Here is a 72,089-nt window from a genome sequence, read left to right as displayed (position 1 = left end):
CCATTTTTACTGACTCGAAATATGGCTTTGGCATATGCCACTTTATTGGTATGATTTGGCGTCAACGAGGCTTTCTGACATCCTCGGGCAAGGCTATTGCCAATGGGGACCTTATCAAGGACCTCTTAGATGCCCTAAAACTGCCTTCTTCCCTAGCCGTTGTACATTGCCCTGCCCACACAGGGAATAGTGACCCTGTTTCAAAGGGAAATGCACGAGCCGATTCTGCAGCCAAGCTTGCTGCATTAGAAGCTCCTGAACATGTATTTAACCTTTCACCTTCTGAGGATATTCCTTCCAACCTAACCTATGACGATTCTGAAGTAGAAAAGTGGAAAAAGAAATTTAAGGCGAAACAGATCAATGGCATCTGGGTGTCTCCGGAAGGTAAGCCATTTCTTCCCCGGAAATTCTACCACCAGGTATGCCTCTCTGTTCACAGAAAAGGCCATTTTGGTACACAAGGCATTGTAGACTCTATTAAGAGAACCTGGATAGCACCAGGTGTGACTAATACAGCATCTCGAATCTGCTCGGGCTGCTCCACATGTCAGTCTTATAATCAGTATGCTTTTAAGGCCAAAGCTTATGGAGGGCGTCCTCTAGCATATACACCTTTTGAGCACTTACAAATTGATTATATTACTATGCCAAAAGCAGGACATTATAAATTTTGCCTTGTTATAGTTGATCAGCTCACTCGGTGGGTGGAGGCCTTTCCCAGCCCCCGAGCCACAGCTGCCTTTGTTGCCAAAATTCTTCTTAAAGAGATAGTACCTCGTTTTGGCCCACCAGCCCGCATCGATTCTGACAAAGGCACACATTTCACTGATTCGATTTTATCCCAAATCTACTCTTTCTTGGGAGTGACTCCAAAATTCCACACGCCCTACCATCCACAAAGTTCAGGCCAAGTCGAACGTATGAATAAAGAGCTTAAGAGTATGATTGGCAAATTATGTACTGAAACCCATTTGAAATGGCCTGATGTTCTACCATTGGCATTATTCTATCTACGAAGTAGACCAAGAGGAGAACTTCATATATCTCCTTATGAAATGCTTTTTGGTCACCCTCCTATCCAAGCTAAAACTTTTTCCCCAGTTTATACATCACTGGTGGGAGGTGATACTTCTGTTGCCTCCTATATACAGGAATTACAGACCAGGCTACGTGAACTCCATGAGGCAGGAGCTGTGGTCCAGGCAGGACCATTAGACTTTTCATTGCATAACTTCAACCCAGGAGATAAAATATATGTAAAGAATTTTCAGAGAACCAGTGGAACTCAACCTGCCTGGGAAGGACCTTTTCAGGTATTATTGACAACTCCTACTGCCATTAAAATTGGTGAAAAAGACTCATGGATTCATTGCTCTCATATAAAGCCTGCACCATTCATAGGTGAAGAGATTTCAGATAGACCTGAGGTAGACGCTAAAGAGGTAAAAACCCTAACGATAGCAACTGTTAAAGAGCAAAGAAAGTTCAGAGGAAACAGGCAGTTCCCATTTGATAATCCCACTGATCAGTTAAATGCTTTGGGACTCAGTCTTCGTAAAGTATCAGGAGACGGAAATTGCCTTTTTAGGGCTTTAGCAGACCAGCTAGAAGGTCACTGTAGAAATCATCTCAGACACAGACAAGAAGCTGCTTCTTATATGATTAACCATAGACAAGAGTTTGAGTCTTTTAGAGTAAATGACTCCCCTTTTGAAGAATATGTTGATGAATTAAAGAAATTTGGAAAGTGGGGAGGAAATGATACAATTGTAGCATTTGCTAAGCAGCATCAGCTGAATGTTGTGGTTCATCAATTAAATCAGCCTTTATTGAAAATCAGTGGCACAGACAAACCTGATGCTAGAGAACTCCACATTTTCTACCATAAAGAACATTATGACAGCATTAGAAAGATCAATGACAATTCAGAAACCCCTGCCACTTTGGCATGCAGAGAATTGGGGAACCAGTTAAAACAATGTGGCATACCCCAAACTCTAGCAGCTTAAATACCTTATAATTTAACAAGCATTTCCTTCTACAGGCAAAAGCACTGAAGTACATGGCCTAGTTTTCTGGCCTACCTCAACTATTTTTTTTTATTAATTTTTGGTTTTTTTTGTTTTTGTTTTGACTTTTGAAAGGCACTGAAAAGACCTGGAATTGACCGCACCTTTAAGTTCTTTAAGAGCACAAAAGGGTGCTTAGCGAATCTTTTGCTTTTTATTTTTGGTTTTGCTTTGTTTTTTTTTTTTTTTACTTTTGTTTCTTTTGCTTTTCTTTAAAACTAAATTTTGTAAACTAAGTGATTATTCAAAGACATTTTAAGTATATGCTGTGGGTGAGGCTATCGGGCCTCAGAAGCTACCAGAATTCTTTTTTTTTATTTACTCTTTCTTTTTGAGAGAACCATGAGTTCTAATGAGTTTTGTTTTATTTATTTATTTTTCTCCTTTCTCTTGTATGTTGTTCTGTTTAACTAAAAAGTACCAGAAATTGCTTGATACCTCACTGAAAACATTGAATATTGAATCTTGCTAATTGAAGTCTTATTTCTTTTTGATGAATTAATCACCACTTTAAGTATCTGCTACTGTTATACTAGAGAATTCATGTATAAGATGATGTGGTCTACTTGCTAGAAGAAGATTATGTAACAATGTCTAATATAACCAGCTATTTACATTCGTTTATTATTTATATGTCATTATACTCTGGGTATGGTTTGGAATTATTGTATATATCACTAATATATTCTCAGTTATGCAGCATAGCACACATTTTTACCATCATATTGTCTTTGGTGAAATTAATGAGATTTCAGAAATATGGAAACTTATCATTTCAGAGACTAACTTGCTGTGAACTCTGATGCAGGCCCTGGAGAGAATATATGTGCAACAAAAGGAGAGACAGGTATACGTAAGTCCATGGTTTGCTTATGATGGTGACTATGTAGAGCACAATTACTAGGCACAGTCCAGTATTCATCCTCTCTCCCTCCTAATTTAACCTAATTTAACTGAACTTATTTATCTTTTTATCTCAGTTGAATTCACCTGTGGCCTAGCACAATCACTGGCTGTCTCAGAACCATGAGATATGGTATGATAACCTTTCCATAACATTTTCAGGTGTCATGAACACATACTAAATTTGGCTTTGATCCAGACACATGGTGGTAAAAAGTGTTACACATTGCATAACTACCTCAACCCTCTATTACAAGTCTAACCATATAAAGGAGGGAATGTAATGGAATTTATTAATTTGATCATTGACAATGCTATGCTAAGGTTTTAAAAATACAGCAATTCAAACAGTTAAAGAAGATAATCCAGCTTTCCAGACCAGAGTCCAGAGTCCAGAATCCAGACCAGAGTCCAGAATCCAGTTTTCCAGACCAGAATCCAGTTTCCTCCTGATGACATCTTACCACTTCAAGAAGACAAGAGAACTCAGAGACTTTATATGAACTGTTTTGCTTTATTAGCTTTTACTATCTCCTTTCTGTTATATACTATCTGTAACATGTACTCTCTGCAGAGGCTCTCCCTTTGCAAGACTAATGTCAAAGCGTCGGTTCATGAGGAAAAAAAAAAAAAAAAAAAAATCGCCCCTCTGGACAAAAACTTTCCTCTCTTCCTTTTCTGTATTGTTGTTCGCATATTATTAGTCAGCAAAAGTTATTATGTTCTTTTTACTGTTCCATCAAGGAAACATTCCGTTTCTTGAGGAAGCAAAGGGGGGAAATGTGGTAAAATATGAAAGTTTTTAACAGTCGGTTAGGATAACTGAAAGACGCCAGTTTTTCAAGGACCACCCTTTTGGGGAGGAGATGAACAGTCTGCCTGCTGCGCATGTCAGACTGCCTGCCGGGGACAGTCCGCCTGCTGCGCATGTCAGACTGCCTGCCAGGTACAGTGCGCCTGCTGCGCATGTCAGACTGCCTGCGGGGGTTTTTTGGGACTTCCGGGGTGGAGAGAAGCAGAGGAGCCTTTTGCCTGCTTGGCGGGACTCCTGACGGCGCGGCACAGATTCTCTCTCCAAAGGTGGCCTTGTCGGTTTGGTGAGTTGTTATAAGGAATATAGACTAAGCTTAGACTTAAGACGATTTGTATTGTGTTTCTACTTTCCTATCCTTCTAACCAACATCACCTTGTGACTATCATAACTATAAATAAAAAGGTCTATCTAGAAAACCAAAAGCTGCTTCCATTTACTAGTTTGGGAGATAAATTAAGGGAAAGGTTAAGTAGGGGAGATTTATGATCTAATATCCAATTTTAAATCTCACAGCATCAATGTTCAAAGGGCCACTGAGCAACTGTTCTTGAGGATCTTGGACACCAGGGGGATCTTGAGGACTGAAAACACTAGGGAGCTAGACTTTATGATTGAGAGATTTGGTGACTTTCATGTCTACATTCAGTACCTTATACATATGTGTGTGTTCATTCTAAATTTTGCTTCCATTCTTCAAAACATGAGGGCATAGGAATGCTGAAAACTCCACAAAGAAGAGAGTGACCTTTCCTAGTGGAGAACTAAGATCCCAACCCCTAGTGTTTTACTAGATAGTTTTTTTCTTATTAACTAGGGATTTAATCACAAGCCAGTTGTATGTTCCACAAAGTTACAGTATTACTAAAAACCTGGGCATTTAAATAAAATTTATCAGGCTATCTATGTTGACTTGTTGTGGTTATAACAGTCTTATTATTGATGAGAAAGGATCTGATGATGGGACATCACAGTCCACAACCATAATCCTCTTTAATAGCAGTTTCATCTTCTAATTTAGGAAGTTCACTAAAATAGAAGTGCCCAACCATTGAATAAAAATGAGAAAACAAACGTGAAGGACTAAACAAGGGAAAACTGCTTATATTCTAATATGGAGAGATGATGCATATGTCCCTTCTGTCATCATTAAGGGTCATAGAGAAAGTCTCTTTAGACAAAAGGTTTAGGAGTGGGTCTGTTATATCTTCATGATCTTAAAAGAAGAATAGAAAAGGATGGGAAGAAGAATTCACTAGGGAAAGAAAGAGAGAAAAAAGTTTTTAAAATTATATAATTGGGGGTTAAACGTAGTAGTTTATACAAACAAGGAATAAGGTAGAAGTAGAAGTGACTGATATAAATAGTTAATATGACAAAAAAAAAAAGGAAAATGTTGGATGTTGGAGGGGATGTGTGAAACTGGGATGCTAATTCACTGTTAATGGAGTTGTGAACTGACCCAATCATTCTGGAGAGCAATTTGGAACTTTGCTCAAAGGGCTATAAAAATGTGCATAGCTTTTTATCCAGCAATATTCCTGCTAGGTTTATATCCTGAAAACATCCAAAAATGGGAGAAAGGACCTATTTGTACAAAAATATTAGTAGCAGCTCTTTTTTTTGTGGCTCTTTTTGAAATTCAAAGGAATGCCCATCAATTGGGGAATAGGTAAACAAACTCTGGTTTATGATTGTAATAGAACATTATTGTGCTACAAGAAATGGCAAGCAGGATGATTTCAGAAAAACCTGGAAAAACTTACATGAACTGATGTATAGTGAAGTTAACAAAACCAGGGGAACATTGTACACTGTAGAAGCAATATTGTTTGATGAAGAGCTGCAAATGATTTAGCTAATTCTCATCAATAGATTGATGCAAGACAATCCTAAATGAATGATGATGAAGCATACTATACACTTTCAGAGAAAGAACTGATATTGATTGAATATAGAGTGAAGCATGCTATTTTTCACTTTCTTTCAAATTTTTCCTTTTATTTAAGTCTTCTTAAATAAAATGACTAATATGGAAATGTTTTACAGAATTGTAAATGTAAAACATTTATCTGATTGTTTACCACCTCAGGTAGGGGATAGGAAAGGGACAGAGGGAGACATAGAATTTGGAATTTAAAGCTTTAAATTAAAATGTTTATTAAAAAAAGAAGTGAAGCCTCAAGGAGGGAACAACACACACACCCAATAGGGAAGAGTAATCTATTTAACCCTTCAGGAAAGTAGGAAGGGAAGAGGATAAGGAGGGAAGGGTGAATGAAGGGAGGGTAGAGTGGGGGAGGGGGCAGTTAGTATCAAAACACTTATATGGAGGATTAGGGCAAAATAAGGTAGACAATGGAATAAATATCATTGGAAGGGAATGGGATGGAGGGAAATAGTTACATTGATTGACTACAATGTATGGTACCTACTCTGCTGGGCTATTGTGAAGAAAATTCTCTGTCAAGTTCAAGGTACTATATAGAAATTGTGATGAACAGGATGCTATCAGAAAAACCTGTAAAGATACACATGAACTAGAGCAGAGAGAAATGTACTGTATACAAAATAACAGCACTGTGTAAGATGATCAGCTGGGAATCACGTTATTTTCAGCAAGGCAATGACCCAATTTAACACTGAAGAACCTAGGAAAATTGCAGTACATCTACAGAGAAAGAACTGATGGTATCTGAAAAAAGACTGAAACACATTTTTTTTTGACAATTCCTTAATCTGAAGTTTTGTTTTTATCTGTTTCCACTCAACCTATATAAGGTAGAATTGTTTGCCATGAGTGCTCATGTATAATTTATGTTGAATTGCTTGAGTTCTTGGGGTGGGGGTGGGAGGGGAGAGGAAGAGAAGTTGGAACACAAAGTTTAAAAAAATTTATGTCAAAATGTGCTTTTACATGTAATTTGGAAAATAAAAGTCTAAAAAAAAAAGAAAAAGAAAAAAAAATTTTTAAAGAAGTGACTGGGGGCAGCTAGGTGGTGCAGTGGATAAAGCACCAGCCCTGGATTCAGGAGGACCTGAATTCAAATCCGGCCTCAGACTCTTGACACTTACTAGCTGTGTGACCCTGGGCAAGTCACTTAACCTTCATTGCCCAGCAAAAACAAACAAAAAAAAAAAACCCAAAAAGAAGTGACTGATACTTGAACCTCTCTCTCATCTGAACAGGTTAAAGGAAAGAAGAATATATGCATACATGGTTGGATGGAGAAATACATTTTCCTGAACAGGGAAATAGGAGAGAAAGGGAAGAATGGAAAATTAGAAGGAGCATAGATTAATAGTTGTCTTGGTCCTAATCAAAATAAAGTCTAAATAAGGATATACAAAATTATTCTCAGCTCTTTTGTGGTGGCAAAGAATTAGAAACTGAGGGGGTACTTATCAATTGGAGAATGGCTAAACAAATCACAGTATGTAAATGTAATGATGAAAGGGATGGTTTCAGAGAAACCCAGAAAGACTGGTACAAACTGATGCAGAATGAAATGAGAAAAAACAGTGGAATAATTTATGCAACAAAACTATTGTAAAGAGAAACAACTTTGAAAGATTCAGAAACTCTGACAGTATAATGACTAACCATGATTGCAGAGGACTAATGATATACCTCCTTATAAGGAGATTAATAACATAGAAGACATTTTTTAAATTTTGTTTTGTTTTTTGAGGGGGTGAAAAGTAACACAGCAAGTGTAGACATTTGTTTGGCTTACTATACATGTTTATCTCAAGAAGTTTTGTTTTTCTTTTTTTTCAATGGTGGTAGAAGGTTAGAAAGAGAAAAGGCAGATCTTTATTGATTGAAGTTTTTGTAAAAAATCATTAAATTTTCACCCATAAAATTGATGGAGAAACAAGTGATAAAAGCACAGCAATTTGTTATATGCTGGGTCATTTTAGACCATTCCCCATTGACATGTTCTGAAAGGTTATCAATATCCAAAGGGAAATTGAGCAGCTCTTGCTAAGAATCTCAGATATCAGAAACATCCTAAAGGCTGAAAACATGAGGTAGATGCACAAATTGGTGACTTTCATGGCTACATTCAGTGTCTTATAATGAGGAGTATTTTGGAGGGATCTTACAGAGAGTACTAATGCCTAGGGCATAACTATTGCACATGACTTTAAAATTTTCCACCCACCTGATAATATTGAAAATCAGATTAACATGTTATTAAACTACATTTCTGACAAAGAATGAATTAAAACTATCACTATCTTAGTAAATGTTTCTATTGGTAGTATAATAATGGAACCTTTGGCTAGAAGGTTCAATTTGACCCTTTGATCCAAGGATAACAATAGAATTTTTAGAGCTCAGGCCAGGAAAAAACACTAAGAGGAATTACTCCATGCAGCTTTTGATGACCATTTAGTAAAGAATACTCTTTTGTTCATTCTTCACTTCTTGAAGACTCCATGACCTCATCAGGTTAGATAATCAAATAACATTTGTTAGGTTTATTGCAAAATGAAGACCCTTTAATGGCATTTACAATGATTGTGCTAATTCTCTTTTTAAGACTTTTGTCAGTAGCAGGGTATCTTTTGGATAAAGCACAGACTATATTTGAGTAGATGAAGAAGGTCGAAAATTATTAAAGTAAGAAGAAATAATTAGAGAAGGAGGAATATCTGCCATGAGATAGCTAAAATTTTGCCTAAAAATTAAAACAGTAAACTTACTATGCATATTCATTCCTTCAATAGTCCCTAACAGTGGCCCTAATTATTATTTAAAGATGCTTACACATGTACAAATTTATAAAGTGAGTATCATGGAATGGTTAAAAATACATATGATGGGGCACAGATGAATGCCAGATATTTTGAGTGTCAGTTATGAGGCTGTCAGAAGATATGAGTGTTAGTTGATAAGTTCTTTCTGTAATATGGGGAAAAGAAAAAGACATGAGGACTTTGATAGCCTCTGGGAAGGACTTAGCAAAGTATCTGATATATAGTAGATAAATGTGTGTATGTGGTGTTAATGGAGAACTAGCACCTTTGGTGAAAGGTCTCACCAAAACCTTTACAAAGCTGCTCATCCACTGTTGGTTTCTACCTTCACCCAGCTCTCACCTGTGCCTCCAATAAGTTGTAGCATGCTCAGCAGCCACACCCCAGTGAAGCCCTCTTGGCAGACAGCTAAACCAGATTGAGAGTAATCAATAGGCCTCAAACGCATTGGTAAGATAGGGGGTTATCAACCCCAAGAATGTGAAGGCTTTCCCCCAGTAGAATGTGTAAATGAAAACAATTTGTTCCAATGACCATGAAGTTGGTTGAAGGAGGCCCTGTGGAGCACTTAGAGCTTGGTCAGACATTGAAGACACCAAGGTCATTCACTGCATCACAGGCACCAGTTGTCCTGACTTTTGTCTTGCCACTGGATTTAGATGGGTCTGGAAGAGAAAATGAAGCTGATGACTTTGTGCAAATTTGTCTCACTTAAATCCAATTCATGTACAAGTCAAGACATCACCCCATGATCTCATTGGTCCTCTTTGAAAATGAAGGAAAAGGAACACTTAATAAATGCTTCTTAATGGATTGATACCTTGTTTTTCTGTACTTAACTTTTCCTCTTATATGATCCTTAATAGCGTGTACTGTCTTTTTGGTTCTACTTTTTTTTCTACTTTGCATTATTTTATAAAGTTCTTTCCAAATTTCTTGGTATCTTTCATGTGTATTGGTCATAATTGTGTAGTCAGTAATCTGTCAATGAATAGTATTCTATTTCACTAATCTACTACAAATTATTTAATCATTTTATGTGTTGCTGAAATTAAGAGTGCCTTAGTTTTTTGTTTTATAATTACAAATTATATACTATAATAATCTCTGCATGCATAGCTCCCTTTTAAAAATAATACCATTAGTGTGTATTCATAACAATGGAACGATAAGGTAGGACTATTGTTGTATCTTTTATTGTGTACTGCCAGATTGCTTTCAAGAAATATTTTTCCAATTTACATTTCTACTATCATTGAATCAGCATACCTGTATTTCTATAACCCAACAACAGGGTCTTTTCCAATGAGTCCTGTTTTCTCATTATGTAACCAAATATTTAAACTTCAGCTTCAGTATTTGACCAATCCTAAATCTATCAGTTATTTTGTGTATGGTTCTAACCGTTGCTTCTTCACCTGCATATAGGTGCCTCAGGAGACAAGTAAGATGATCTTGTACTTCTATCTCTTTGAGGACTTTTCAAATTTTGCTGTCATCCACATAATCAAGGGCTTTAGTGTTTATAAATTTACTATTTTTAACTAGGGTTCATTTTTTATCTTTTCTTAATTTCTTTTACCTTTTTGGTCCTGACCTATAACTTCATCTATGTAAATAATTTTAGTGTGTAATCTCCCCCATAATTTTCTTTACCAGATCACTATTATTATATTTGTCTTATATGAGGAATTGGGTAGTGTTTGCCCCTTTTCTCTATATTTATAAATAATTTATATAGTATATGAATTACATGTCATTGGAAAGATGGAAACAATTTGCTTTGGAATTCATTTGAATGATATCTACTTTGTAAAGTAATTCGGTGAAGATTTTTTATTTTTACTTTCATTTGAGATTAGTTATTTAAGTGATTAATTGGGGGACAGCTAGGTGGTGTAGTGGATAAAGCACTGGCCCTGGATTCAAGAGGACCTGACTTCAAATCTAGCCTCAGATACTTGACAATTACTAGCTGTGTGACCCTGGGCAAGTCACTTAACCCTCATTGCCCCACAAAATTTTTTTTTAAAAATTAAAAAGAATATATGGAATAAGAATTTTAAAAAATGATTAATTTTTAAATTTAACATTTTTTAAATGATTAATTTGTTGTGTCAGTTTTGTTCATTCATGCTTTTATATAATCATCAATTTCCTTTAAATTCTCAAATATTTTAAATGAGAATATATCTGTATATAGTTGTACTCAATAATATTTTATATTTCTTTTATGTTTATTTGATCTCTCCTTTTTTCCTTTTGTAATTTTGGTAATTTGTGTTTTACCTTTCCATTTTATATTTTGTTCTAATAGTAAATTTCACTGAAGAATTTGATCACACCCATTATCTTATATTGTCTATTTCTGCTCCTATTTGTATTCTGTCTCCCCCTCCTCCTTCCCCAATTTGTATACTTCCCTCCCTTATTTGAACTACTAGTGCCTGGATCACAGTAGGCACTTAATTAAATGCTTATTCTTTCTTTGCTTTCTAGTGCCTTTGAGTAGAATCTTAATCCATATATTTCTCCCTTTCTTATTAATGTAGTCAGTAAGTGATAGAATTTACCTTTAATGAATTTTTCTTTATTTTCTATATATTTTAACTGTTTTTCATATTATTATTAATTACATCAAATTGTATTACATCATGGTCCAAAAACAATGTCTTATTTCTGCTCTTTTGAAATTATGTCTATTGATATATATATATATATATGTGTGACTATTTCACTTTTGTCAGATACCATTATTGCCACTCTACTTTGAGCTTGTAATTGCATAATATATTTTAGACCAATTAAAAATGTTAATATGTGTATATACTTTTTAAATTAAGTATGTTTTCTATATGCAAAATATTAATGGATATTATTTTCTTAATTCATGATATAACTGTCTTTGTCTTTTAATGGAAAAAATTAGACTATTAAGTGTACTATTTTAAGTTATACAGTTTTCTGTCATTTTTCATCATTATTTTTTATGTTGCTTAGAGAGTGAAATGTAACAATCTTCCTTCTGTGACTACTTTATCTATTAAAATTAGTAAATGAAACAAGTTATATTTCTCTTTTGAATTATTGAGTTATGTTCCCCCAAGCCTTAACTCCTTTTTATTTGAGATAGCTTCTTCAGTTTTTATTGTTATTACTTTTGATCAATATTAAATGTCTTTCTGATACCAAACATGTGTTTTAAATATCTTTACCTTTATGTGGCAAACATTATAAAACATTTGAATCCCAAATGAAGACTTGATTGCTACCTTCATTGTTAGATAAGATTATATTTCTATACATTAAATCATAATTATAAAAGATAAAATGTTTAAATATATTTTAATTTTTCTAGTGCTTGAATGGATCTCATTGGAAATTCATACTTATAAATTATTTTAGTTACTGGTTGTCTTTTAAATGAGTCCTACTATTGTAAATTTCACCCTATTTTACAAGTCAGTATGTTTTGTCCAACTTTGACATTTTTATCTTAGAGTCTTTGCAATTACTTTTCTTACTCTGATATTTCTTTATATGTGACTACTAAAATTTATTATGCTATAGAACTGGGGGTGGGGGATTAGTAAAGGCTTGCCAAATGTGACCTAGATTTGTAATGCTTTTTAATACTTTGGTTCAAATTCTTCCTGTGAACAACATTGTTAATTATATAGTAGAGTATGAATTATAATGAGTAGGGAAAGAAATTGCTTATCAATAGTATATTGATTAGCCTACCTTTCAGATCTTTGTAAAGGAGAACAGTTTATGACCAAACAAGACATAGAGAATATTATGAAATGCAAAATGGATGATTTTGATTACATTAAATTAAAAAGGCTTTGTACAAACAGAAGCAATGCATCCAAAATTAGAAGGGATGCAGAAAGCTGGGAAACAATTTTTATGGCCAGTACTTCTGATAAAGGTCTTATTTCTGTTAAGGGTTAAAATTCTAGCTAAACTGTCTAAAATATCTAATGAGTGGTCGCCAATAAATTATAAGCTTTAGCAAGAGTTAGACTTTTAAGCATTTATTAAGGAGAATAAGAATTTGGTAAAGAGAGAGAAAAAGGCCTAGATTTCTATCTATTAAAGGGAGAGCACATTTCTAGCTCCGCTCTCCACCAGAGTCCAGAGGGAAAGAGCGAGCCCGAGACTGAGCGCCAGTCTCTTCCTTCCTCCTCCCACTAGCCCGCGTCACTTCCTGACTCCTGGTCTTGCCCTCAAAGACCTTCCCTTCATGGGCAGAACTCTTCTACAGTAAGTATCCAGCAGGTGGTGTTATTCCAATTGTTACAGTCCCCCCTGTTGTTCCTCAACAAACAAAATGTTTCCTTGACGGAACAGTAAAAAGAATATAATAACTATTGCTAACTAATAATATGTGAACAACAATATAGAAAAGGAAGAGAGGAAAGTTTTGTCCAGAGGGGCGATTTTTTTTTTGTCCTCATGAACCGACGCTTTGACATTAGTCTTGCAAAGGGAGGGCCTCTGCAGAGAATACATGTTACAGATGGTGTATATTATAACAGAAAGAGAAAAAAACAACAAAAACAACAAATCAAAACTGTTCATTTAAAGTCTCTGAAAGTCTTTTCTCAGATGTCCTCTAGGTGTAGTCGTGGAATGCAAGTCTTTTCAGGGGTTGATGTGTGGATGCTGGTAATCAGCCAGGAAAATTTCCTACAAAATTGAGCTTAACACAACTTTAAAATAGCTTTGTCAATAATCAAATCAAACAATGAAAGTTCTCAAAAACATGTCTAAGGGAATACAGAATCTTAGTTGTTACACATGAAACATATAATAAAACAAAAATTGAAACATTCTTTAAAATTATAATATTACTATAGTCCCCCTTATGGAGGGTAATTGAGAAGACAATTGCTGCAATATTAATTATTAAAAGTAATTTTTATCTTTGTTTCATCACTTTTTGCATCATCTGCCTAATTATCCTCATGCCATTATGAGAAATTTTAAAATCTAATATAATTAGTAACAGATGTCAAGGCCAAATTCAACACTGTTATTTATCATGACACCTGAGATAATTATGGGGGTTACCATAAAAGAACAGAGAAATGATGGGATATGAGCATTCCCACACTTGAGCAATATGTACTGCCCATACAGTATGCCAGGCTTAAAATAGATGGATGGAATATATGTCCATGCCACCGAACATATTGGAGGAAACTGAGTCAGACTTAATCAGATGCATGGGATTGAGATGTCCATGGCATCAGGCATATAGGAGGGAGCATAGAAGCCAGGTGTAGAAGTGAGATGGGTGGGATGAATACTTCCAGCCATCTGTACAATATTGTGGGGAAAAATAAAATAAAATATTAAACCAAGAGAATCCAACCTCAACATTAGTCAAAAGCCGTTCCCTCGGCCATACCTTGACTTCATGCATGTCTCCCCTCATGTGACAGTTCAGTGTCTGCTCTTGCATGTATTCCTCTTGTGATTGGATGGCATCTTGGCCAACTGGCATCTGATAACTCAGAATAAAGGTAATTAGTGTCTTAAATGATAAGTTCCCATAATTCAAGTCTCATATGGATTTAAAAATTGAGGATAATAAATGATTGCAAAAAATGTGAATACATCTTGACTCAGAATATAATATATAATTATGCAACAATTTCAAATAATACCTTTTTTTACTTAGCATACAATTACTTTTGTGAAAAATATGAACATATTTAAATATAAGTTAAAGCACAACAGAATCTCAAAGAAAACTTTTTTTTTGAAAAAAAGAAAACTTTTACAAATGTTCCCCTCTTTTTTTTTTTTTGGAATATGCTTATCAAAAATAATACTTCTAGAATCAATTTATACTTGCCATGGCAACCAATTTGCCAGGGAAATGCTTTAAAGAGTTTGATCAAATAATCAGTTGAGAAAAAATAACAAAAACAAATAACTCAGAATATGGGAGCACAATACTCCTAGAATTAACATTGTATTATGAAATCAAAACCATGTTTCAAAATTAGATAGATGAATGAATAGAAGAAGATACACGTGGAACAATAAAAGACAATGAAATTCAAACTAGGGAAATCTAAATGAATATGAACTTAATATCAATAAGAGTATTATAAAATATAAACTGGACCACATGACTATAAAAAGCTTTTACAAATATTCTCTTTGTTTTAGAAACTAAGTATAAAACACAATCTCAAATGCATGAAAATCTCTACGAAAATAAACCCATACCATTAATTTCAAAATGTATGTGTAATAGCATAGAAATCCTATGTAACCTCTGAACTGACATTATTACTCTGAGTGAATTCAGAACACTTTTGATTCCGATATCTAAAATCCCCAATACTCATATCAATACCTTGCTGCTGACTTCTACATTTCTGTAAAATATATACCCTTCCATGGCAAAAGAAGCAGAGTCTTGAACTATGTTGATTGTCATTCTTATTCAGCTTAAGTTTTTCTTCTTTAACCCCTCTATATTGTCTGTCGGGCTTTTCACCATACAAATGCTTTATAAGATTACTAATTAAAGACAAAAGCAGGTTAGCAAAATTATGAACAAAACGAGCATATCTGGAATTTAAAGAGTTTTCTAAGATTGTCTCAAAAGCACAGCCAGGCCGGGGAAGGGCTGAGCCTGAAGCTGCAAATGCAGGTAGAAAAAGTTGAGCATGCGCATCAGATCTCTGGACTTCCCAGGCAGGGGAAGCTATGGGCTTGGCCATAGGAGGAGTAGAGGGTGGGGTCTGGAGAGGAGGGGAGGGACCAGAGCAATTTGAATCAGACTTGATTTTGAACTCAGGCCTGGATTCCTCTTCCCCCACTTTGCCTCCAGGTGCTAGGGGATTAAAAGCTTCTAGAGGGTGGGTCATTGCCTCCAGGCATGCAAAATTAAAGCAACAATTACTGTTAGAACTGGGAAAAGCTGCGGGAATCTCTTCAGGTTTCTCTGAAAAAGCATGGTTGGGAGAGGGAGAGATATTTCCTTGTGTGAGTAAGTTGCTGGCTCTTTTAACAAAAATAAAAAGAAAAATAGAAAATCCACAAAAACAAAGCATTAACATGATCTTATCTCCCATTTGTCTGGTTAAACAGACTAAAATCAAAAATAGGATAATTAGGGAGTTTAAAAGGTCCATTTGAAAAAATTTAAAGGAAAACACAGCCAGTACACCAGTACTTAGCAGTTAAAGGGAGAGGGTAGAGAAAATTTCTTACCCAACCAGAAGATCAGAAGAAGACTGAGGTTTAGCTTTCCTCTTCGTGGTCGCCATCTGTTAAGGGCTAAAATTCTAGCTAAACTGTCTAAAATAGCTAATGAGTGGTCGCCAATAAATTATAAGCTTTAGCAAGAGTTAGACTTTTAAGCATTTATTAAGGAGAATAAGAATTTGGTAAAGAGAGAGAAAAAGGCCTAGATTTCTATCTATTAAAGGGAGAGCACATTTCTAGCTCCCTTCTCCACCAGAGTCCAGAGGAAAAGAGAGCTAGACTGAGTGCCAGTCTCTTCCTTCCTCCTCCCACTAGCCCGCGTCACTTCCTGATTCCTGGTCTTGCCCTCAAAGACCTTCCCTTCATGGGCAGAACTCTTCTACAGTAAGTATCCAGCAGGTGGTGTTATTCCAATCGTTACATTTCTAAAATATGTAGGGAACTAAATCAAATTTCTTAGAATCCAAGTCATTCCCCAATTGAGAAATGGTCAAAGGATATGAACAGGCAGTTTTCTGATGAAGAAATCAAAGCTATCTATACCCATATGAAAAAAATACTCTAAATCACTATTGATTAGAGAGATGCAAATTAAAACAACTCTGAGATACCACCTGACACCTATCAGATTGGCTAATATGACAAAAAAGGAAAATAATGAATGTTGGAGAAGCTGTGGGAAAGTTGGAACACTAATGCATTGTTGGTGGATCTGTGAACTGATCCAGCCATTCTGGAGAGCAATCTGGAATTTTGCCTAAAAGGCCATAAAGCTGTGAATACCCTTTGACCCAGCAATACCACTTTTGGATTGTTTCCCCAAAGAAATCATAAAAACGGGAAAAGGACCCACATGTACAAGCATATTTACAGTTGCTCTTTTTGTGGTGACAAGGAATTGGAAGTTGAGGGGTGCCCATCAATTGGGGAATGGCTGAACAAGTTGTGGCATATGAATGTAATGGAATTCTATTGTGCTGTAAGAAACAATGAGCAGGAGGATTTCAGAGAAACCTGGAGGGTTTTGTGTGAGCTGATGATGAGTGAGATGAGTAGAACCAGAAGAACATTGTACACAGTATCATCACATTTGTGTGTTGATCTTCTGTGATGGACTAGATTCTTCTCACCAATGCAGTGGTACAGAAGAGATCCAGGAGACCCATGATGGAAGGGGATCTCCAAATCCAGAAAAAAAAGAACTATGGAGTAGAGATGTTGATTGAACCATACTATTTCTTTTGCTTTTGGTGCTGTTGTTTTTCTATTTTGAGGTTTTTCCTCATTGCTCTGATTCTTCTCTTATAACATGACTATATGTTTAATGTTATTATGTATATGTATATGTATGTACATGTATATATATATATATATAAAACACCTATATCAGATTATCTGCTATCTAGGGGAGGGGGAAGGGAGGGGAAGGAGGGATAAAAATCTGAAATTGGAAAGCTTGTATAAGCAAATGTTGAGAACTATTTTTACATGTAACTGGAAAAAATAAAATACTTTTATCAGAAAAAATTGTATATTAATCTATATGACTATGCACACACAAATTTAACTGTCATGTCTTGCCTGAGATCTAATCCTATATCTTCAACTGCCTGCTGAACATCTCTATCTGTATAGGCCTCTAAAATGCATCATGTCCAAAAGAGATTATATTATTCCCTTCCCTCTCTCCCCAGAAAAAACAAAACAAAACAACCAACCCTCCTATTAACTTGTCTATTTTTTGTCAAGGATATCACCATTCTTTTAATCATCGAGCTTCTCAGCCTATGTATCCTCAACATTTCATCTCATTCATTCCTCTTAACCAACTAGTTGCCATGTCTTGTTGATTATAACATCATTTTGAAACCTTCTGCTTACCTCCACACTCACATTATAGCTACCCCAATTCAGGCACTTCTCACCTCTACCCTGGGTTCTTGTGATACCCCCTAATTATTCTCCATGAATTTAACTTCTCACTTCTATAGGGGGAAAAGAGAAACCACAATTATTTTACAAAATCTTGATGGACTACTCACCCAAACACAAGGTAGCCTAATAGTAAAATGTCTTCAATCTTTATTGAAGGAAAAATAAAATACTAACAAGCTGTACAAGAGCATGGTAAATCAGATGGTCTTGTCCACTGTTGTAAGAATTACTTGCTGTCCTTGGATAAGGGACCCTAAAGTATTCTCTAAAAGGACTTTTTTCATAGTTGTAAAAGTATATGATCTCGAGTGGGGCAGAGCCAAGATGGCGGAGAGGAAGCAGCAAGCTGCCTGAGCTCTCCTTCTGTTCCCTCAAAAAGCACATTCAATCAAGCCTCTGGACAGATTCTGAAACTACAGAACCTGCAAAGAGACAGAGAGACACAGTCTTCCAACCAGAGATAATTTAGAAGACTTCAGGAAAAGGTGGGTCTGACTCGGGAAAAAGGGAGGCTCAGCGCAGGGCAGCAACCCAGCGCTGAGGGGGTCGGGGCAAGTCAGCAGTAGCTGTGGGCCACAGCCAAACAACTGAGGCCACTGGAACCTGGCTCAAAAATCTGTTGTCCGAGAAGGACAGTGGAAAAACCTACCTGCACCAGCCAGGAGGGCCACAAACGGGACAGGTGGTATCGGGCACCAGGATCAGGTACCTGGCCAAGCGCGCTCAGACAGGAAGTGCAGGGGGTGAATTGCACACACTATAAAGGCCTCAGAGTAAAAAGCCAGTCACACAGCACCTATACCCCTGCACAAGAAGCCCAAAACAGGGACCCTGGTGCCCCCAGAGCAGACCTCAACTTAAAAAATAAAAAAACAAGCTGCAATAATGAGTAAGAAGCAAAAAAGAGCCCTCTCCATTAAGAGTTTCTATATCAAGGGAAGAAGCCAACGCAAACTCAGATGAGGACAATACCCTCAAATTGCCTACATGTGAAGCCTCATGAGGGAAGGTGAATTGGTCTCAAGAAAAAAAAGCCTTCCTGGAATAGCTCAAAAAGGATTTAAAAAATCAATTGAGAGAGGTAGAAGAAAAAATGGGGAGAGAAATGAAAGCAAAACAAGAAAACTATGAAATCATGAACTATGAATCAGCAGCTTGGAAGCACAAAGATTGACTGGCCAAATGGGAAAAAAAGTGCATAATGTCACTGAAGAAAACAATGCCTTAAAAAAAATTCAGTTGGCCAAATGGAAAAAAAGGTGCATAATCTCAGTGAAGAAAACAATGCCTTAAAAAATTCATCTGGCCAAATGGAAAAAAAAGGTGCATAATCTCATTGAAGAAAACATTGCCTTAAAAAATTCACTTGGCCAAATGGAAAAAAGGTGCAGAATCTTACTGAAGAAAACAATTCCTTAACAATTAAAATTGGACAGTTGGAAGATAAGGAATCCATGAGACACCAGGAATCAGTCTAGCAGAATCAAAAGAATGAAAAAATAGAAGGAAATGTGAAATACCTCATTGGAAAGACATCTGGAAAACAGATCGAGGAGAGACAATTTGAGAATCATTGGACTGCCTGAAAGCCATGACCAGAAAAAGAATCTAGACACCATATTCCAGGAAATTATTAAGGAGAACTGCCCTGATATCATAGACTCAGAGGATAAAATCATCATTGAAAGAATCCACCGATCACCTCCTGAAAGAGACCCCAAAAGGAAAACTCCAAGGAATATTGTAGCCAAATTCCAGAATTATCAGGTGAAGGAGAAAATACTCCAAGCAGCCAGAAAGAAGCAATTTAAATATCATGGAGCCACAGTCAGGATTGCTCAGGACCTGGCAGCTTCAACATTAAAGAACCGCAAGGCTTGGAATATGATATTCCGGAAGGCAAAGGAGCTTGGAATGCAGCCAAGAATCTATTACCCAGCAAAAATGCACATTCTCTTTCAGGGGAAAAGATGGACATTTAATGACATTGGGGACTTTCAATCTTTCCTGGTGAAAAGACCAGAACTGAATAGAAAATTCGATCTCAATATACAAGACTCAAGAGAAGTTTAAAAAGGTAAACAGAGGGGGGAAAAAAAGGTTACCCTATTAGGTTAAACTGTTTATATCCCTACACGGGAAGATAACACTCATAACTCTTAAGAATTGTAAATGTATTTGGGCAGAGAGAAGGAGTGTACACAGAGGGCATAAATATAAATCGTCTTTGATGTGACGATACAAAAAAAATTAATGGGTTAAAAAGGGAGTCTATGGGGAGGAGAGGAAAGGGGAGGCGGAATGGGATGAATTATATCATATGAAGAGGTGAAAAAAAAACCTATTACAATAGAGGGAAAGAAAGGAGGGGTGAACATTGTTTTAACCCTACTCTCATTAGATTTGATTCAAAGAGGGAATAACATATACGTTCATTGGGATAAAGAAACTTAACTCATTCTTTAGGGAAGAAAAAGGGGAAGGGAAAGGGGGGGACTGATAGAAGGGAGGACAAAAGCAAGGGAGAAAAGGGTAAAGAAAAGAGAGGGGGGGTGATAAAAACAGAGGGCAGATTAGGGGAAGCAGGGGTAAGAAGTAAAACATCGGTGAGGAGGAATAGGGTGAAAGAAGGGGGGAAAAGTACAAAGGGATAAATGGAATGGAGGGGAATAGACAGTCAGTAATAATAACTGTGAATGTGAATGGAATGAACTCTGCTATAAAACGGAAGTGAATTGCAGAGTGGATTAAAAACCAGAATCCTACAATATGCTGTTTACAAGAAACACATTTGAAGCAGAGAGATACACACAGAGTAAAGGTAAAAGGCTGGAGCAGAATATATCATGCTTCAGCTAAAGTAAAAAAAGCAGGGTTAGCAATCCTTATCTCAGACAAAGTGCAGGCAAAAATAGATCTCATTAAAATAGATAAGGAAGGAAATTACATCTTGCTTAAAGGTACTATAGATAATGAAGTAATATCAATATTAAATATGTATGCGCCAAGTGGTATAGCATCCAAGTTCTTAGAGGAGAAGTTAAATGAGTTACAAGAGGAATTAGACAGTAATACTATCCTAGTGGGGGATCTGAATCTCCCCCTCTCAAAATTAGATAAATCTAGCTGAAAAATAAATAAGAAAGAAGTGAAAGAGGTGAATAGATTACTAGAAAATTTAGACATGATAGATGTCTGGAGAAAATTGAATGGGGATAGAAAGGAATATACCTTTTTCTCAGCAGTACATGGCACATTTTCAAAAATTGACCATGTATTAGGGCACAAAAACATCATAGTCAAATGTAGAAAGGCAAAAATAGTAAATGCATTCTTTTCAGATCATGATGCAATAAAAATTACATGTAAGAAAGAGCCAGGGAAAAGTAGAATGAAAATCAATTGGAAACAAAATAATTTCATTCTAAAGAATGAATGGGGGGCAGCTAGATGGCGCAGTGGTTAAAGTGCTGGCCCTGGATTCAGGAGTACCTGAGTTCAAATCCAGCCTCAGACACTTAACACTTACTAGCTGTGTGACCCTGGGCAAGTCACTTAACCTCCATTGCCCCGCCAAAAAAAAAAAATGAATGGGCCAAACAACAAATCATAGAAACAATCAACAACTATATCCAAGAGAATGACAATAATGAGACAACATACCAAAATCTATGGGATGCAGCCAAAGCAATGCTTAGGGGAAAATTTATAGCTCTAAATGCTTACATGAATAAAAAAGAGAAAATTAGAAATCCCCAATTAGACACTAAATTAGAGATCCTGAAAATTTAAGAAGAAATTAATAAGATTGAAAGCAAAAAAAACTATAGAATTAATCAATAAAACTAAGAGCTGGTTTTATGAAAAAACCAATAAAATAGATAAAATATTGGTTAATTTGATTTAAAAAAAGAAAGAAGAAAACCAAATTACCAGTATCAAAAATGAAAAGGGTGATGTTACCACCAATGAAGTGGAAATTAAATCAATAATTAGGAATTATTTTGCCTAACTGTATGCCAATAAATTTGACAATCTAAATGAAATGGATGAATATTTACAAAAATACAAACTACCCAGGTTAACTGAAGAAGAAATAAAATCCTTAAACCATTATTAGAAAAAGAAATTGAACAAGCCATTAATGAACTCCCTAAGAAAAAATCCCCAGGGCCAGCTGGGTTTATGGGTGAATTTTACCAAACATTTAAAGAACAATTAATTCCAATATTATGCAAATTATTTGGAAAAATAGGTGAAGGAGTTCTACCAAATTTTTTTTATGACACAAATATGGTGGTGATACCAAAACCAGGCAAAGCAAAAACAGAGAAAGAAAATTATAGACCAATTTCCCTAATGAATATTGATGCTAAAATCTTAAATAAGATATTAGCAAGGAGATTACAGCAAGTGATCACCAGGATAATACACTATGACCAGGTGGGATTTATACCAGGAATGCAGGGCTGGTTCAACATTAGGAAAATTATTAACATAATCAACCACATCAATAAGAAAACCAACCAAAATCATATGATTATCTCAATAGATGTAGAGAAAGCTTTTGACAAAATACAACACCCATTCCTAATAAAAACACTAGAGAGTTTAGGAATAGGTGGAGTTTTCCTTAGAATAATAAACAGTATCTACCTAAAGCCATCAGCAAGTATTATATGCAATGGAGATAAATTAGAGGCCTTCCCAATAAGATCAGGGGTGAAACAGGGATGTCCATTATCACCCCTATTATTTAATATTGTCCTAGAAATGTTAGCTTTAGCAATCAGAGAAGAGAAAGGAATTAAAGGAATTAGAGTAGGCAAGGAGGAAACAAAACTATCACTCTTTGCAGATGATATGATGGTATACTTAAAGAATCCTAGAGAATCAACTCAAAAATTACTTGAAACAATTAACAACTTTAGCAAAGTAGCAGGATATAAAATAAATCCACATAAATCATCTGCATTTCTATACATGACCAACAAAGACCAGCAGCAAGAGATAGAAAGAGAAATTCCATTTAAAGTAACAGTAGATAATATAAAATACTTGAGAGTCTACTTGCCAAGACAAACCCAGGAACTCTATGAACACAACTACCAAACACTCTTCACACAAATCAAATCAGATCTAAATCATTGGAAAGATATCAATTACTCATGGATAGGCAGAGCTAATATAGTAAAAATGACAATACTGCCTAAATTAATTTACTTATTCAGTGCCATACCAATCAGGCTACCTAAAAATTATTTTATAGAGCTAGAAAAAATAATAACAAAATTCATCTGGAAAAAACAAAAAATCAAGAATATCCAGGGAAATAATGAAAAAAAATTCACAGGAAGGTGGGGTAGCGGTACCAAACCTGGAGCTTTACTATAAAGTGGCAGTCATCAAAACTATCTGGTACTGGCTCAATGGAATAGGCTAGGCTCAGGAATACAGTAGTAAATGACACTAGTAATATAGTGTTTGATAAACCCAAAGACTCCAGCTTCTGGGATAGGAACTCAGTATTTGACAAAAACTGCTGGGAAAACTGGAAGATAGTATAGCAGAAATAAGGCATAGACCAACATCTGACACCTTATACTAAAATAAGGTCAAAATGGATACACAATTTAGACATAAGAGGTGATACCATAGGTAAATTAGGAGAGAAAGGAATAGTCTACCTATCAGGTCTTTGGAAAGGAAAACAGTTTATGACCAAACAAGAGATACAGTATGTTATAAAATGCAAAATGGATTATTTTGATTACATTAAATTAAAAAATTTTTGTACAAACAGAAGCAATGCATCCAAAATTATAACGGAGGCAAAAAGCTGGGAAACAATTTTTGTGGCCAGTACTTCTGATAAAGGCCTCATCTCTAAAATATATAGGGAACTAAATCAAATTTATAAGAATCCAAGTCATTCCCCAATTGAGAAATGGTCAAAGGATATGAACAGGCAGTTTTCTGATGAAGAAACCAAAGCTATCTATTCACATATGAAAAAATGCTCTAAATCTCTAATGATTAGAGAGATGCAAATTAAAACAACTCTGAGGTACCACCTGACACCTATCAGATTGGCTAAAATGACAAAAAAGGAAGATAATAAATGTTGGAGAAGCTGTGGGAAAATTGGAACACTAATGCATCGTTGGTGGAGCTGTGAACTGATCCAGCCATTCTGGAGAGCAATTTTAAATTATGCCCGAAGGGTGAAAAAACTGTGCATACCCGTTGACCCAGCAATACCACTTTTGGGTCTTTTCCCCAAAGAGATCATGGAAAGGGCAGAGGGACCCACATGTACAAAAATATTTATAACTGCTCTTTATGTGGTGGCAAGGAATTGGAAGTTGAGGGGGTGCCCATTAATTGGGGAATGGCTAGACAAGTTGTGGTATATGAATACAATGGAATACTATTGTGCTGTAAGAAATGATGAGCAGGAGGATTTCAGAGAAACCTGGAGGGTTTTGCGTGAGCTGATGATGAGTGAGATGAGTAGAACCAGAAGAACATTGTACACAGTATCATCAACATTGAGTGTTGATCTACTGTGATGGACTATATTCTTCTCACCAATGCAATGGTACAGAAGAGTTCAAGGGAACTCATGATAGAAGAGGATCTCCAAATCCCAGAAAAAAAAAAAAAGAACTGCTGAGTATAGATGCTGACTGAACCATACTATTTCTTTTGGTTTTGGTGCTGTTGTTTTTTTTCTATTTTGAGGTTTTTCATCATTGCTCTGATTTTTTCTCTTATAGCATGACTAATGCAGAAATAGGATTAATGTTATTATGTGTATATATGTGTATATATATGTATATATGTGTGTGTGTATATATATGTATATATGTGTGTGTGTGTATATATATATATGTGTGTGTGTGTATATATATATATATATATATATATATATATATATATATATATATATATATAACCTATATCAGATTACCTGCTGTCTAGGGGAGGGTGGAGGGAGGGGAGGGACGGAGAAAAATCTGAAATTGTAAAGCTTGTATAAACAAAAGTTGAAAACTATCTTTACATGTAACAGAAAAAAAAATTTTTTTAAGTATATGATCTCTTCCTCTTATTTCCTTCAATTAAACAGGAAATATTTTCTTATTCTGATAACAAATACAATTACTTTTATTCCAAATACTCTTCTTCTCTCCCTTGGCTGATATATTTCTTTTTCTACCCCTCCCTCTACTGTGAAATGTTTTGCTTTTCTATCCTAAGTTGCCACAGAATGCTGCTAATTGTCTTTGTATTCTGAGTGGACTTAAAAGAGTATAAAAATCAAATCTGTACCCTAGAAATGTGAATCTGCTGTCAGTGGGAGAAGATTTCTTAGAATGCTAATAAATCTCTTTTCTTTTGGTTTGTGCTCCTATTTTTGTCCCATAGTCGGTGGACCCTTGATGACCAGGATGCCTCTCTCAAGAGGTTAAGAGAAATCTCAGACATTTCTAGAATCCATTCTTCATACATGCCCCTGCTCTGAAAGCTTCCATGGCTCTTTAAAACCTACAAAGTAAAACTTCTATTTTTGAAATTTAACTTCCCTTGTAGACTAATTACACATCACTCCTTTTCCAGCACTATACACTTCAGGCAAGCTGGCTAGCTGGCTAACTTGTATATTCCTGATTCATAAGATTCCATCTCTTTTCCCTATATCATTGAACAGGCTATCTCCCACACCTGGAATGCTCTCTCTGTTGGAAGGAACATTCTTTGTTCATGTTTTTGCCCTAATTAATGAGGAAAAACTCAGGAAAAGAGAATTAAAAGGAATTTATTAAAAATATATCAAAGTGGGACCAGGGAACACATCAGGCAAGTGAAGAACCTGCTCCTCCTTAAATCATACCACCTTTGACCTCCTGAAGCTTGGGATAGTGCAGCCTGGAAATAATGCCCCACTTTAAGGAGCTAAAAGTCAAATAAGAGAAAGGCAAGATAAGCAGACAGAGAAAAGGTGAGGACCATAGAAAGTTTCTTTTGTGACAAAGAAGATTGAGATGCACCCTCAGAGGAAGATGTCAATGTCAGGGCCCCTATATCTAAAGTTTCCAAAAAAAAGTATGAATTGGTCTCAGTCCATAGAGGCATTCAAAAAGGACCTTGAAGATAAATTTAGAGAGGTAGGGGAAAAATGGAAAGAGAAATGATGGTGATGTAAGAAAGACAAGAGAAAAAAGTCAACAGTTTGAAAAGCCAAATTGGCCAAGTGGAAAAGGAGGTACAAAAGCTCTCTGATGAAAATAATTGCCTAAGAATTAGGATTGAGCAAATGGAAGCTAGTGACTTTATGAGAAACCAAGACACAATAAAGCAAATCCAAATGAATAAAAAAAATAGAGGGTAATGTGAAATATCTTCTTGCAAAAACTGCTGACCTGGAAAATAGGCCCAAGAAAGAGAATTTGAAAATTATTGGTCTACCTGAAAACCATGATCAAGGAAAGAGATTAGACACCATCTTCCAAGATATTCTCAGGGAAAATTGCCCTGAAATTCTAGAAGCAGAAAGTAAATAGACATTGAGAGAATCCACCAATCACCTCCTGAAAGAGATTCCAAAAGGAAAACTCCTAGGAATATTATAGCCAAATTTCAGAGCTCTCAAGTGTCAGCAGGAATGAACCTACTTGTGGATTATATAGTTCATCTATCAGCATGCAGATTGGCTCAGTCCAAGGTTGCATAAGTAGAATCATCAGGTGATGATGGGCTGGGGGGAGGGGTGAACTTTCACAAAACATGGGAAGAAATTTTGTTTTCTAGATGTGAGCTAGAAAGTCTGATCAGACAATTCAGATGAACTGTGTTTTTGATAATTTATTCCTTCCTTAAATGATTCTGCAGGCATAGGATATGGCAGGAGTGCTAGACATGACAAATGGATTATTAGGACTGGGGATGATGTTTGAGGTATAGATGGGAATTACTCACCCATGATCAGAAAGGAGTAATCTTTTAGGGCTATATCCAAGGGATGCTAGGGATGGTTGTCATGGACAGCTGATAGAACAGAAGTCAGATACATTGGCAGATGTGATAATACTAGAGGGATCCTGCTTCTAGCTAAGAAAAAACACTCAATTCCTGAGAAAATACCATAAGAAAGGCAATGGATCAATGGATTCTGAACTAGGCCAGATGGCTAGTTATACTTTATTTAATGTAGGAATTATCTAGCCTTTAGTTGAATACTTAGGTCTAAAATGATCAGTTACTCCTGGACATAAGTACTGTTTTATAAGGCCTGGCAACTGTTTTGGTGGTAATACCTAAAAAGTGACAATAAAGACTCAATGTCTTGGCGTTTGGGATAAGGAAGATATGATTTCACTTCCCCAAATTCCTTTTGACTCTTGTACAGATGGGCCCTTGTACTGTATTGAAATAAAATAAGTGAATTTTCTCCCTTACTCCCAAGATTGAAAGTATTTTCTTTTAATGATTGTGGTTCCTACTCAGTTAACATGCCCTACAAAGAAATCACTACAAGTACTGTGAGGGCCAAAATTAGACATACAGAGCATTAATCTCCCCCTTTGAACTTTCACTTTTATATATACCTCCCAGGCCAATAAAAAAAAGTAGCCTCTGAGTTTTAGTTCATAAAGGATCAGGTTTTATTGCTTGGGAATTAATTAGACCACAAAGGTGAAACCAATTAGGGAAATAAGGAAGTAGAAATACAGATAAATAGTCTTAGCTCTAAGCTTAGTCTATGCCATCCCAGAGATTAAGCTAGTTTAAAGGAATTTAGGATTTTCCTTCATAAAACTCACCAATTGCGAACTGCCCGCCAGGCTGAGAACCAGCACGCCCAACACCAATCATGAAACACATGCTTCCAAACTGCCACCACAAGCTGAGCACCACCAGAGACTGCTCCCTAGGCTGAAAAGAGCATGACCTTTTGAACACCCCACCCACTGAAAGTTGCCTCCCTTCTGATGGAGTTTTCCTCCCACAAAAGGGGAGGTCTGGTGTTTTTTTTCCCCAAGAGGGGAGGTCTTTCAAAAGCTGCTTAGTAGCATGCACAGTCTTAGGGTGGGTCAGGTGTGGCCCCTCCCAAATGATTCAGCTAAAATTTTCAATATTAGTCTTTAACACAAATAATTTTTATTACATTCCCCACTTTGTTTCATTGGAATAAATGGAGCTTTCCTTAAGATGATAAACAGTATCTATCTAAAACTGTCAGCAAACATATGTAATGGGGATGTTAGAAGCATTCCCAATAAGAGCAGGGATGAAATAAGGATGTCCATTATCCCCACTATTATTCAATATTGTACTAGAAATATTAGCTTGAAAAATAAGAGAAGAAAAAGAAATTGAAAGAATTAGAATAGGCAAGGATGAAACAAAACTATCATTCTTTGCAGATGATATGACGTTATTCTTAGAGAATCCTAAAGAATCAACTAAAAAGCTACTTGAAACAATTAACAACTTAGTAAAGTTGCAGGATATAAAATAAACCCACATAAATCATCAGCATTCCTATATATGACCAACAAAGTTCAACAGCAAAAGATAGAAAGATAAATTCCATTTAATATAATTGTAGACAACATAAAATATTTGGGAGTCTACCTGCCAAGGCAACCCAGGAATTATATGAACACCATTACAAAACACTTTTCACACAGATAAAGTCAGATCTAAACAACTGGAAAACTATCAATTGCACATGGGTAAGCTGAGCCAATGTGATAAAAATGACAATTCTACCTAAATTAATTTTTTTAGTCAGTGCCATACCAATTGAACTACCAAAAATTTTTTGAAGAGTTAGAAAAAATAATAATTCATCTGGAAGAACACAAGTTCAAGAATATCCAGGGAATTAATGAAAAATGCAAAGGAAGGTGGCCTACCTGTACCACATCTAAAACTATATTATAAAGTGGCAACCATTAAAACTATTTGGTGCTGGCTAAGAAATAGTTTTGGATTAGTGGAATAGGTTAGACACACAAGACACAGCAGTGAATGCATATAGCAATCTCCTATTTGATAAACCTAAAGACTCTAGCTTTTAGGATAAGAACTCACTATTTGACAAAAACTACTGGGAAAGTTGAAAAATAGTATGGCAAGAACTAGGCATTGACCAACATCTTACACTATACACCAAAGTAGTCAAAATAGGTACATGATCTGGACATAAAGGGTGATACCATAGGCAAATTAGAAAAGGAAAGATTAATTCACTTGTCAGATCCATGGGGAGGGGAAGAATTTATGACCAAAGATGAGATCAAGAACATTATGAAATGCAAAATGGATCATTTTCATTACATTAAATTAAAAAGGTTTTACACCAACAAAACCAATGCAACCAAGATTATAAGGAAAGCTATAAGCTGGGGTGAAAATTGTAACAGTCAGTGGTTCTTATAAAGGCCTCATTTCTTTTTTTTTTCTTTTTTTTTTTTTTAGTGAAGCAATTGGGGTTAAGTGACTTGCCCAGGGTCACACAGCTAGTAAGCGTTAAGTGTCTGAGGCTGGATTTGAACTCAGGTACTCCCGACTCCAAGGCCAGTGCTCTATCCACTGCGCCACCTAGCTGCCCCCTCATTTCTTAAATATATAGGCAACTGAATAAAATATATAATAATGCAAGTCATTCCCCAGTTGAGAAATGGTTCCAAGTCTAAGAAAAGGCAGTTTTCAGATGAAGGAATTAAATCTATATACAGCCATATTTTAAAAAAAATGTTCTCAATCACTACTGATTAACAAAATTCAAATTAAAATTTTTGAGATACCACCTCCTATCCCCTTGGCTAATATGACAGGAAAGGAAAATGATAACTGTTGGAGAAGATGTGGGGAAAATGGAACACTAATGCACTGTTGGTGGAGTTGTGAACTAATCCAACCATTCTGGAGAGCAATTTGGAACCATGCCCAAAAGGCTATAAAACTTTGTATACCCTTTCACCCATCAATACAACTACTAGGTCTATATCCCAAAGAGATTATTAAAAGGGGGAAAGGACCCATATGTGCACAAATATTTATAGCTGCTCTTTTTGTAGTGGCAAAGAATTGGAAATTGAAGTGATGTCCATCAATTGTGGAATGGATAAACTAGTTGTTGTATGAGACTGTAATGGAATATTATTGTGATATAAGAAATCATGAACAGGCAGATTTCAGAAAAACCTGGAAAGACTTACATGAATTGATGCTGAGTGAAATGAACAGAACCAAGAGAACATTGTACACCATATCCACGACAGTGTCTGCTAATCAACTGTGATAGAATTAGTTCTTCTCAGTGATATAATTATCCAAGACAATGCCAAAAGACTCACAATGGAAAATGCTCTCCACATCCAAAACAAGAACTATGGAATCTGAATGCAGATTGAAGCATACTATTTTTACTTATGTTGTTGTTGCTTCTTCTTTCTTGTGTTTTTTTTTCCTTTTGTGCTGATTCCTCTCTCACAACAAGACTAATATAGAAATATGTTTAACATGAATGTAATGTATAACCTTTATCAGATTGCTTGTTGGCTTCAGAAGTGGGGAGGGAAAGGAGGACGGGAGAAAAATTCAGAACTCAAAATCTTACAAAAGTGAATGTTAAACATATTTCTATAAAATTACTTGAACTTCCATTGTTTATAAGGTGCTGTTTTGAGGGAAAGGTTAGTGTTCAGAATAGGCAGGGTGAAGCAGGACAGAGAAACTATTATATTCCAGCTCCTGTTATTTCATTTGTCAATGTCATATATGTATCTTCCTTCTTGTATTTCATGATCTTGTTCACCTGTAGGCAGAAATAAGAATTCTAATGACAGGAGCTCCACCCATGGTAATTCTTCACAGGTTATGCTCTCTGGGTGTTCCCTAACAATCCCCAAAGAGAGTAGGGACATTTACTGAGTCTTTCTGAAGAGAGCAGAGCCAGGTAAAATAAGGCTAAAGTTGCACCCATCTTGGAGTCTTCATAGCACTTTTTCTTTGTTTTGTTTTTAATGGAGATGTGAAACAATAACCTCCTAAATGAAAATATCAAAGAAGTCAATGTTCATCTCAGCCTAGAAATCCAGTCTTCATATACTACTGTACCTTTAATGGACAAAGGTGAAAAGAACTAATAGAGAATGAAAATGGAGGAAAATAATTTCATCTACAGGTAGAGTCAATTCTTGTTCTTATTTTGAAGCTTGGGAAATGAGATAAGAATTGTCTAAGAGTAGAAAAAAGATTGGGTTATAGAGGGGCTAATGGTTTTTTTTTTAAATAAGTTTAAAAATGAAAAACATTATTTTAAAGTCCAAGAATGGAGACTAAGATTAAGACAATAGTGAAGGAAGCACTTGGTGGAGAGATGTTAATGAGGCAAAAAAGAATGGAAGAGGAGGAAGAGATCTGTGAATTTATAAAAAGGCACAAATTCAATTCCCCTTACTCCATTACTTTGTATTTACTTTATATATGATTTGTATGTAGGCAGATTGTGTTTTACCAATAGGTGTATGAGAAAAATTCTGTGGTCATTTTTATCTCTGTATCCCTAGAACTTATCACACTGTCTGGCATAATCAGTGCTTTTTGAATTGAATTGCATTTCCCTGAATTAAATGATATAAGTAATTTGTAATCAATGTTAAATTCTACTGAAAATTTTTCAGTGTTTTTAAATCTTGATGGAGATGGTAACTAAGGAAGGACATCCTCTTGTACAGGATTGGCCAAAAGTCAAGAAAGGGGTTTCAATATTTAATATCTCTTTAATTTTTTTGTTTTTAATTTACAATACCATGGCATCATATACAGTATATCTAGGAATTGAAGTTACATTATGTGTGAAAAATCAAATATCATAAATGGTGAAAAGTAAAAAAAAAATAATTTTCTAAAAGTAATTAAAGCATCATGATTTTGGCCCACCCTGTGTATTAGCGGCTGGGGAAGTCAACATGAAAATTACAAAAGTGCATTCTCTAGGTCACTGACTCCCTCTTTATGACCAGACACATTTTTATTATTTCCCTTACCTATAGACTGTGCTAATGAAATATTCCTAGGGTCAGAGATATGGGACTTGAGAGAGACTTGGAGTAGCTGTGAAGATCAGTTATATGAATTGGAACTCTATGAAAAAAGGGGGCAAATGAGAGTGAAGTGATGCTCTCTTACATGTGATAGGCTCATAAGTTAATTGATTTAAAAATGCATTGATTTCAGAAGCCATCTTATGCACTTCTTTCATTTTATAAATAAAGAAATCCAGATTAAATAACTTGCTTAAGGTCACATAATTGAGATTGTAAAAGGAGGGATGTGAACCCTCATCTTCTGACTTCACAGACAGTGCCCTTTCTACTGTACCACCACCACCTGCATGCACTTCCTTTTCTTATATTCATCTCTTGTAGGACCCTTAAAATGGCTTCAAAAGTGACTATTTATAAAATACTGCTAATGCTGATGTCAACAATAGCTGTCTGGATCCTGTTTATGGCTTCTGAAAACTTCTTAAAGGTAGAAATTGTTTTCTGTCTTCTATTTCAAAAGAAGTCAAGTAAATGATGTATAATTTATGGAGGGAGTTGTCAATGAGGTATTAATCTATAATGACTAAATGGCCAGAAGTTCCCCCCCTTCCCAGACCCCTTTCTTGGTTTCTGATATTTCCTTGAAGTTAATCCAGAGCCCTGGAACTAATTTTTTAGGTTCTGGTCTTTTTTGGCATGTCCAAAGCATAACCTATACCCCAATTACAGTCCTAGGAGGAACTGCTTTGTAGTTTGGTTTCTCTCTCAAGTGATAAATTGTTTTCTGGGTGGAAAAAAAATATGGATCCTTTGATTGGCTTGGATCTGGCCACAGGAAGTCCTGAGATCTCTACAGAAACGGGGGTGGGGGGGCAGTAGTAACTTATGAGTGGAAATACCTTGTGTGGTCAGCTTTCATTGATCTTTCCAATAACAGGGATTTCAGCTGAGAAAAATAAATGCTTAATCAGACAACTTCCTCGGAGGGATGGGCGAGTGTCTGGGCCACAAGTTGTCTTCCTTCAAGGGAGCTATGGACATGGCAAAATCCATAGTTTTTATTTTATCAAGAGATTATTATATGGCATCCTTCAATAATAGAATTTTTGAGGTATAAGGGGACATAAAGATCCAAACTACTCATGCTACAGTGAAGGGCAACTGAGATCAGAGAATTTAGAGTACTTGCCAGAAGTCACATAGATAATCAGTAGAACCAAGGCTAAAAAAAACTCATGTCTTTTGACTCTCAGTCAAATGTTCTGTCAACATAAAAAAAACCCCTAATCATCAACCTGTTATTCAATAAAAACTCAATAATTTGGCAGCTTGCATTGTTCTTCAGTTTCTCTGCCTATAAGGGAGCATACAGAGCTCCCTGAGAATGCATGCCCAGACACAGAAGCATCCATTCTCCCTAGCCATGCTGCCTTGAATGAGGTCCCATAAGTCTCCTTCCTCCTTTCTCCAAAGGGCATGTGATTCTACATGGGCAATATTCGTAGGGGCAAATTCCAAATGATAGCACTGAGAGGCCCATTTTTCCTGGTTTTATGTGCTGGCTGCAGGTACCCTCTGTGGTGGACAGAGGCTAATGCATTCCTAAGAGGTATTGGCCACAGCTGCTTCCTTCCTTCCTTTTGTGTGCTCCCACCCTGAACACTTTGTGAGCTGTGGTTGGTTGCCATTCCTATTCTGGGAGGTGGGTATGGCTGATTACTATAAGGAATATAATACAGAAGACTTAATTTCTGTTGACTCTTGTGATATTAATTAAAGAGGACAATATTCAATGGATTTGTGGGTGCCATCTAGTATTTTATCAATACTTCTAATAGAACTGTGTTTCAAAATGCTTCAGTATATTTAGCCTTATTTCTTTGCTTTCATTATATTGAATAATTATCTACAAAATATGATAAGAGGAGCCACAATTTAAATTTTACTGTAGGTAAAATGAACTTTGTCCAAGCTAATTTAAACATATCAAATGTTCTGAGTGACTTTGGAATAAGGATAAGAAGCATTTGGGAACAAAAATATTAGTAGTAGAGAGAAAAATGTCAGGGGAAGGATTCTCATCCTTTATTCTGAGCTACTGAGGTATCACTGACTGGGTTAGAGGAAAGAATTACAAGAATGGGAATTAGCAGATCTGGATTCCAGTGTTGGCTTTTGTACTATGTGAACTTGAAGAAGTCATACAAGCTCTCTGGGCCTTAGCTTCCTTGTTCTTAGTAGGGAGCTGAATGATATGTTCCCAATCATCCTCCATGTTTTAACTTTTTATGATTAAATGACTCAATCCCTACTCTTTGGCCTGGTTCTATTTGCTTTTCCACAAAGGGCCAACCAGTGAGAAGTATGGCAGGGAAACAAATGGTGTTATAATAGACCTCTAGGTGAAGTTAAGCTCAGCTTCTCTTTCTTCCATTCTCTCTACGTGCCAGTGATTTTACATCTCTATTTATCTAGCTGTCTACTTCAACTGCACTTAGATTGTCATTCCACCATGATTGTTCTAATCCAACAGGGTTCCAGACTTATAACACAGATAAGGATGAAAAGGGCAAACTTAAAAAAAAAGAGGCATTAGATTATATGACCTCTAACATCTCTTTTAACAAAAACATTATGACCTCTACTAATTATGTAGAGAAGCACACAAATATAGTGGAAAAACTAGTGGAACAAGAGTGAAAGAAACAGAAGACTTGGTCCTATCTCTTCTATTAGTATATTCTTTCATTCATTCAAATAATCAACCTACTATATGGCAAGGACTGTGCTAAATGCTAGGGATACACATATAAGAGTTAGAAAATCCCTGGATACAGAATTAGACAGGAAGTCAGGAAGACTCATTTTGCTGAGTTCAAATCTGACTTCTGATTACTAGGCATGTGAACTTTGTCAAGTCACTTAACCCTGTTTGTCTCAGTTTCCTCATCTACAAAATAAGCTAGTGAAGGAAATAGCAAACCATTGCAGTAATTTTGCCAAGACAACCCAAATTGGGGTCATAAAGAGTCAGATGCAACTGAAACAACTAAACAACAACAAGTCCTCAATGAAGTGCTTTGCAAACTTTAAACATATATATAAATGCTGCTATTGTTATAACTATAAAAAGGTGATTAAGGACATTAACAATTAGTGACTCATATACCTACCTTCTCACCTTTATAAAGTATTTTTGAGAATGGATACATATGTTTTAAATGTATACTTGATGAAAATATGAAATAAGGCAATGGTCAAACTTTCACAGTCACAGAATTGACAGAAAAATGAGAGAATACATTATCCCACTGTTATTTTTTTCTTTATTATAAAAAGTATTTTGGACACAGCTAGGTGGTGCAGTGGATAAAGCCCCAGCCCTGGATTCAGGAGAACCTGAGTTCAAATCCAGCCTTAGACCCTTGACACTTACTAGCTGTGTGACCCTGGACAAGTCACTTAACCCTCATTGCCCCAACAAAAAAAGTATTTGATCTGTTAGAGTAAAATTCCATCTTAGGAGTTCTCTTCTATGTATGAGTCAACTCTTATTGGGAGAGAACTCCTAAGTTTTTTTTTTTTAAAAAAAGATTGTTTGCAGTGGAATCAGCGGTGTTACTTAGGAGGAAAGGTAGCTCTTTCTCCTTGACTAGAAGAAAAAGAAGAAAGATTGAGGAATGGTGATTCAGAGAATATTTTCAGAAGTCACTAGGCTTTAATAGGTAATTAAACCTCTTAAAATCATAGGCTATGACAAGAGGGAACAGGGTGTGTATTATACATGGGGTAAAATGTATTTTCTCTACAATACCAAGTAAGCTTAATATGTTAAGAAGAAGGATGATAAAGTTTGGGGAAAGAAGGAATTTAGTAGAGTTATAAATGGAGCTATTAGATATACTGGCCTTCTTTGACAAGGTTAGTCAAATTATAGTTGAAAGAGCTCTAGGGGGAATCAAAGCCAAGATGGCTGAGGACAGTCAGTGACTTGCCTGAGCTCTCCCCAAGAACCTTCCAAATACCTTAAAATAATGCCATAAGACAATTCCTAGAGCAGCAGAACCCACAAAAGGACAGGGGTGAAACCATTTTCCAGTCAAAGACAACTTAGAAGTTCAGCAGGAAAGGTCGGTTGAATGGGGGTGAGAGTAGGGTGTAGCCCAACATAGGCCATGCCAGCACAGAACCAGCCCCAATGCAAACCCAGCACTAGCCCCAGTCCCAACAAACCAGGAGCAGGCCTCAGGAGCCTCTGAATCAGCAGCAGAAATTAGCCTACAGACGGTAAAGGGTCAAACAATTCCAGAAGTAGATTACAGGGGTCTCTTTTCTAGCACTGAGGCAGGACACTTTTATTTTGCCCATACTTAGATCCAGGCCACAGTCTTCGGTGGCAGTCCCAGGTGGGGGAAGAGCACAAATACACAAGAGCTTGCAGCCATAGTGGAGCAGGCTTCATAGTTCCAGGGCAGAAAAGCATGCCTGTGGTTGCTTGCGGACTAGAGCACAGGCCAGGAGAATGGTGACCACACCTCACCTTAAATCATACCACTTTGGAAGAACTAAGGACTTACAAATTACTAGAAGTATTTCTGAAAACAGCTGCTCAACTTCCCTTGAAACTTGGGACGGTGCACCCTCTACCCTGGAAGCAGTGCCCCACTTTAACAAAGAGTTAAAAGTCAAGAAATAGACTGGGAAAATGAGCAAACAGAAAAACAATGCTGACCTAAGAAAGTTTCTATGGTGACAAGAAGATCAAAATATACCCTCAGAAGAAGATAACAAAATCAAAGCTCCTACACCCAAAGCTTCCAAGAAAAAATATGAATTGGTCTAAGGCCACAGAAGTACTCAAAAAGTACTTTGAAAATAAAGTAAGAGAGTTAGAGGAAAAAACAGAAAGAGAAATGAGAGTGATGCAAGAAAATCATAAAAAAAGTCAACAGCTAGGTAAAGGAGACACACAAAAATAATGAAGAAAATAACACCTTAAAAACAGACTTGGGGCAGCTAGGTAGCACAGTGGATAGAGAACTGGCCCTGGATTCAGGAGGACCTGAGTTCAAATCCAGCTTCAGACACTTGACACTTACTAGCTGTGTGACCCTGGGCAAGTCATTTAACCCCAATTGCCTCACCAAAAAAAACCCCAAAAACCCAAAAAACTCCAGACTGGTCAAAATGGTAAAAGAAGTACAAAAAGCCAATGAGGAAAAGGATACTTTGAAAAGCCAAACTGACTAAATAGAAAAGGAGGTACAAAAGCTCTCTGAAGAAAATAATTCCTTAAAAATTAGGATTAAGCAAATGGAAGCTAATGACTTTATGAGAAATAAAGAAACAATAAAGCAAAACCAAAAGAATGAAAAAATAGAAGGCAATGTGAATTATCTCATTGGAAGAACAACTGACTTGGAAGATAGATCCAGGAGAGAGAATCTGAAAACTACTGGGCAACCTGAAAGCCATGATCAAAAAAAGAACCTACACATCATCTTCCAAGAAATTGTCAGGGGAAATTGCCCTGATATTCTAGAAGCAGAAGGTAAAACAGAAAGTGAAAGAATCCACCAACAACTTCCTGAAAGAGATCCCAAAATGAAAACTTCCAGGAATATTAAAGCCAAATTCCAGAGCTCCCGGGTCAAGGTGAAAATATTGCAAGCAGCTAAAAAGAAACACTTCAAACACTGTAAAGCCACAGTCAGGATAACACAAGACCTAACAGCTTCTACATTAAAGGATCAGAAGGTTTAAAAGATTATATTCTGGAGGACAAAGGAACTGGGATAATAACCCAGAATCCTCTATCCAGCAAAGCTGAGTATAATCCATCAAGGGGGGAAATTAGAATTCCTAATAAACCTTTTTATTTTACAAGCTTCATGATGAGCCTCCAATTCTTTGGATGAGCTAGACAACGAATCCAGGTTGAGAGTTCCCCCAACAACCCCCTCCTAATAAGGCCTAATTTCTGGCTCTGTATAAACTTCAGAAAGAGTAATCCTTTTAAAAGTTGTTTTTAAATGATAACCTAGAGTCATTATTGGCCATAGATAAATATACCACTGGCTCACCCCTCTGTGATTCATGTCTTTTCTTTTCATTTGTTTTGGCATGGAGTATGCTATTGGGAAATAAAGCACTTTACCTTTAAGAAGTTTCTAGAAGCTATCAAAATGATTACTGCAGCCACCACACACATTATCATTACCAGCAGTTTCCAAGCAGTCAAGTTTGAAGTCCTGCTAAGCAGCCTGTGAGAGATAAACATAAAAAAATGCAAAGAATAAGGACATAGCTTTATGCTTGGTTCCTATCATTTTTTTTGTTTTTATCATTTTTTATAACTCTCTCTCATTCTTTGACCCTTTCTCTTTGCTTGCTTCACATGTCACAAGCACATTATATAGAGGAAGGACATTAAACATAAAGAAGTTGCCTATATCTCTACAAGGAATTACTAAGGGAATTACTTAGGGAACAAACCTTTCTAAACTCTTTAGGGAATTTTCCCATCCCTAATTATAATGCATGTCTCCTTTTGGCCCACTCCCTCAGGTCACTAAAGATTCAATAGTAACAGAAAGATTTTCTGTAAAAGTTAATAAAGAAAAAACTATTATTGCTTGAGCACTTTAATTAAACCAGGTGGCAACCTTCTTTTTAAGGGCCTTCCCTCCTATTTCCTGCCAGTCACCTATACCCCTTTAATAAGAATCTCAGAATTGGGAAAATCAACAGACGCAGTTTGGTTCAACCTATGAATTATGTCCACAATAGCCCAATAAGTTGGTATCCAGTCATCTTTTAAAATACTCCCTTCCCATTTGTCATGAAAATTTCTGTCTGACGAAGGAAAGAAACAACAAAATCTCCAAGTTGAAGAAAATAGGTTTATTGAGAGAGGGCCGGTCTCACAATAAAGCCAGTCTCAATCAGGGGTAGGTCCTGAGAGACCCAGAACTTGGGGCTCACCAAGCCTCCACAGGGCTTACAAATTCTAGACAAACTTCTTCTCAAATTTGCAATCATTGGTTGATCAGCCAAAATTTGCTTTCTAGTCACTAGCTTTGTCATTAGTGGGGAATACCACAATCTGTAAACTGTGATGTAATAGATGTTAGCTAGAAGCTACTTAGCATTGCTAATCAGAAGAGGATGGCTGATCAGAAGCATGATCTACCAATTAGAATTACTAGACACCACATGCTGAGGTGGAGAGGATGATGTCTAGAAGCAACAGATGATGGCTAGAGATGTTCTAGCAAGAATTGATGATCGTACAGCATTGCTAATCATCCAACATGGGCTAATCATTCAACATTTGCTGATCATGCAACATTGAGATTAGCTCTATTATTCACTTAATCAACTAATAAAATAGAATAAAATATCTAGATAGAGTAAATCATAATTGTTAGTTGATATACTGATTATCCTCATATAAATCTCTTATAACCAAGGGATAGGGAAAATCTCACTCACACATGACAGAGAATGCACTATACATGGACAACCCATAACATTATTGGATAACTGATCTTCCCCTCTGCCACTTCCACCATTAAGCTCCAGGTATATGCTTCTAGGTCAAGCACAAGCACCTTTCAGACATTCACTATTTCATTCTCAATACTTGGTTTGGGGATCCATCCTCACCTGCTGTATTTCCTGGTATATTTTCACTTTTTGGTTAATGATTTATTATTTTGTTTCATTTTGTTTTGAGCCTCTTCACAAATTATTTCTTGCTACACTCCTCTGTCTGTCTGTCTGTCTCTCTGTCTCTGTCTCACTGTCTCTCTCTGTCTCTCTCTCTGTCTGTCTCTCTCTCTGTCTCTCTCTCTCTGTCTCTGTCTCTGTCTCTCTCTTGTCTCTTCCCCCACCTTCCAGGAAGTAACCATTACTGTATTTGTGGATGAAACTCTTTTCAGTTATTCTCATCTTTCTTTAACTTTTTTTCCCCTCTGTCTATGAGGATTATGGTAGTGTACAAAGAAGGTATTCCAATTCAGAAGCCCTTTATGACTTCCTCTTAACCATTTTTATTTGATAGGTTGTTGTTTTATAAATCCTTAAGAGAAAGGGCATTTTAAAAAAAGAAAGAGAAAGAGTATAAACGAGTTCTGAATTGTATATCATAGGATACCCAGAACTTCTTTAGCTTAAGCTAGCTGTTTTTTTAAAATTTTATTAATTTTATTAAATACTTCCCAATTATATGTAAAATTTCAAAATTAAAAAAAAATTGAGTTCCAAATGCCCCCTCACCCTTTCCAGACCACTTGAAAAGGCAAGCAATATATCTATTATATATGTGAAGTCATGAAAAGCCTATTTTCATAGTAGCCATGTTGCAAAATAAAACACACACAAACAAGAAAAATAGAGGAAAAATTTTTAAAAGGATGCTTCAGTTTGCACTCAGAGTTGATCAGTTCTCTCTCTGGAGGTGCATAGAAGTTTTTATGATGGGTCCTTTGGAATTGTCTTGGATCATTGTTTGGATCAGAGTAGCTGAGTCTTTCACAGTTGATCATCATTTCAATGTTGGTGTTACTATAAAATGAAAATGAGCTTCTGGTCACTTCACTTTGCATCTGCTCAAATAAATATTCCCAGGATTTTCTGAACCCATCCCCCTCATCATTTCTTATAGCACAATTTTCATCACAATCAGATATTATGACTTGTTTAGACATTTCCCAATTGATGGGCATCACCTCAATTTCCAATTCTTTGCCAACACAAAAAGAGCTGCTATAAAAAAAAAAACATTTCTATATACAGGTCCTTTTCCCTTTCCTTTGATCTCTTTGGGATACAGATCTAGCAGTGGTATTGCTGGGTGAAAGGGCGTGCACAGTTTTATAGCCCTTTGAGCACAGTTCCAAATTGTTCTCCAAAATGGTTGGATCAGTTCACAACTCTACCAGTGCATTAGTGTCCCAATTTTTCCACATTCCATTCAGCATTTGTAATTTTCCTTTTCTGTAATGTTAGACAATCTGATGATTATAAGGTGATATTTCAGTGTTGTTTTTATTTGCATTTTTTTCTAATCAATAGTAATTTTGTCGCAAAAATTTCTAATTCCAAAGAAGAAAAAGAAACAGTGAAGTCTCCAAGCCATAGAAAATAGTTTTATTGAGAGAGGGATTGTGTTTCACAATAAAGCTGGTTGGTCAGGGGTAGGACCTGAAAGAACCTGAGCAGTACCAGGAGATGATATTTATACCAATTTATTAAGTCTCAAAAGCAATATACCTTAACCCTTTAGGACCAACCGTTTTAGAGCATATTGATTATGGTACAGGAAAAGAATACCTTTAAGCATAAACATGAGCTTTAGAGGTGACCCATCATGGCTGGAAGCTTGCCAGCTCCCCACAAATGAGACAAAGCCTAACAATTTTACAAACATTATCTTTCTAAAGGAACATTTATATATGTCTCAATGCTGATTGGTTCCTTCACCTTACAAGATACTATTTTTAGTGTTGTTGTTTAACCACAATGCACCTTCTTAAACAGGGACATCACAACACAAAGTTGGTACATAAGCCATATCAAATAGTTGAAATAGAGTCAAAGAACATTGGTTATGGTTTATGGAAGGACAAGATTGAAATATGTACATAGAGAAACAATTTATATATCTACAGAATACTTAAACATATTGAATCACCATTTATCTCATATTATACTGATTATTATCACAGTTAAATCACTCATATTAAAGGGTTGGGGAAAATCTCACTCACATTATAAAAGCATTTTTTTCATGTGACTATTAATAGCTTTGATTTCTTCTTCTGAAAACTACCTGTATATATGTTTTGACCATTTATCACATAGGGAATGGCTCTTATTTTTAAGACTTTGACTCAGTTTTCTATATACTTCAGAAAAGAGGCTTTTACCAGTAAAACTCACTATAAACTGTTTTGCTAATTTCCTGCTTTTCTTCTAATTTTGGCTGTATTAATTTTGCTTTTGCAAAAACTTTTTAATTTCCTGTAATCAGAATTGCTTTTTATGTAACTACTTGTATGAGAAATAATTTTTGTAATTAATATCTTAGAGATATAGTCCTGACTTCCTCTCATTCTGAAGTCCTTCTTGATGAGATAAAATCAACTCTCCTTAGTCCTCATCAGGGCTATAAACTATAAGATAAGATACTCTTCTTGTCCCTGGTGACAACTATAAACTTTTAATATAATTTTGATAAGATAAGAATAATCCTTTTAAATTCTTGTTAGGGCAATAGAAATTTGATCTGGGGTAAAGAGTAATAATTAATCTTAGGTTGGGGAGTGGTCTGCTATCAGCCTTTCATTTTAATATAGTCTACTTTCACATTAAGTTGACCAATCAGAAGTGATTAGGCATCCCTTAGTAACACTTCCTCCTTGAAGGGCATATAATCTGTGACTCCACCACCATTAAGGATCTTTGGTCTGAGAGGGACAGCAAGATACCTCATTTTACTAATAACACTCCAGCGTTATTAATAAAATGATTAAATTACCTAGAAAGTATGTCTCTCTTATTTTTAATCATCATACGTGGAAATACTGCTGTTTGTGATGTTAGTGTTAGCTGCCTATATCATTTTGATATCATCAGAAAACTCCTCAAAAGTAGGAATTGATTTCTGTTTTGGTTTCAATTATTACCCCGAAGACAAATCAAAATAGATGCCATAGCTTGCACAAAAAAATACAAGTTAAATAAATAAATATTTCAACATTCCCTACCACCACCCCCTATATTGGTGAAACATGCTGTCCTTGAAGTTTGTCCAATGGTCTGCAAAAGAAATAATAAGGGATATTAAAAAGTTAAACTGTTTATATTCCTACATGGGAAGATGATATTTGTAAGTCATAAAAACTTTCTCATTATTAAGGTACCTGGATGGAGTATATTTAGACAAAGGGCATGAGTGTGAGTTGAATAAAATTAAGAGGTGAGGAGAATGCACTGGGAGAAAGGGAAAGGGAGAGGTGGAATGGAATAAAGTATTGCACATTAAAAAAATAAGAAAAAAGCTTATACAATGGAGGAGAAGATGGGGGAAGTGCTGGGGAGTGAGGGAACTTTACTCTCATTGGAATTGGCTCAAAGAGGGAATAACATACACATTTAATTGGGTATAATAATCTACCTTACCCTGAAGGAAAGTAGGAGAGAAGGGGATAAGGGGTTAGGGTGATAGAAAGGAGGTCATATTGGGGGAGGGGACAGTCAGAAGCAAAATACTTTTGAGGAGAGACAGGGTGGAAGAAGATAGAAAATAGAGTGAATGTCATGGGGAGGGAATATGATGGAGGAAAACACAATTAGCAATAGTAACTGTGAAAAGAATTTGAAGCAAGTTTGTCTGACAAGCCCCATTTCTCAAACACATAGGGAACTGAGTCAAATTTATTAAAATTATTAAAATAAGAGCCATTCCCAAATTGATAGATGATCAAAAGATATGAAGTTTTCAAATGAAATAATCAAAGCTACCTATAGTTATATGAAAAAAATGTTCTAATTCACTATTGATTGGAGAGATGCAGGTCAAAACCATTCTAGAGTACTACCTTATACCTATTGAATTGGCTAACAGGACAGCAGAGGAAAATAACAAGTGTGGTAGGGGATATGGGGAAAATGAGACATCAATGCACTCTTGGTAAAGTTGTAAACTGATTCAAACATTCTGAAGAGAAATTTGGAACTATGGCTAAAGGGCTTTAAACCATGTATACACTTTGACGTAGTAATATTACTACTAGGTCAGTATCCAAAAAGAGATAAAAAACAAAAAAGTTGACTTAAAAATTGAGGAGATCCTCATCAATTGGGGAATGACTGAACAAATCGTGGGATGAGATTATGGTGGGATATTATTTTGCTATAAGAAATGATGAGCAGGATGCTATCAGAAAAACATGGAAAGACTTACAGGAGTCAATGCAAAGGGAAATGTACTATACACAAAGTAACAGAAAAATTGTAAGATAATCAGCTGTGAATGACAGCTATTTTCAGCAATGCAATGATCTAAGACAATTCTGAAGGACTTAAGAAAAATGCCATTTATCTCCAGGGAAAGAACTGATGTTATCTGAATACAGATTGAAGCATAATGGTTTTTTAGTTCCTTTTTTAAAAGTTTTTTTGTCTGTTTTCTTTCACAGTCTGACTAATGTGGAAATGTTTTGCATAAATACAGATGTATAACTTATATTGAATTGCTTGTGTTCTTTCTTTCGGGGGGTGGGGAGGGAACAAGGAAGAGAATTTGGAACACAAATTTTTAAAAATCTACATTAAAATTATTTTTACATGTAATTTAGGAAAAAATAAAATAAATAAAAATAAATAAAAAAAATAAAAAATAAAAATAAAATTCTAAATAAATGGGGGAAAAACAAAAAAAGAAAGAGAAAGAAATAAAGAAAGAGAGAGAGAGAGAAAGAAAGAAAGAAAGAAGGAAAGAAAGGAAAAAAGAGAGAAAGTCTTTTGTCTGCTATGGCATTAATCCCAGGCAAGCCACTGAGCTTCTTGGGTCTTCAATTTCTTCTTTTCTAAAACAAGGAGTTTAGACTACATAATCTACATGGTACTTCCCATATCACAATATTCAAATCAGTTTCATTTCATTACCTTATACCTATTGAATTGGCTAACAGGACAGCAGAGGAAAATAACAAGTGTGGTAGGGGATATTATAATGGTATTTCCAATGCTTTTATTAAAAGATATGTGTCCCCTGACAAGTATTTTAACTTCTTCTGGACTCAGTGAAGCTAAAAAGCAACAAAAGATACTATTTGTCTGGCCAACAAGAAGTGTTTGGTAAATTAGCCTGGTGTTGAATGCGTAGCTAGGTAGAGCTGGTTAGCACAGTGGATAGAGTGCCACACCTGGAGTCAGAAAGACTCATCTTCCTGAGTTCAAATACTGTCTCAGACACTTGCTAGCTGCTTGACCCTAGGCAAGTCACTTACCCTGTTTGTCTCAGTTCCTCATCTGTAAAATGAACTGGAGAAGAAAATGTCAAATCACTCCAGTATTTTTGCCAAGAAAACCCCACAAAAGATCATGAAGAGTCAAACACAACTGAAATGACTTAACAACAAAAACAACGACAACAGAATCAAGAACACTCAATTTGGAGCCAGCAAATTTAGGTGCAAACCCTAGAAGAATTTAGCAGTGTAAATTTAGTCAATCACCAAGAGGTTTTATGGGTTTCAATTTTCTCATTTGGAAAAAAAAAGAAACTGAACTAAATTATCACTGATTAGAACTGATTATCAGCAGTTTCAGTTGAGCATGTTCAGAAGCCAGATTGCAGAGGGTTTAGAAGAGAGAGAAGTTTAGCTGAGATATGGAAGACAGATATAGAACAATAGCTAGTGGTTTGTTTTTGGTTATATGTATGGGTAGTAAGGAAGGAAACTTCTACCTCTAAATTCTTACTATAATTTAATGGAATGACTGGGAGTCTTGGAGAAAAGTGATGGTGTCATTTCAGAGTTTATAATAGCTATCAAATGTCAATTCTAAGTATATTCAGACTTGTGCCTCTTCCTCTGAGGAAGGAAATTAACACAAAGAAACACTGTCCTTTTACACCTTCATGTACTTTGATTCAGTGTCATTAACTTCGCTGCTGTTTTCCTTGGCATTCCTTGTGTGGCCTTCAGGTCTCAGTTAAAGTTCCACCTTCAGCAACAACCTTTTTCCAGTTCTCCTCAATCTCAAAGACTTCCCTTTGAGATGATCTCCAATTTAACCTGTATATATCTTGTTTGTATACAGGCATATTGTCATCAATGATTTGGATAAAGTCATTAAATGTCATATTCATAAAATTTGCAGATGAAATAAAGCTAGGAGGAATTACTAACACATTGGATGACAGAATCAAGAACCACAAAATTTCTTGACATTGTAAAGCAAGGGTTGACAAGCTATGTCATGTTATAGTTTGCTGACAACTTTTTTAGAATATTTGGGCCAAATCCAATAAGATGAAATTCAGTAGAGATAAATGTACAATGTCACACTTGGTTCAAAAAGTCAACTTCACAAATACAGCCTAGGGAAAATATGATTAGAGAATAGTTTGCATGAAAAAATAGACTATAAACTCAGTTTGAGTCAGTAGTATAATCCAGAAGACAAAAAAGTATACATAGACTTAGGATGTATTAATAGAGGCTCACTGTCATTCCTTTTTTTTTTTTTTGCAGGGCAGTGAGGGTTAAATGACTTGCTCAAGGTCACACAGCTAGTTAGTGTCAAGTGTATGTAGTTGGATTTGAACTCAGGTCCTCCTGAATCCAGGTCCTGTGCTTTATCCACTGCACCACCTAGCTGCCCAATAGAGGCTCAGTGTCTGGGAAACTGGTAAAAGACAAAAGGCTTTCTGTACTCTGCCCTAGATAAGATGACATGTGGAGTGGTATGTTTAGCTCTGGGAACCACAGTTCTGTAAGCACAATTATAAGCTAGAGAATTTTCAGTGCAGAGCAACCAGAAAAGAGAAGGGCTTTTAGTCCATGTCCTGTGAAAATTGGTTGAAGGAACCAAGGATGTTTAACATGTAGAAGAGAAGGCTCAAGGGGGACATAATAGGTGAATGTCAGTATTTGAAGCATTGTCAATTGGAGGATTAGACATATTTCATTTGGTCACAGAAACCAGATTTAAGAGCCAAAGTTGGAAGTTCAAAGAGGCAAATTTAGGTTTGATGTCAGTCAATCAATAAGTATTGATAAAGCACCCATTGTGTTAAGAGCTGGGGATATAATAAAGGTAAAAGATATCCCCTCCTCTCAAAGAGCTCCACATTCTAGTGGGAGAAATAATATGCAAACAATAGAGTTATCGAAAAGAAGAATGGGCTCTATTGAAAGGTGATGATAGGTTATCCCTCACTGGACATATCTAAATGGATGTATGACTATTGCTTTCTTTCTTCCTTTTTTCTCCTTGGGTGGTTCCATCCTAAAACCTCTGGGAATAAGTTTATGTATCTGCTTAGCCATTTCTGATAAAGGTCAATAAACATTTGTTAAGAGCTAGCTACATGCTAGATATTGTTATGGGTGTGGGGGGAAATGAAGACAAAAACAAAATAGTGCCTTGACTTGATGAGATTACATTCTATTGGGAGATAAAACATATAGGTGTGCATATATTATACTATATATATGACTGTATAGCAAATAAAAGGGTTTTGTTTTTTTTATTTCTTAGCTTTCACAGAAATGGGTGAGTATTATCAGCTAAGGAAATCAAGAGAAGATCCCAAGCTTGGTCACCACCTGACTTCTTTTTCCTGCCTTCCTTTTAATTTCTCTAACTTTTAAGTGGATTCTCACCTATCATCTTGTTTATCTAATTGCCCTAAGATCTTCTTCTCAGGTAGCTACTTCCAAGTATTAGGGATAGAGAATGATAGAACAATGAAAATTGAATATGAGAAAGCTGTTATTCATAACTTAGTAAAGTCACCTGTCATGATGCCCAAATTTAAACAGATTCTATGTTCTGCACATACTAAATTATCATTCTTTTTGTTTCAGTCTGGGCTCAAATTGAAACTTCCCATCTCTGTACATCACTGGGACACTTCCAGAAGTTGCTTATGTACCGAAATGCCACTCAGCACAGCTACAGAACCCACAGAGATTGAGCTGAAAATAAAGAAAATAGTCAATCAACAAGACAAGCTCATTCCACACAGACCATTCTCTCATGTCAATACCACCACCAGTGCAGCCCACAGTGTGGCCACAATCATCAATCCTAAGACTACCTACTGCAGGGGGGATCAGCTAGACATCTTCCTGGAAATGAGAGACCATTTGGGGCACAGAAAGAAATATGGAGGAGACTTCTTAAGGGCCAGGATTTCTTCCCCAGAACTGAAGGCAGGAGCTTCAGGAAGAGTGACTGACTTCAACAATGGTACCTACCTTGTCAGCTTCACACTATTCTGGGTGGGCAGAGTCTCTGTATCTCTTCTACTCATTCACCCCAGTGAAGGGGTGTCTGCACTCTGGAGAGCAAGGAATATGGGCTATGATAAGGTGATTTTCACAGGTCAATTTGCCAATGGCACATCCCAGGTCTTCACTGAATGTGGCCTGGTTCTAAACACAAGTGCTGAATTGTGCCAATACCTGGACCAACGAGATCAAGAAGCCTTCTACTGTGTGAAACCTCCACGTGTATCCTGTGATGCACTCACCCATATGAAGACCAGGAATAGTAAAGTTTCTTATCTTACTGTAAAGGAGAAAACCCTTTTTCAAAGGTAAACAGAATTTCAAATATACAAGTAGATGTAGATTGAAGAGCAAAGTTTCCTAACTGAAGATTGTTTTCCTAACTGAGCTATATTAATACAGTAAGAGTCACATGAAATTAATTTATAGAAAGGGAAATTCCTAGAAAAACATTTTCTTTCATATACACTTGTCATTTTCAAAAAAGTGAGTGATGTCCCTGGATTCTTATAAACAAGTGTTGGTTTTCTCTTATCTGAAAAGAGATATGGTCAGATAGAATTGTATACAAGTATTTTCAGTTAAAATCTAATTAAAACAAGAGAAATAACTCACCTATGAACTTGTAAGTGTTGCTTGTAAATGTCCTTATGTTAACCTATAATTTAATAGTGAAAAAGAACAAAGGCAAAAGTTTAGGAATGAATGGATGTGGGCTTATCATTGAGTCTGAGCCTACAACTGATAAATTTATGTTTCTGTCTTTTGAAGGTCCAATGTGGGGGTTGAAATTATGAAAAGTTTCAAAGCCATTGAGGTCTCAAATTGTAACAGTAAGTCAGTTCTGTTCTGGAGTTGGTGATACTTGGTTCCTGTACTTTTTGAATGAAATTTCCTCATATATAACTTTTACTCAGCATTAGGTCAGTTGGCAAAAAGGAGATTTGGGGAAAGCTGGAACACAAATCAGAGGAGTTACCAAAGTATCCTTCCTTATAAAATAATTATACAAAAGGAAACATTTTCAATCTAAGTTAAAGGCAGTCATCATTCTGAGTTTAATTATCCTCTGCCATGATCACCATCTGAGTATTTAGAAATTATTTTGGATTGTATAGAACTAAAAAATATGGACAGCCTTAAACTTAGGACTTTATTCACACCTATACTTTCTCCTAAATGTTTTGATGAAGGTGCATAGAATCAGAATCTTCTTGAATAAAATCTCCCTCCAATCCATGTTTCTCACAGTTGCCAGATCTATGTCTTATGCATAGATTAGTTCATGTTACTGTTCTCTTAGAAACCCTTTCAACAAGATCATGAACAACCAAATTGCACCTTGCCATCCCAAACAATGTCATACTGCCCTTTCCACTTTTCCTATGATTTAGGCACATCATTATTCCCTATGTAAGAACTATGTTTTCCCTTCCATAGACCCATAATTTGCCTTGAGCTTGCAAGGGCTTCTACCCTAGCTTCACTTTCAACTTGTTAAAACACTTCATCCTTTAAAATCCACTTTAAATGTCACCTCTTCTAAGCAGTTATAGATGAAATTTAATAGTCATGAATGATCTTTCCTTCTTCAGATTTCATTTAGAACTCTGTAGGCACATCTCTTATGTACTTATATATTATTTTGCATTAGTCACTTATGTTTGGGACATATAAAAGGAAAAACAACAAAAAGAAGCCTTTATTAAGCATTTTGTATATTAACAGATGCTGGAAATACAAAGACATTTTTTAAAAAGGTAAGTCTCTGTCTTTTTTTTTTTTTTTAGTGAGGCAATTGGGGTTAAGTGACTTGCCCAGAGTCACACAGCTAGTAAGTGTTAAGTATCTGAGGTCGGATTGGAACTCATGTACTCCTGAGTCCAGGGCTGGTGCTCTATCCACTGTGCAACCTAGCAGCCCCAAGTCTCTGTCTTACATGAGTTAATAGTATCCACTAAAGAGATTTATTATATATACAGATAAGTAAATGTGAGATAATTTGAGGAGGGAGAGAACATTGATACTTTCAAGGGATCAAAAAAGGCTTCACCTGGAAGGTAGTACCTAAGCTAAGTCCTGTAGAAAGCTAAGGCTTCTAAGAGACAAAGGTCCAGAGAGAAAGGGAAAGATAGAGACAAAGATACAAAGTTCCATTTTGGATATTCTGAGTTTGATCTGCCTATGAGATATATGGTAGGAGATATCCAGTAGACAGTTTGCAATGGGGACTGTAGTTCAAGAAGGATATTAAGGATTATTGTTTACATTTGGAAATCATGAACATAGAGATAATAATTGAACCCTTGGGAACTGATGAAATCACCAAAGGAGAGAGGGTAGAGAGAGAGAGAGGAGAAGGCCCAAAATGGAGTCTGGGGAATGCAAATGATTAATCAATTAATGAATAAACATTTATTAAGTGCCTACTATGTATTAGGCTCTGTGCTAAGCACTGGGGATATAAAAAGAGGTAAAAGTCCCTGTTGTCAAAAACCTTACAATCTAATGGGGGAGGGGGACAACATGCAAACGAGAAGTAGGAAATAATTAACAGAGGGAAGGTACTGGAAGTAAGAGGGGCTGCTGAAGGGTTCCTGTAGGAGGTGGTATTTTAATTGGAACTTAAAGGAAGTCAGAGAGTTCAGGAGTTGGAACAGAGGAGGGAGAACATTCCACACATGGGGACAGACAGAGAGACTGCCCAGAGCTGAGAGATGGAGTTTCTTTGTCATTCAACATCCAAGAAGCCAGTGTCATTGAATAGAAGAGTGTGTTTTGGTGAATAAGATGTAGGAAGACTGGAAAGGTAGAAAGGAGCAAGATTATGAAGGGTTTTGAATACTAAACAGAACGTTTTTAATATCCTCCTAGAGGCAATAGGAAGCAATTGGAGTTTACTGAGTGGGAGTGAGGGGTGCTGTCCCTTTAGGAAAATTACTTTAGTAACTGAATGGAGGATAAATTGGAGTGGGAGAGGGACTTGAGGCAGGATATTGCAGTAATCAATACATGAGAGGATGAGCACCTACACCAGAATAGTGGCAGTGTCAGAAGAAAGAAAGGAATATGTGTGAGAGATGCTGCAAAGGTCAAATCGATAGGGCTTCACAAGAGATTGGATATGGAAAGGGGTGACAGCTAGTAAGGAGTCCAGAAGGATTCTTAGATTGTGAGCATGATGGACTTGGAGGATGGTGGTGCTCTCCACAATACTAGGGAATGTAGGAGTTGGTGGGGAGGAAGGTTTAGGAGAAATGAAAATGAGTTTTATTTTGGACATAATGGATTTTTTTTTAGAATTTAGTATTTTTTCCAAATTACATATAAAAACAATTTTAACATCAACTTTTAAAACTTTGTGTTCCAAATTCTCTCCCTCCATTCCTCCCCACCATCCCTTAAGAATGCAAGCAATTCGGGGGCAGCTAGGTGGTGCAGTGGATAAAGCACCGGCCCTGGATTCAGGAGTACCTGAGTTCAAATCCGGCCTCAGACACTTGACACTTAACTAGCTGTGTGACCCTGGGCAACTCACTTAACCCCCATTGCCCCGCAAAAAAAAAAAAAGAATGCAAGCAATTCAATATAAATTATATATGTGTAGTCATGCAAAACATTTCCACATTAGTCAGGTTGTGGAAAAAAAAGACCAAAAAAAAACAACTTAAGAAAAAGGAATGGGGGCAGGTAGGTAGTGCAGTGCATAAAGCAACGGCCTTGGATTCAGGAGGACATGAGTTCAAATCCGACCTCAGACACTTGACACATAGTAGCTGTGTGACTCTGGGCAAGTCACTTAACCCTCATTGCACTGCCCCCCCAAAAAGGAACTAAAAAAAATTATGCTTTAATCTGTATTCAGACAACATCAGTTCTTTCCCTGGAGATTAATGGAATTTTTCTTAAGTCCTTCAGAGTTGCCTTGGATCATTGTATTGCTGAAAATAGCTCACTCATTCACACCCAATCATATTACAATATTGCTTGTACTTTGTATATAGTATATTTCATTTTGCATCAGTTCATGTATGTCTTTCCAGGTTTTTCTGGTAGCATCCTGCTCATCATTTCTTATAGCACAATAGAGTTCCATCAAAGTCTCATACTACAATTTTTTTAGTCATTCCCCAATTGATAGGCATCTCCTCAATTTTGAATTCAAATTTTTGTTTTTTATCTCTTTTTGGATACTGACCTAGTAGTAGTAGTAGTATTACTATGTCAAAATGTATCCCTGGTTTTATAGCCCTTTGGCCATAGTTCCAAATTGCTCTACAGAATGTTTGAATCAGTTTAAAACTTTGCCAAGAGTGCATTTTCCCCATAGCCCCTACCATACTTGTTATTTTCCTCTGCTGTCCTGTTATCCAATCCAGTAGGTATGAGGTAGTACCCTAGAATGGTTTTGATCTGCATGTCTCCAATCAATAGTGAGTTAGAGCATTTTTTTTTCATATGGCTATAGGTAGCTTTATTTATTTCACTCGAAAACTTCATATCTTTTAATCATCTATCAATTGGGGAATGGCTCTTATTTTAATAAATTTGATCAGCTCTCTATGTGATTGAGAAATGAGGTTGTCAGACAAACTTGCTTCAAATTCTTTTCACAGTTACTATTGCTAATTGTGTTTTCCTCCATCATATTCCCTCCCCATGACATTCACTCTATTTTCTATCTTCTTCCACCCTGTCTCTCCTCAAAAGTATTTTGCTTCTGACTGCCCCCTCCCCCAATATGACCTCCTTTCTATCACCCTAACCCCTTATCCCCTTCCCTCCTATTTTCCTGCAGGGTAAGGTAGATTACTATACCCAATTGAATGTGTATGTTATTTCTTCTTTGAGCCAATTTTGATGAGAGTAAGGTTCACTCACTCCCCAACACTTCCCCCATCTTCTCCTCCATTATATACACTTTTTCTTGTCTTTTTTATGTGAAATACTTTATCCCATTCTACCTCTCCCTTTCCCTTTCTCCCAGTACATTCTCCTCACCTCTCAATTTAATTTTTTATGATATTATCCCTTCATATTCAACTCACACTCATGCCCTTTGTCTCAATATACTCCATCCATGTACCATAATAATGAGAAAGTTTTTATGAGTTACAAATATCATCTTCCCATGTAGGAATGTAAACAGTTTAAGTTTTTAATATCCCTTATTATTTCTTTTTCCTATTTAATTTTTAGGCTTCTTTAGGGTCTTGTATTTAAAAGTCAAATTTTCTATTCAGATCAGATCTTTTCATCAAGAATGTCTGGAAGTCCTCTTTTTTCATTAAAGTTCTATGTTCCCTCCTGAAAGATTATACTTAGTTTTGCTGGGTAGGTGATTGTTATTTATAATCCCAGTTTCTTTGCTGTCCAGAATATCATATTTCAAGACCTCTGATCCTTTAATGTAGGGTAAGGTAGTTTACTATACCCAATTGAATGTGTATATTATTCCTTATTTGAGCCAATTCTGAAGAGAGTAAGGTTCAATTACTCCCTAGCACCTCCCCCATCTTCTCCTCCAGTGTATAAGCTTTTCTTGTTTCTTTTATGTGAAATATTTTACTCCATTTCATTTCTCCCTTTCACTTCCTCTCAGTGGATGCCCTTAAACCCTTAATTTTATTTTCTTTTTTGTTTTTTTCTGTGTGTATGTGTGTTTTTTTTTTTTCAGGGCAATGAGGGTTAAGAGATTTGCCCAGTGTCACACAGCTAGTAAGTGTCAAGTGTCTGAGGCCAGATTTGAACTCAGGTACTCCTGAATCTGGGACTGGTGCTTTATCTACTGTGCCACCTAGATGCCCCATAATTTTATTTTCTTAAAGATATAATCCCTTCATATTCAACTAGCACCTGTGCCCTCTCTCTAAATATACTCCATCCAGCTTCCTTAATAATGAAAAAGTTCTTATGAGTTGCAAGTATCATCTTACCATGTAGGAATGTAAACAGTTTAAACTTTTAATGTCGCTTATTATTTATTTTTCCTGTTTATCCTTTTATGATTCTCTAGTGTCTTGTATTTGAAAGTCAAGTTTTCTATTCAGATAAGGTCTTTTGATCAAGAAGGCCTGGAAGTCCTTTTCCTGTTTAACTTTTTATTCTTCTCTAGGGTCTTGTATTTGAAAGTCAAATGTTCAAGTCAGTTCAAGTTTTTAATCACAAATACATGAAAGTCCTCTTTTTCATTGAAGTCCCATTTTTCCTCCTGAAAGATTATACTCAATTTTGCTGGGTAGGTGATTATTGTTGTAATCTCAGTTCCTTTGCCCTCTAGAATATCATATCCCAAGCATTATGATCCTTTGATGTAGAAGCTGCTAGATCTTTTGTTATCCTGACTGTGGCTTCACAATACTTGAGTTGTTTCTTTCTAGCTGCTTGCAGTATTTTCTCCTTTACGTGGGAGCTCTGGAATTTGGCTTTAATATTCCTGTAAGTTTTTATTTTGGGATCTCTTTCAGGAGGTTGTTGGTGGATTCTTTCAAATTCTATTTTACCTTGGGCTTCTAGAATATCAGGGCAATTTCCCCTGCCAATTTCTTGGAAGATGATGTATAGGCTCTTTTTTTGATCCTGGCTTTCAGGTTGCACAATAGTTTTCAAATTCTCTCTCCTGGATCTATCTTCCAAGTCAGTTGTTTTTCCAATGAGATATTTCACATTGTCTTCTATTGTTTTCATTCTTTTGGTTTTGCTTTATTGTTTCTTGATTTCTCATAAAGTAATTAGCTTCCATTTGCTTAATCCTAATTTTCAAGGAATTATTTTCTTCAGAGAGCTTTTGTACCTCCTTTTCCATTTAGTCAGTTTGGCTTTTGAAAGCAGTCTTTTCCTCATTGGCTTTTTGTACCTCTTTTGCCATTTGGACCAGTCTGTTTTTAAGGTGTTATTTTCTTCATTATTTTTTGGTGTCTCCTTTAGCAAAGTGTTGACTTTTTTTCATGATTTTCTTGTATCACTCTTATTTCTCTTTCCATTTTTTCCTCTACCTGTCTTACTTTATTTTCAAAGTACTTTTTGGCATTTCCTTGGTCTGAGACCAATTCATATTTTTCTTGAAAGCTTTGGATGTAGGAGCTTTGATTTTGTTATCTTCTTATGAGGGTGTATTTTGATCTTCCTTGACACCATAGAAACTTTCTAGGGTCAGCATTTTTTTCTGTTTGCTCATTTTCCCAGTCTATTTCTTGACTTTTAACTCTTTGTTAAAGTGGGACACTGCTTCCAGGGTGGAAGGTGCACTGTTCTAAGTTTCAGGGGAGTTGAACAGCTGTTTTCAGAGATACTTCCAGGAATTTATAAGTCCTTATTTCTTCCAATGTGTTATGTTTTAAGGAGAAGTATTTATTACTCTCCTTCTCTGTACTGTGTTTTGCAAGCAAACATTGACCTGCTTTTCTGCCCTGGCACTATGAACTGGGTCCTGTTCCACTGTGGCTGCAATCTCTTCGGTGCTTGTACTCCTCCTTTTCCTGAGACCACAAACCAAGACAGTGACCTGGATCAGAGTATGGACAACAACATAGTACTGCCTCAATGCTAGCAAAGAGAACCCTTTATTCTCCTTCTGCATTATTGTTCAACCCCCTTACTGTCTGTGGGTTGATTTCCAGAAGCAGTTGCTGTTACCAGTGATTCAGAGGTTCTCAAGGCCTACTCCTGGTTTGCTAGGAGTGGGTCTGTGCTAGGGTTTGATCTGTGCTGGGGTTGGAACTGCACTGGTGCAGCCCGTGCTGGGCTGTACTCCATTCTAATCCTGATACTGCAGACTTTTCTTTTTTTTAATTATAAAAGTATTTTACTATTTTCCAGTTATATATACAGATAATTTTCAACATTTGTTTTTATAAGATTTCTAGTTTCAAATTTTTCTCCTTCCCTCCGCCCTCCCCAAGACAGCAAGTAATCTGATATAGGTTATATATGTACAATCACATTAAACATATTTCTACATTAATCATGCTGTGAAAGAAGAATCAGAGCAAAAAGGAAAACCCCCAAAAAGAAAAAGAGCACCAAAAACAAAAGAAATACTATGGTTCGATCTGCATCCATATTCCACAGTTCTTTTTTTCTGTAATTGAGAGCATTTTCCTTCATGAGTCCTTTGGAACTATGTTGCACCATTGTATTGCTGAGAAGAATCAAGTCTATCACAGTTGATCAACACATAATGTTGATGATACTGTGTACAATGTTCTCCTGGTTCTGCTCATCACACTCATCATCAATTCATGGAAGTCCTTCCAGGTTTCTCTCAACTCGGCCTGCTCAGCATTTCTTACAGCACAATAGTATTCCATTGCATTAATGTACCACAACTTGTTCATCCATTCCCCAATTGATGGGCATCCCCTCAATTTCCAATTCCTTCCCACTACAAAAAGAGAAGCTATAAATATTTTTTTACATGTGGGTCTTTTCCCCTTTTTTATGATCTCTTTGGGGAAAAGACTTAATAGTGGTATTGCTGGGTCAAAGGGTATGCACAGCTTTATAGCACTTTGGGCATAGTTTCAAATTGTTCTGCAGAATGGTTAGGTCAGTTCACAGCTCCACCAACAATGCATCAGTGTTCCAATTTTTACACAGCTTTTCCCGCATTTATTATTTTTCCTTTTTTGTCATATTATCCAATTTGATAAGTGTCAGGTAGTACCTCAGAATTATTTTAATTTGCATTTATCTAATCAAAAGTGATTTATAGCATTTTTTCATATGGGAATAGATAGCTTTGATTTCTTCATCAGAAAACTTCCTGTCCATATCCTTTGACCATTTCTCAATTGGGGAATGATTTGGATTCTTATAAATTTGATTTAGTTCCCTATATATTTTATAAATTAAGCCTTTATCAGAACTACTGGCTATAAAATTGGATTCTCAGCTTTCTGCCTCCCTTCTATTTTTGGATGCATTGCTTCTGTTTGTACAAAGTCTTTTTAATTTAATGTAATCAAAATCATCCAGTTTGCATTTCACAATATTCTCTATCTCTTGTTTGGTCATAAACTGTTCTCCTTTCCAAAGATCTGAGAGGTAAACTATTCCTTCCTCTCTTAATTTACCTATGGTATCACCTTTTATGTCTAAATCGTGTACCTATTTTGACCTTATTTTAGTATAAGGTGTAAGTTGTTGGTTTATGCCTACTTTCTGCCATACTATCTTCCAGTTTTCCCAGCATATTTTGTCAAATACTGAGGTCCTATCCCAGAAGTTGGAGTCTTTGGGTTTATCAAATAGTACATTACTAAAGTCATTGAATACAGTATCTTCTGTGCCTAACCTATTCCATTGATCCTCCACTCTATTTCTTAGCCAGTATCAAATAGTGGGGTTTTTTTGGTTTTTTGGGTTTTTTTAGTACCAAATAGTTTTGATGACTGCCACTTTATAGTAAAGTCTCAGCTTTGGTACAGCTAGCCCACCTTCCTGTGCATTTCTTTTCATTAGTTCCCTTGATATTCTTGACCTTTTGTTTTTCCAAATGAATTTGTTATTTTTTCTATCCCTATAAAATAATTTTAGGTAGTCTGATTGGTATGGCATTGAATAAATAAATTTAGGTCCAATTGTAATTTTTATTAAATTAGCTCAGCCTATTCATGAGCTATTAATATTTTTCCAATTATTTAGATCTGATTTGATTTGTGTGAAAAGTGTTTTGTAATTGTGTTCATAGAGTTCCTGGGCATGTCTTGGCAAGTAGATTTCCATGTATTTTATATTGAACACCGTTACTTTAAATGGAATTTCTCTTTCATTCTCTTGTTGCTGGACTTTGTTGGTCATGTATATAAAGGCTTATGATTTATGTGGATTCATTTTATTCCCTGCAACTTTGCTAAAGTTGTTAATTGTTTCAAGTAAATTTTAGTTGATTCTCTAGGATTCTCTAAGTATACTATCATATCATCTGTAAAAAGTGATAGTTTTGTTTCCTCCTTGCCTATTCTAATTCCTTTAATTGCTTTCTCTTCTCTGATCACTAAAGCTAACATTTTAGTACAATATTAAATAATAGAGGTGATAATGGGCATTACTGTTTCACCCCTGATCTTACTGGGAAGGCCTCTGACTTACCTCCATTACATATAATGCTTGCTCATGGTTTTAGGTAGATACTGCTTATTATTTTAAGGAAAACTCCACTGATTCCTAAGCTTTTAGTGTTTTTCTTAGGAATGGGTGCTGTATTTTGTCAAAAGCTTTCTCTGCATCTATTGAGATAATCATATGATTTTGGTTAATTTTCTTATTGATGTGGTTGATTATGTTGATAGTTTTCCTAATGTTGAACTAGCCCTGCCTTCTTGGGATAAATCCCACCTGGTTGTAGTATATTATCCTGGTGATCACTTACTGTAATCTTCTTGCTAATATCTTATTTTAGATTATAGCATCAATATTCATTAGGGAAATTGGTCTGTTATTTTCTTTCCCTGTTTTGGCTCTGCCTGGTTTTGGTATTTGTGACATAAAAGGAATTTCATAGCACTACTTTACCTATTTTTCCCAATAATTTGTATAATATTGGAATTTAAATGTTTGGTAGAATTCATTTGTAAACCTGTCTGGCCCTGGAGATTTTTTTCTTAGGGAATTCATCAATGGCTTGTTCGATTTCTTTTTCTAATATGGTTTTATTTAAGGATTTTATTTCCTCTTCAGTTAACCTGGGCAATTTTTATTTTTGTAAATATTTATCCACTTCATTTAGATTGTGAATACAGTTGGATAAAATAGTTCCTAATTATTGCTTTAATTTCCATTTCGTTGGTGGTGAAATCTCCCCTTTCATTTTTGATACTGTTAATTTGGGTTTCTTCTTTCTTTTTTTTTAAATCAAATTAACCAATGGTTTATCTATTTTTTTCATAAAACCAACTCTTAGCTTTATTGATTAATTCTATATTTTCCTTGTTTTCAATTTTATTAATTTCTCCTTTGATTTTCAGGATTTCTAATTTAGTATTTAATAGGGGGGTTTTAATTTGTTCTTTTTCTCACTTTTTAAGTTTCATGCCAAATTCATTGTTCTCCTCTTTATTCATGCAATCATTTAGAGATATAAAATTTCTCCTAAGCACTGTTTTGGCTGCATCCCATAAGTTTTGGTATGTTATCTCATTACTTTCATTCTCATGGATGAAGTTATTGATTGTTTCTATCATTTCTTGTTTGAGCCAGTCATTCTGTAGAATTACATTATTTAGTTTCCAATTAATTTTCAATCTATCTTTCCATGGCTCCTTATTACATGTAATTTTTATTGCATCATGATCTGAGAAGTATGCATTTACTATATCTTCCTTTCTACATTTGACTATGAGGTTTTTGTGCCCTAATACACGATCAGTTTATGAATATGTGCCATATACCACTGAGAAATAGGTATATTCCTTTCTATCCCCATTCAATTTTCTCCAGACATCTATCCTATGCAAACCTGACTGTGCCTCCATGATATTTAAATTGCTTCTTTCTGACTCCTTTGAGTATTTTCTCCTTCACCTGATAATTCTGGAATTTGGCTACAATATTCCTTGGAGTTTTCCTTTTGGGGTCTCTTTCAGGAGGTGATCAGTGAATTCTTTCAATGATGATTTTATCCTCTGATTTTATAATATAAGGGCAGTTCTCCTTGATAATTTCCTGGAATATGGTGTCTAGACTCTTTTTCTGATCATGGCTTTCAGGTAGTCTAATAATTCTCAAATTGTCTCTCCTGTGTCTATTTTCCAGGTCAGTTGTCTTTCTGATGAGGTATTTCACATTTTCTTCTATTTTTCCATTCTTTTGATTCTGTTTGACTGATTCCTGGTGTCTCACGGAGCCATTAGCTTCCATCTGTCCAATTCGAATATTTAAGGCATTGTTTTCTTCAGTAAGCTTTTTTCACTTCCTTTTCCAAATGAATTTTTTATTTTTTTAAGCAATGTGCTTCCTTTTTCATGCTGCTGATTCTTTTTTCATAATTTTCTTGTGTTGTTTTCATTACTCTCCCCATTTTTTCTCTTACCTCTCTCAATTGATTTTGAAAATCCTTTTTGAGCTCTTCCAAGGAGGCTTTTTGGTCTTGAGACCAAGTCATTTTCCCTCTTGAGGCTTCACATGTAGGTGATTTGAGAGTATTGTCCTCATCTGAATTTCTGTTTTGCTCTTCCCTATCCACACAGAAGCTCTCAATGATAAGAGCCCTCTTCTGTTTCTTACTCGTATTGAAGCTTATTTTTTTAAAGGTGAGGTCTGCTCCTGGGCACAAGGGTGATTGTTTCATACTTCTTGTGCTGGGGTGTAGAGGCTTTCTACTCTGAGGTCTCTATGGCTTGTGGATTTCTCTCCACCCTGGGCTTGCTCCCTGTGCTTGCTCCTGGTGCACTGGGATGGCTTGGCCTGGTCGTGCCCATCCTGTGGGTGGCCCTCCAGCTGGCAGCCTGCCCTCTCAGCTGATGCTGGTGATCTCATCACTTGCCTGCTGTGTGACCACCTTGCTGATCCAGGATCAAGGGGCCTCAGTTGCTCCAATATGGCCAAGAGCTTCCTGCTGACTTGCCCAGACCCCTTCAATGCAGTGCTGTGCTGTGACCTGTGCTGTGCTTCCCCCCTTGCCTGATTGAGACTGATATTTCTTTATGTCTTCCAAATTATTTCACTTTAGAAGATTGTCTCTTTGTTTTTTTGTAGGTTCTAGTTTTGTAGGTTGTAGTTTCAGAATCCATTTAGAGGCTTGATTAAATGTTGTTTGTGAGAGAAACTTGGGAGAACTCAAGCAACTTTCTGGCATCTCTCCACCATCTTGGCTCTGCCTAGCCAGCTTCACTACAGACTTTTCTTGCCAACATTTTGAGTTGCTTTTGGCTGGAAAATTATTTCACCCTGTCATTTTGTGGGTTTTGCTGCTTCAGGAATTATCTTATGGCATTATTTGAAGGTATTTGGAAGGGTCTTAGGGAGATCTCAGGCAAGTCACTGCCTTTACTCTGCCATTTTGGCTTTGTCCCCATTGGTTATCTTCTATACAATTTACCTCTTTAATCTGATCTGTGTCTGTCTACTTTTCTCTTTTACACTTCCCTTCCTAATTCTGATACTCCTATCCTTCCTGGTAAATTTCAATAACCCACTAATACACCTACTTGCATAAAATCTCCCTCCAATCCATGTTTCTCAGAATTGCCAGATTTGTTTTATACATAGATTACTCCATGTTATTGTTCTGTTGCAAACCCTTCCAGCAAGATCATGAACAACCAGATTGCACCTTGCTATAGGAAACAATGTCACACTGCCTTTCCAATTTACCTATGATTTAGTCACATCATTCTCCCCTATGTAAGAACTATGTTTTCCCTTCTGTAAGCTCATAACTTTCCTTAAGCTTGCAATGCCTCCTGTACTAGCCTCACTTTCAAACTGTTAAAATACTATGTCAACTCCTCCAACCAGTCATGAATGATCTTTCCTTCTTCAGATTTCATATAGAACTTTGTAGGCATATCTCTTATGTACTTATATATTATTTTGCATTAGTCACTTATGTTTGTGACATATAAAATTAAAAACAACAAAAACAAACCTTTAATAAGCATTTTGTGTGTTAATAGATGCTGGAAATACAAAGACATTTTTTTAAAAAGCTACGTCTCTGTCTTACATGAGTTAACAGCATCCACTAAAGAGATATATTATGTACACAGATAAGTACATATAAGATAATTTGAGGAGGGAGAGAACATTGATGCTTTCAAGGGATCAAAAATGGCTTCACCTGGAAGGTAGTACCTAAGCTAAGTCCTGAAGCTAAGACTTTTAAGAGACAGAGGTGAAGGGGGGCAGCTAGGTGGTGCAGTGGATAAAGCCTTGGATTCAGGAAGACCTGAGTTCAAATCCAGCCTCAGACACTTGACATTTACTAGCTGTGTGACCCTGCACAAGTCTCTTAACCCTCATTGCCCTGAAAAAGAGAGAGAGAGAGAGAGAGAGAGAGAGAGAGAGAGAGAGAGAGAGAGAGAGAGAGAGAAGCAGAGGTGAGAAGAGAGTGAGAAATATAGGGCAAAGACATAAAGTTCCATTTTGGACATTCTGAGTTTGAGCTGCCTATGGGATATATGGTAGGAGATATCCAGTAGACAGCTGGCAATGTGGGACTGTAGTTCAAGAAGTATATTAAGGATTACTGTGTATATTTGGAAACCATGAACATAGAGATGATAACTGAACCCTTGGGAACTAATGAAATCACCAAAGGAGAGAATGGATAGAGAGAGAAGAGAAGGCCCAAGATAGAGTCTAGAAAATGTAAATGTTTAATTGATTAATCAATAAACATTTATTAGGTGCCTACTATGTACTAGACTCTGTGATAAACACTGGGGATATAAAAAGAGGTAAAAGACAGTCCCTGTTGTCAAAAATCTTACAATATAATGGGGGAGGGGGACAACATGCAAACAAATATATACAAGGCAAGCTATATACAGGAGAAGTAGGAAATAATTAACAGAAGGAAGGTACTGGAATTAAGAGGGGCTGTGGAAGGGTTCCTGTAGGAGGTAGGATTTTAATTGGAACTTAAAGGAAGTCAGAGAGTTCAGTAGTTGGAACAGAGGAGGGAGAACATTCCACACATGGGGACTGGCAGAGAGACTTCCCAGAGCTGAGAGATGGAGTTTCTTTGTCATGGAACATCCAGGAAGCCAGTATCATTGGATAGAAGAGTGTGTGTTGGGGAATAATATGCAAGAAGACTAGAAAGGTAGAAATGAGCAATATTATGAAGGGTTTTGAATACTAAACAGAATATTTTGAATTTGCTTCTGGAAGCAATAGGAAACTAATGGAGTTTACTGAGTGGGAGTGAGGAATGTTATAAGACCTGCCCTTTAGGAAAATTACTCAAAACATAAGGGGAAAGTATGTAAAAGACTCTCCAGTAAAGGTGGCAAAGATGAAGTCCAGTATCTAGATGTGGTTGGATCCCATCAGTTCACTGAGCTGTACAAAAGAATCAATCTCCATTTCTTTGTTCCCCTGTGTTTTTCCCAGACATGATCTGTTGAAGTTCCTCAAGAACTGGTCTTTCTGGAGGGGCGGGGAGAGGAGAAAGGACAAACTGATCTATGGCTCCCCCTAAGAAATGGATCATAAATAATTACTTTCTCACAAGGGAGACATTGGCATGTCTGTAGGAAGTAGGAAATGAGCCAGTTTGAGGGAAAGATTGAAAATAAGTGAAAGTAGAAATGACAAAAAGGTGTGGAATGTTGAAGGAAATCAAATGGAATGGAATTATTTGAACATATATAGGGATTAGCCTCAGTAAGGAATAAGGCCACCTTATCATGTGAGACGAAGGTGAAGGAGAAGATAATGACAAAAGACATCTGACCGATAAGAGATGAGGAAGAATGGAGAAGAGTGAAGAATGGCCTCGATTTTTTCTGTAAAATTAAATTCAAGATATTCAGCTGATAGAGTAGGGAATAGGTGGAACCATGGGAAGTTTGAAAAAGGATGAAAAGTTTTAGAAAAGCCACTGTGGAGATTAGGGTAGTGTGTTAATAAGGCAAATATAGTCAGAGTGCCTAGTAATAGCAAGGGCCCAGTTGAGGTTATGTTATGCTTAGAAGATGGAAGATGGAAGATGATTCAGCCAAGAATAATGAGTAATAGTCATACACGTAAGAGGAATAAGAAAAAGAAGAAGAGAAAAGAGGATAAGGTGCTCTATAGTGTCAAAAGGTAAGGAGAGGTCAAGATTGATAAGAACTGAGAAAAGTCCATGAGATGCACATATGAATGAAAAGTCATTTATTAAGTGCTTATTATGGCCCAAGTGCCCAGGACCCAAATATCAAAGCAAAGGTAGCTCTTGCTTTCAAAGAGCTTATATTCTAATAGGTAAAACAATGCACATTGGGAAGTGGTGGCCAGAGAAGGTACTTTGGTCTGGAAAGTTAAAGATATAGTGAATTGAGCCATAAGAGATTAGAATTTAGCATACTCCATGAAAAAAATCAATGGCAAAGTTAATTAGATCATAGTTTATAACTCTAGAACTGGAGAATTAACTGGGGGAAAAACTAGAGAGAAGAAATATCAAGGAGAGATTGATCAACAGTATCAAAAAGCTATGGAGAGGGGCAGCTAGGTGGCACAGTGGATAGAGCACCAGCCCTGAAGTCAAGAGGACCTGAGTACAAATCTGGCCTCAGACACTTAATACTTACTAGCTGTGTGACCCTAGGAAAGTCACTTAACCCCAATTGCCTCACCAAAAAACAACAACAACAACAACAATAACAACAACAATAACAAAAAAACTTTTAAAAAAAGCTATGGAGAGGTCAAGGAGAATGAGAATTAATAAAAGTCTATTGGATGTGGAAACTAAGACATCAGCATCAACTGGAGAGAGCGATGTTGGTGGAATGATAAGGTCAGAATCTAGATTGTAAGGGTGTATATGTATAAACATATGTTTGTGCTAGTGTATATATATATATATATATATATATATATGTGTGTGTGTGTGTGTGTGTGTGTTTGTATATAATGTGCAAAAAATATTCCACTTGATATTACACCTTGTTTTTTATATGTGTACCATGTATATGTGTATATATGCAAATATATGAACATACACATAGGTATATACACATATTTCATATGTGTGAATACACAGATATAGATATAGACAGACATATAGACATAGACACAGACATAGATATAGACACACACATACCTATACCTACACATATACATACACATATATATGCATACAAACATATTTGTGTATATATCTGTATGGATGTACACACACACACACATATGCAGTGGAGCCTAAAATTCCAACTGTGATGTCTAAAAAATCTAATGTGTGGTAGCCTTAAATTTTTATCACCAGTCTTTGGGCATTAAGCATTTATTAAAGCATATTAAGGGTTAGCAAAGAGAAACACATGGAGAAAGAAAGAAAAGAAACTTCGCTCCCTGCACCTGAAGCTGCTCTTCTCAACACCTCCAAAGGAAAGGAAAAGGCCCTTCTCTCCCCTTCACTGGAGCTGAAGCCCTCTGCAGGCCCACCCAGGCGCAGCCCCTACACACACAGCTCCAAGCTAATTGGCTGATAGTATTGATAGATAAGACTTACAGGCGGTAACTTCCAGAGGCCAGACAGCTTCTGGACAGAGTCACATGTTTTCTTTTCAGGGGGGTGCTCTGATTCTCACAATGTCCCTCTCACCAGGGTGGTGGTGCTCTGATTCTCACTATGTGTGTGTGTGTGTGTGTGTAAAATATGTAGGACCTGCCTCCCACGGTTGTTATGAGGATCAAATAAGATAATATTCATAAAGTGTTTTGCAAACCTTAAAGAGCTACATAAATGCTGGCTATTAACTATCATTTTTTCTAATTGTATAAAGTATATTGTTTGTTATTTTGTGTGAATCGATATTTCTTTTAACAGGCACTGAAATGGAGGGAGAAAAATGCCATTTTGGAATGAAGATCCCCATTCCCAGTGGTTATACCTTTCAAGGAAGATGGATTCCAACATCATGTAAACTTACTCAATTTAATGCTATGAATATAATCAGTGATTGCTTGAAGGGAAAACTTATTTATCTCATGGGAGATTCAACACTGCGTCAGTGGATACTCTACTTCCCTAGTATTATGAAAAGTATGTCTCTCTCCTATATTAATTTTTAAATTAAAGCTGAATTTCATGTTGTTTAATGTAGTACTTATTTACATTTTATTTTGGACTTACAAATAAATATATACAAATAGAAACTATAGAAATATACCTTTACATAGTTCATAAATATATTTTCTCATGTATAAATTATAAAGAAATTGAATTAGACTTTAATGTACTTTTTAGTGCCCTGTAAGATTGTTCTGTCTTTGATGGTTAGGAATGATTCTCTTACTAGTCAAGTTTTTGAGGATCAGCATATATAGTTGATCAAGTTTTGAAAAATGTTACAGATCTTTTCTTTCTCTGATACATACATGTATACATATATATTTATATTTATATCCATTTATTTTTCATCAGACCTGAAATTTTTTGATCATCATGGAAATGGAAATTTTAAAAAATATGTACTTGTGGATATGGAAAGACATATTCATATTCAGTGGAAAAAACATGGACATCCATTTGTAACTGAAAAGCTTTTCTCAATGAAAGATGATGAGTATGTTACTCGTGAAATTGACAGAATATCAGGAGACAAAAACACAGCCATTATCATTACCTTGGGACAACATTTCAGACCCTTCCCCATTGATATCTTCATACGAAGGGTCATCAATGTCCGAAGGGCCATCGAGCGATTATTCTTGAGAAGCCCAGATACCAAAGTCATCCTCAAAGCTGAAAACATAAGGGAGATGTACATTGAGACTGAGAGATTTGGAGACTTTCATGGCTACATTCAATATCTTATTATGAAGGACATTTTCCAAGACCTCAATGTAGGTGTCATTGATGCCTGGGACATGACTATTGCATATGGCACAAACAATGTGCATCCACCCAACCATGTGGTTGGAAATCAGATTAACATGTTCTTAAATTATATCTGCTAAGGGACATATGCAGAAAAACACTGGGGATCAATCTCTACAGATGTAACAGACTTACCAGATATGTTCCATAGCCACAGAGAACCACATCTGAAGGAATAATTCCAAAGTTCCTTGAATGAATTTGTTATTCATATGATGAGAAGATGGCACTCACAGAGTAGAAATTTGAATGATAAAGGTTTAAAAAATCTCTAAGTAAAGCTAATAGAAAATACAATGCTATTTTAAGCCTATGAAATATTATTTTGAGAGTGTTTTCTGATTTCCACTGAGGATAATAAAAATAGAAGTAAACTTAAATGGGAGGATGAAGCACTTCTGGAACTATGAGTCATGTCATGTCATATAAGAAATTCATACTTTTTCTATCAGCAACTCAAGCCAAGCACCCAGCAAAACATGTCTATACTATCTTCAGATATAACAAGTACATAACCCGTGACTTTATCCAAGTCCTCCATAAAAACAAAATAGCACAGGAACAAAGCAGATCACTGGGCCACTCCAAATGACATTCATTTATACCTGATTACTACATACAATCAGTCACTGAAGTAGTTTCAAATTATTCCAAATGTATCTTCAACTGATTGACAAGAATGGCAGAAGAGAAAGGTATTTACTTTCAATGTAGACAGTATTAAGAAAGGCTTTAAAGAATACCTGGAGGCAAAGGGATCTCTAATGAAGGAAAATTAATTATCTCAAAGGTCCTTGCAAAAATATCAGAAAAGCTAGGTCAATGATCTCTGAAAGATCATTTGGAAGAAAAACCATTCTTCCAAAGGCAAAGGAGGCCCATATAATAGTGTGCTCGGGTTGGTAAGCAGGTCCTAGAAAGGCAAAGACACCCTCACCAAACCAAATTAAGAGAAGTTATATGGAATAGTGGAAAAAGCAATGAATCTGGAATCAGAATTACTTGGGTTTGAATGTGTGTGTGTGTATGTACCTATATATATATATATATATATGCATGTATGTATGTGTATACATGCATGTGTGTGTATATATACACACACATATACATATATATACATCTACATCCACACACACACACACATATATATATATACACATACATATATATACATATACATATACATACACACACACACACACACATATATATATATATACACTATCTGTACTTTGGGACAAGCCACAATTTCTCTGGGTCTCTCCTCATCTGCAAAAATGGGATCAATGATTACTTTAAAACCTTCCTCATAGCTTTATTTTCAGGCATAGATGTGTAGGAAACTGTGTCTCCTACTCTCTTAAGCCTGGGATCTGTAGATCTTCCCAAGCTTGTTCCTTCAGCAGGACATTTGGTAGTATTATGTTCTCTCCATTAAATGTAGTTTCCTTAAGCCTGACATCCACAAAGCTATTCAGGTCTGCACTTTGGTCTTTAAGGGATTTTCTCCTTTCAAGCCATAGAAGGTATGAAAAGGCATTGTAGTCATACCTCCAAGGGGCTTATATAGCATGATTTTATGTCTTCTTGTTAGTTCTTTACATTTCCAGTCTGTTTATATTTTATTCCCTTCTACACATTCTAAAATCCTGCCATATTAGCCTACTTGTTGCTTTTACATGACCCTTGACTTTTCATTAACTTTCTTCCATGTCTGGAATGCTCTCCTTGTTGCCACCTCTTATTATATCTGTCTTCATTCAAGACTCAGCTCAAATGCCTTCTGTAAGAAGATTTTCAGCAGTTCTCCATGCCCCTTGTAAGGCACTAGAGCCTTTCCTTCTAAAGTTATTTCTAATTTACTCTGTACATATTTTGCATGCACCTAGTTATTTATATATTATTTTGCCCCCTTAAATATAAGTCTCTTGAGGTCAGTGACATTTTTTCTTTATTTCCCCCCAATTTTAATCATTTTTCTTAACAAACATTTATCTTTTCCCCATCCCTCCCAGTGAAGAATCAAAAAGAAAATAAAAGATAAAGAAAACCCTTATAAAAAATAAGTATAGTAGGAAAAACAAAAACAAAAAACAAATTCTATTTTGGACATATACCAAACTGTATATCTTGTTTCTGTTTTTTTGTCTACTACCTATCACCAAAGATGATGTATGAGTAGTATACTTCATCTTTGATTCTCTGGAATCATAATTATTGTTTTAATTGATCAGGGTTCTAAAGGCTTTCAATGTTGTTTTTTCTGCATAATATTGTTGTATAAGTTGTTCTCCTAGTTCTGCTTGTTTCACTCTGCAATATTTCATAGAGGTCTTCCCAGTTTCCTCTGAAACTGTCCATCTCAGTTTTTCTTATGAATCAATAATATTTTATTATATTTATATACAATAATTTATTTAGCCATTCCCTAATAAGCTGGTATCTCTTTAGGTTTTTGGTACCAAAAAAAAAAAAAACTAAGGAGATAATATACATGTATTTAAATACATATACACAAATGTGTATATGTATATATACATATATGCATATATGTTTATCTTTTTCTTTGATCTCTTTGGGATATATTCCTAGTAGTGGTAACACTGGGTCAAAGGGTAAGGAGGTATAGTTTAGTGACTCTTGAGATAGAGTTTGAAATTACTTTCCAGAATGGCTAGACCAATTTCCAGATTCACAAATAGTATTAATGTATCTGTTTCCCTGTAGTCTCTCCAATAGTTGTCAACTTCTTATTTTGCCATCTTTGCCAATCTGAGGAGTAAGGTGGGGGGATCCTGAAAGTTGCTTAATTTCATTATCTACAATATACCTTGGTATTTACATTTTATCTCAATCATTAAAATGTAAGCTCCTTGAGGGCAGTGACTGGTTTTTGTTTTGTTTATGCTTTCTTTGTATCTACAGTGATTATCACAGTTCCTAACACATAGGAAGTATTTAATAAGTGCTTGTTGATTCATTGATATCAGCCCTTAATGAAAAATAGTTGGTGGAAACATTTGCCCCAATTAACTACTTCCCTTACAATTTAAAATGCTTTGATTTTGTTCATGAAATCTTTTTAATTTAATGTAATAAAAATTATCCATATTGCCTTCTATGATTACTTTTATTTCTTGTGTCATTAACAAGTCCCCCTAGTAATAGCATTTTCATACATTAAATTATAACAGTAGCAGTAGTTTTCAAAAATCATTTGGTACTGGATAAAAATTTAAAAGTAAATCAGTGGAAAAATAGATCAGAAAGAATCAGAAACTATTAAGCTCAATAACTTAGTTACAACATGAAAGCAAGCATAATTACCTTGGAGAAAATCTCCCTATTTGTCACAAACTGCTAGGAAAATTGGAAAGTAGTTTGGCAGAAATTAGGATTAAACTAATATATTATACAATACACTATAATAAGCTCAAAATGGATCACTTTTCTAGAAATTAAAGGAGAACCAGGCTTCTCAGGTACCTTTCATATAAGGTTAGAAGGGGGGGGGCAGCTAGGTGGTGCAGTGGATAGAGCACCATCCCTGGATTTAGGAGGACCTGAGTTCAAATCCGGCCTCAGACACTTAACACTTACTAGTTGTGTGACCCTGGGCAAGTCACTTAACCCCAATTGCCTCACCAAAAAAAAAAAAAAAAAAAAAAAAAAGGGAATTTTTTTCTCAGACAAGAGACAAAGGTGATCACTAAAGACTGTTGTTATTGTTTGTCCTTCATTCTCAAAAAAGACCATGACATCAGGAGGTAATGTCATGAATTGCAGTGAATTGTATTTAAGTGAGGGAGGGCTGTGAAAAGTCACCAGCCTCACTCTCCTCTCCAGAGTCATCTGGGTTCAGTGGCAAGACAGAGATCAGGATGACAGGATATGGCCCTGGAGGTTTGAGGCAATCAGGATTAAGTGACTTGCCCAGGGTCACACAGCTAGTAACTGTCAAGCATCTAAGGCCAAATTTGAATTCATATCCTCTTGACTCCAGCACCAGTGATCTATCCCCTGTGCCACCTAACTGTCAATCACTAAAGATAAAATAGATAATTTCAACTACATAAATTTGAAAAGTTTTTGCATGAACAAAATCAATGCAATGGCAAAAAAGGGAAAACTTCATTAAGAAAATTTTGCATTCAATATATCATATTGTTGATAAATAGTTGATAACCAAGATTTATACATGTATATATGTATATATGCGTGTGTGTATGCATGTATATACACATGTGTACCTATATGTACATGTGTGTATATCACTACATATAGATGTATAATCACAATATGCATATATCACTGTAGATTGTTTGTCCTTCATCCTCAAAGAGAACCATGATGTTATGACTTGCAGTGTATTGAATTTAGGTTAGAAAAGGCTGTACAAAATCACCAGGCTCATTCTCTCCTCTATAGTATTCCAGTCCAGTAGCAAGATATACACTAGGATGGCTGGAGATGGCTCTGGATGTTTGAGGCAATCAGGATTAAGTGACTTGCCCAGGGTCACACAGCTAATAACTGTCAAGTATTTAAGGACAGATTTGAATTCAAGTCCTCCTGACTCCAGGTACAGTGTTCTATCCACTACATCACCTCACTGCCCCATATATATCACCTAAAATCAATTCTCAAAGGATAAGTCAAAGAATATAAACAATTCTCACATGAAAGAATGCTTCAAATAAATAATAATAATATGAATTCAAATAAAAATAATTATAAGATTTTACTTTCTCCCTAAAAATTGTAAAGATGATACAATTTTTATAATTTTTAGTGTTAGAAGAGTTGTGGAAAGACAGGCAGAGTTATGAACTTTTTGTAGAGCTATGAATTTGACCGATAATTTTGGAGTGCAATTTGGAATTTTGATTAGAAAGTGAATAAGGCTAAGAATTAGAAATTTAGAAGATGACCATCAATTGAGGAAGAGCTGAATGAGTTATGACATATGATTGTAATGGGATATTATTGGGCTATAAGAAATGACAAGCAGGATGATATCAGAAAGGTCTGGAAAGACTTATATAAACTTATATATAACTATATATATATATATATATATGTAACTATAAGACTTATAGTGAAGTGAGCAGATTCAGGAGAACATTGTGCAGTGACAGCAATATTGTTCAGTGGAGGGGCAGCTAGGTGACACAGTGGATAAAGCACTGGCCTTGGATTCAGGAGGACCTGAGTTCAAATCCAGCCTTAGATACCTAACAGTTACTAGCTGTGTGACCCTGGGCAAGTCACTTAATCCTCATTGCCCTGCAAATATATATGTGTGTGTGTGTGTATGTATTGTTCAATGAAGAACTGTGAATGACTTAACTATTCCCAGCAATATGATGATCTAAGACAATCCCAAAGGACTAATGATGAAACAAACTGTGAGGGCCAAAATTTGATATATGGAGTGTTATTTGGGTGACTCACCTTAATATTGGGGTCCTGGAAATTTGATGGAACTTTTAGGTTCACCCTCCCCTCTGAACTGCCCCTTTTAGATATTTCTCCCAGGCCAATAAAAAAAGAGCCTCTAAGTTTTAATTCTCAAAAGGATCAGATTTTATTACTTGGGAATTAATTAAACAACAAAGGTGAACCCTATAAAAATCAAAGACAAGGAAATAGGAAAAAAAGAAATACAGATAAATACTCTTAACTCTAAACTTAACCTATTCAATCCTCAGACCATTTCTAATTAAGCTA

The 72,089-nt window shown here is 36.0% G+C and overlaps 1 protein-coding gene across 1 annotated transcript; it reads left to right on the top strand.

Annotated features, from left to right (window-relative positions):
• The first annotated feature begins 32,181 nt into the window (after positions 1-32,181).
• On the top strand, positions 32,182-66,439 carry LOC122750973 (NXPE family member 1-like). The gene is made up of 6 exons (XM_043997861.1): positions 32,182-32,286; positions 45,986-45,996; positions 47,452-48,132; positions 48,596-48,657; positions 65,307-65,522; positions 65,904-66,439. Exons 1-6 carry the CDS (start codon positions 32,182-32,184, stop codon positions 66,437-66,439), a joined length of 1,611 nt encoding a protein of 536 aa, XP_043853796.1.
• The last annotated feature ends 5,650 nt before the right edge of the window (positions 66,440-72,089 follow it).

Source organism: Dromiciops gliroides, chromosome 3 (assembly GCF_019393635.1).
Source record: "Dromiciops gliroides isolate mDroGli1 chromosome 3, mDroGli1.pri, whole genome shotgun sequence".
In the NCBI taxonomy this organism is placed as follows: domain Eukaryota; kingdom Metazoa; phylum Chordata; class Mammalia; order Microbiotheria; family Microbiotheriidae; genus Dromiciops; species Dromiciops gliroides.
Note: the sequence above shows the minus strand (reverse complement) of the source record. Positions and strands in the feature narration are given on the sequence as shown.

Excerpts from the sequence above, each read along its gene's own strand:
- LOC122750973 (XM_043997861.1), top strand. The coding sequence starts at position 32,182 with ATGGCTTCAAAAGTGACTATTTATAAAATACTGCTAATGCTGATGTCA. Across the intron at positions 48,133-48,595 it reads GAGAAAACCCTTTTTCAAAG|GTCCAATGTGGGGGTTGAAA; the intron begins GTAAACAGAATT and ends TGTCTTTTGAAG. Across the intron at positions 48,658-65,306 it reads TGAGGTCTCAAATTGTAACA|GCACTGAAATGGAGGGAGAA; the intron begins GTAAGTCAGTTC and ends TTCTTTTAACAG.